Genomic DNA, 72,089 nt, shown 5'->3' on the forward strand with positions numbered 1-72,089 from the left:
GCCCTCCCCCTAGGGACTTCGGGGGATTAAATCATCATAAAAGACATAGTTATCATATTTTCGACCATGCTGAACAAAATGGCTACCTCAAAATTTTGATCGGGTGACTTAGGGAAAAAAATGAGCGTGGGAGGGGGCCTAGTTGCCCTCCATTTTTTTTGGTCACTTAAAAAGGGCACTAGAACTTTTATTTTTCCGTTCGAATGAGCCCTCCCACGATATTCTAGGACCACTGGGTCGATACGATCACCCCTGGGGAAAAAAAAACAAACAAATAAACACGCATCCGTGATCTTTCTTCTGGCAAAAAATGCAAAATTCCACATTTTTGTAGATAGGAGCTTGAAACATCTGCATTAGGGTTCTCTGATACGCTGAATATTATGGTGTGATTTTCATTAATCTTCTATAATTTTTAGGGGGTCTTTTCCCCTTTTTTCCAAAATCAGCCACATTTTCTCAGGCACGTAACTTTTGATAGGTAGGACAAAACTTGATGAAACTTATATATTTGAAATCAGCATTAAAATATAATTCTTTTGATGTATCTATTGGTATCAAAATTCCGTTTTTTAGAGTTTCGGTTACAATTGAGCCGGGTCGCTCCTTACTTACAGTTCATTACCACAAACTGTTTGATTATTTTTATTTTTTTTTCGCCAGAGGCACTTCATATGGAAGGGGTCGTCGTATAAACTTCAAAGGGGGCTCATTCGATTGCAAATCGAGAGTTTTAGTGCCCTTTTTAGGAGTCAAAAGAGATCGGAGGGCAACTAGCCCCCCCCCCCGCCCTTTTTTCGTTACCATGAAATGTTTGATTATTTATTTATTTTTTTTTCGCCAGAGGCACTTCATATGGAAGGGGTCGTCGTATAAACTTCAAAGGGGGCTTATTCGATTGAAAATCGAGAGTTCTAGTGCCCTTTTTAAGAGTAAAAAGAGATCGGAGGCCAACTAGCCCCCCCCCACGCCCTTTTTTCCCCAAATACATCCGATTAAATTTTGAGGTAGTGATTTTGTTAAAAATAGTTCAAAGATAATATAAAAAAAAACACCGGGGTCGAAAAAACCCCCCAGGGCCTAGAGGTAGGCGTTGCAACTTATGTAATGGGGTCAAATATGGTTCTTATAGAAGGGATGCTTGTATAAACTTCAGAGAGGGCTCATTTGATTGGAAATTAAAAGCTCTAGTTCACTTTTTCAGAGTCAAAAGAGGCCGGAGGGCAACTAGCCCCCCCACACCCTCGTTGAAAATAGTTCAAGGTCAAATGGCAAAACTCCGATGTCAACAGAACCACCCAGGGCCCGGGGGTAGGCGTTGTAAGTTACGCCCTTATGGCATATAAGGCTCTTAAGGAAGGAATGCTCGTTTAAACCAGAGAGGGCTCATTTGATTGGATATTGAAAGTTCTAGCTTACTTTTTAAGAGTCAAAAGTGATCGAAGGGAAGCTAGCCCCCCCCCCAACGCCCTTTTCCCCCAAATACGTCCGCTAAAAATTTTGAGGTTGCAATTTTGTTAAAAATATTTCAAAGATCATACAACAAAAGCTCCGGGGTTGACACAACCCCCCCAGGGCCAAGGAAAGGCGTTGTAAGTTATGCCCTGGGGGCAAATATGGTTCCTATAGAAGGGATGCTCGTATAAACTTCAGAAATGACTAATTTGATTGGAAATTAAAAGTTTGAGCTCACATTTTCAGAGTCAAAAGAGATCAGAGGGCAACTACCCCATCCCAAGCCTTTTTTGCCCAAATACATCAGATAAAAATTTCGAGATATATATTCTGTTAAAATTAGTTCAAAGGTCAGATAACAAAACTCCGATGTTGACATGACCACCTAGGGCTAAGGAGCAGGCGTTGTAAGTTATGCCCTCAGGGCATATAAGGTTGTTATGGAAGGGATGCTCTTATAAACTTCAGAGAGGGCTCCTTTGATTAGGAATTGAAAGTTCTAGTTCACTTTTTAAGAGTCAAAAGTGATTGAAGGGCAGCTACCCTCCACACCCTTTTTCCCCAAATACATTCGAAACAAAAATGTGTCACGATATACAAGGAGTTCCTGAAGCCAGAAACTAAGCGAGTATTTAAAGTTTCAGAGAAGTAATCATAGGCAGCGCAATAGCGCTGCCTATATAAAGAACAATGTGGACGCAATGTATGTTTATTTTTTTTTCGGTTTTAGACTGGGGCACTTTGTATTGAAGAAATTGTCGTAGAGACTTCGAAAAGGGCTCATTCGATTAGAAATTGTAATGGCTTATGCCCTTTTTAATAGTGAAAAGTGATTGGAGGGCAACTAGCGCCCCCCCCCCCACGTCCATCATTCCCCCAAACACATCCAATCAAAATTTTGAGATAGCCATTTTGTTCAACGTAGTTGATTTCCAGATAGAAAATATGTTTTTGAGGAGGACACTCCCCCACAACCCTCAGGGCAAGGGTTTTAAGTTATGCCCTGGGGGCATATAAGAACGACGTTGGCACAATGTATTATTTATTATTTTCTTCCTTTAGACCAGGGCACTTCGTATCGAAGAAGTTGTCGTAGAAACTTCGAAAAGGGCTCATTCAATTGGAAATTGGAGCAGCTTGTGCCCTTTTTAATAGTCGAAAGTGATTGGAAGGCGACTAACACCCCTTCCACGCCCACCATTTCCCGAAACACATCCAATAAAAATTTTGAGATATCCATTTTGTTCAGCGTAGTTGATTTCCAAATAAAAAATATGTTTTTGAGGAGGTCAATCCCCGACAACCCTCAGGGCAAGGGTTTTAATTTATGTCCTGGGGGCATATCAGAACGATGTTGGCACAATGTATTATTTATTATTTTTTTCCTTTAGACCAGGGCACTTTGCATCGAAAAAGTTGTCGGACAAAATTCGAAAAGGGCTCATTCAATTGGAAATCGGAGTGGCATGTACCCTTTTTAATAGTCGAGATAGCCATTTTGTTCAGCATAGCTGATTTTAAGATAGAAATTATGTTTTTGAGGAGGATACTCCCCCACAGCCCTCAGGGCAAGGGTTGTAAGTTATGCCATGGGGGCATATAAGGTTTTTAGAAAAAGCGTTGTCGTAGAAACTTCAAAAAAGGCTCATTCGATTGGAAATTCAAAGGGCTAGTGCCCTTTTTTATAGTTGAAAGTGATTGGAGGGCAACTGAACCCCCCTCTCACGCCCACCTTTTCCCTAAACACATCCAATCAAAATTTTAAGATAGCCATTTTGTTCAACGTAGTTGAAAGTTCTGGAAATTATGTCTTTGAGGATGACATACCCCCCCCCCCTCTGCAGCCCTCAGGACAAGGGTTGTAAGTTATGCCCTGGGGGCATTTAAGGTTTTTATAGAATGCGTTGTCATAGAAAATTCAAAAAGGTCTCATTCGATTGGAAATTAAAGGTCTTGTGCCATTTTTAATAGTCGAAAGTGATTTGAGGGCAACTAACCCCGCTTTTCCCCAAACACATCCAATCAAAATTTTTAGATAGCCATTTCATTCAACGTAGTTGAAAGTTTTGGAAATTAGGTCTTTGAGGGCAACTAACCCCCCTCTCACGCCCACTTTTCCCCCAAACACAGCCAATAAAATTTTTAGAATGCCATTTTGTTCAGCGTAGTTGATTTCCAGATAGAAATTATGTTTTTGACGAGGACACTCCCCCCACAGCCCTCAGGGCAAGGGTTGTAAGTTATGCCCTGGGGGGCATATAAGGTTTTTTATAGAAAGCGTTGTCGTAGAAACTTCAAACAAGGCACATTCGAATTGAAATTCAAAGGGATAGTGCCCTTTTTTATAGTCGAGATTGATTGAAGGGCAACTAACCCCCCTCTCACGCCCACCATTTCACCAAACCCATCCAATCAAAATTTTGAGATAGCCATTTTGTTCAATGTAGTTGAAAGTTTTGGAAATTTGGTCTCTGAGGATGACAACCCCCCTACATCCCTCAGAGCAAGGGTTGTAAGTTATGCCCTTGGGGCATATAAAGTTTTTATAGAATGCGTTGTCGTAGAAACTTCAAAAAGGGCTCATTCCATTGGAAATTGAAATGGTTAGTGCCCTTTTTAATTGTTGAAAGTGATTGGAAGGCAACTAACACCCCTTCCACGCCCACCATTTCCCCAAAAACACCCAATCAAAATTTTGAGATAGCCATTTTGTTCCACGCAGTTTAAAGTTCAGGAAGTTATACCTTTATTTGAACACTCCCCCACAGTCTTCAGGGCAAGGGTTTTAAGTTATGCCCTGGGGGCATAAATATTTTTATTGAAATCTTTGTCATAGAAACTTCAAAAAGGGCTCATTCGATTTGAAATTCAAAGGGCTATTGCTCTTTTTAATAGTCTCGAAAGTGATTTGAGAGCAACTAACCCCCCTTTTCCCCAAACACATCCAATCAAATTTTCTAGATAGCCATTTCATTCAACGTAGTTGAAAGTTTTGGAAATTAGGTCTTTAAGGATGACAACCCCTCCACCCCCACAGCCCTCAGGGCAAGGGTAGTAAGTTATGCCCTGGGGGCACACATAAGGTTTTTATAGAAAGCGGTGTTGTAGAAACTTCAAAAAGGGCTCATTCAATTGGAAATTGAAAGGGCTAGTGCCCTTTTGATAGTCGAAAGTGATTGAAGAGTAACTAACTCTCGCGCCCACCATTTCCCCAAACACATCCAATAAAAATTTTGAGATTAGCATTTTGTTCAACGTAGTCGAAAGTTCTGGAAATTAGGTCTTTTAGGATGATAACCCCATGAGAGCCCTCAGTGCAAGGGTTGTAAGTTATGCCCATGGGGCATATAAGGTTTATATAGAAAGTTGTAGTAGAAATTTAAAAAGGGCTCATTTGATTGGAAATTGAAATTGCCCTTTTTAATAGTCGAAAGTGAGTGGAGAGTAATTAACCCCCCTCTCACGCCCACCATTCCTCCAAACACATTCAATCAACGTTTACAGATAGCCATTTTGTTCAACGCAGGTGAAAGTTCTGGATATTATGTATTTAAGGATGACAAACCCCCCAGGGCAAAGGTTGTAAGTTACGCCCTGGGGGCATATAAGGTTTTTATAGATAGAGGTGTTATATAAACTTCAAGAGGGGCTCATTCAATTGGAAATTGAGAGGGCTAGTGCCCTTTTTAATGGTTGAAAGTGATTGGAGGGTAACTGACCCTCCTCTCAAGCCCACCATTCCCCCAAACACATCCAATCAAATTTTTCAGATAGCCATTTTGTTCAATGTTGCAGAAAGTTCTGGAAATTAGGTCTTTGAAGATGACAACCCCCCCTCCCCCAGCCCCCAAGGCAAGGGTTGTAAGTTATACCCTGGGGGCATATAAGGTTTTTATTGAAAGCGTTGTCGTAGAAACTTCAAAAGAGCTCATTGGATTGGAAATTGAAAGGGCTAGTGCCTTTTTTAATAGTTGAAAATGATTGGAGAGCGACTATCACCCCTCTCACGCCCAGTATTTTACCAGACACATCCAATCAGCGTCAAACTACTACAAATCAGCATCGATAAATAAATGAAACCCAAAACGAACAGAAATTACAATAAGTAACCGAGTCAAACTCAAAACGAGCAGAACTTAACATAAGTTGGGCTCAAAACGCCTATGCCTTCCCGAGGGAAGAATATAATTTGCACTTTACTGAAAAAAATACAAATGAATGTGCATTGTCATTTTAATATACATACACTGATATTTAGTAATCAAAATGTTAATATTATTTGATTTATGAAAGTTATAAAACTAGCGCCCGCCCCCACGCCCATCATCCCCCCAAACATATCCAATAAAAATTGTGAGATAGCTATTTTGTTCAGCGTAGTTGATTTCCAGATAAAAAATATGTTTTCGAGGAGGACACTCCTCCGCAACCCTCAGGGCAAGGGTTTTAAGTTATGTCCTAGGGGCATATAAGAACGATGTTGGCACAATGTATTATTTATTATTTTTTTCCTTTAGACCAGGGCACTTCGTATCGAAGAAGTTGTCGCAGAAACTTCGAAAAGGGCTCATTCAATTGGAAATCGGAGTGGCTTGTACACTTTTTAATAGTCGAGATAACCATTTTGTTCAGTGTAGTTGATTTCCAAATATAAATTGTGTTTCTGAGGGGACACTCCCCCACTGCCCTCAGGGCAAGGATTGCACGTTATGCCCTGGCAGTTAATAAGTTTTTATAGAAAGCGTTGTTGTAGAAACTTCAAAAAAAAGGATTGTTCGATTGAAAATTCAAAGGGCTAGTGCCGTTTTTTATAGTTGAAAATGATTGGAGTGCAACTAACCCCCTTCTCACGCCCACCATTTCCCCAAACACATCCAATCAAAATTTTAAGATAGCATTTTGTTCATCGTAGTTAAAAGTTCTGGACATTAGGTCTTTGAGGATGACCACCCCCCACAGCCCTCAGGGCAAGGGTTGTAAGTTATGCCCTGGGGGCATAGAAGGTTTTTACAGAACGTGTTGTTGTAGAAACTTCAAAAAGGGCTCATTAGATTGGAAATTGAAATGGCTAATGCCCTTTTTAATAGTCAAAAGTGATTGGAAGGCAACTAACACCCTTCCACGCCCAACATTTCCCCAAACTCATCCAATCAAAACTTTGAGATAGCCTTTTTGTTCGACGCTGTTTAAAGTTCAGAAAATTATACCTTTGAGCAGTATACTCCCCCCATAGTCTTCAGGACAAGGGTTATAAGTTATGCCCTGGGGGCATATAAGTTTTTCATTAAAATCTTTGTCGTAGAAACTTGAAAAAGGGCTCATTCGATAGGAAACTAAAGGTCTAGTGCCCTTTTTAAAAGTCGAAAGTGATTTGAGGGAAACTAACTCCCCTCTCACGCCCACCTTTCCCCCAAACACAGCCAATCAAAATTTGTAGATAGCCATTTTGTTCAGCGTAGTTGATTTCCAGATAGAAATTATGTTTTTGAGGAGGATACTCCCCCACAGCCCTCAGGGCAAGGGTTCTAAGTTATGCCCTGGGGGCATATAAGGTTTTTATAGAAAGCGTTGTCGTAGAAACTTCAAAAAAGGCTCATTCGATTGGAAATTCAAAGGGCTAGTTCCCTTTTGAACAATCGAAAGTGATTGCAGGGCAACTAACCCCCCTCTCACGCCCACCTTTCCCCAAACACATCCAATCAAAGTTTAAGATAGCCATTTTGTTCAACGTAGTTGAAAGTTCTGGAAATTTGGTCTTTGAGGATGACAACCCTCAGAGTCAGGGTTGTAAGTTATGCCCTGGGGGCATATAAGGTTTTTATAGAACGACTTGTCGTAGAAACTTCAAAAAGGGCTCATTCCATTGGAAATTGAAATGGCTAGTGTCCTTTTTAATAGTCAAAAGTGATTGGAGGGCAACTAACACCCCTTCCACGCCCACCATTTCCCCAAAAACATCCAGTCAAAATTTTGAGATAGCCATTTTGTTCCACGCAGTTTGAAGTTCAGGAAGTTATACCTTTGATTAGAACACTCCCCCCACACTCTTCAGGGCAAGGGTTATAAGTTATACCCTGGGGGCATATAGGTTTTTATGGAAATCTTTGTCATAGAAACTTGAAGAAGGGTTCATTCGATTGGAAATTCAAAGGGCTAGTGCCTTTTTTAATAGTCTCGAAAGTGATTTGAGGGCAACTAACATAGTCAAAAGGGATCGGAGGGCAGCAAACCCTCCTCCCGCGCTCACCTTTCCCCAAGCCCCTCCAATAAAAATTTCGAGATAGTCAATTTGTTCAATGAAGTTGAAGATGTGGTAACATAGGTCTTTGAGAATGACACCCTCCTACATCCCCGATAACTAGGGTTGTAAGTTATGCCCTGGGGGCATATAAGGTTTTTTATAGAATGCGTTGTCGTAGAAACTTCAAAAAGGGCTCATTCCATTGGAAATTGAAATGGCTAGTGCCCTTTTTAATAGTCGAACCTGATTGGAGGGCAACTGACCCCCCTCTCACACCCATAATTTTCCCAGACACATCCAATCAAAATTTTGAGATAGCTAGTTTTTTCAATGTAGTTGGAAGTTCTGGAAATTAGGTCTTTTAGGATGATAACCCCATCAGAGCCCTCAGTGCAAGGGTTGAAAGTTATGCCCTGGGGGCGTATAAGGTTTATATAGAATGTTTCTGTAGAAATTTCAAAAAGGGCTCATTTGATTGGAAACTGAAATTACCCTTTTTAATAGTCGAAAGTGAGTGGAGAGTAATTAACCCCCATCTCACACCCACCATTTCCCCAAACAAATTCAATCTAAGTTTATAGTTGTCCATTTTGTTCAACGTAGTTGAAAGTTCTGGAAATTATGTATTTAAGGATGGCAAACCCTCTAGGGCAAAGGTTGTAAGTTATGCCCTGGGGGCATATAAGGTTTTTATAGATGGAGTTGTCGTAAACACTTCAAAGGGGGCTCATTCAATTGGAAATTGAGAGGGCTAGTACCCTTTTTAATAGCTGAAAGTGATTGGAGGGTAACTAGCCCCTCTCTCACGCCTACCATTCCCCCAAACACAACCAATCAAAATTTTCAGATAGCTATTTTGTTAAACATTGCAGAAAGTTCTGGAAATTAGGTCTTTGAGGATGACAACCCCCCAGCCCTCAGGGCAAGGGTTGTAAGTTATGCCCTGGGGGCATATAAGGTTTTTTATTGAAAGTGTTGTCATAAAAATTTCAAAAGGGTTCATTTGATTGGAAATCAAAAGGGCTAGTGTCTTTTTTAATAGTTGAAAGTGATTGGAGAGCGACTAACGCCCCTCTCACGCCCACCATTTCCCCAGACACATCCAATCAGCGTGAAACTACCACAAATCAGGATCGATAAATAAATGTAACCCAAAACGAACAGAAGTTACAATAAATAACCGAGTCAAACTCAAAACAAGCAGAAAATAACATGAGTAGGGCTCAAAACCCCTATGCCCTTTCAAGGCCAGAACATAATTTGCAGTTTACTGATAAAAATACAAATGAATATGAATTGTCAGTTTAATATACATATACTGATATTTAGTAATCAAAATGTGAATATTATTTGATTTATTAAAGTTATAAAAGTAAAAACATTTATTTTTTTCTACAACACTATCTCACATTAGTTGAAATCTTAAGGGTGGTGATCTCCTCAATAGCCTATAGCCAAATATCGTTTAGATCATTCTTAAGTCATTTGATCGTAGTGACGTATACAAGCTAATTACAAAACACTGATTCCAGTTCAACGAAAAAGATTCAAACATGAAAAAATTAACCGAGATACGGATATAATTCGAATATTGCGTACAAAAAAAATAACAGGAATAATCAAAATGGTGGTATAGGTTCACCAAACAAAAATTAATACTTTTTCCCAAGTAGTCTTAATGTGGCATTTGAGAGGGAGGGGGCAGGAGGTGTATCGAAATCAGACTCTCCTTTTCCCGAGGAACATTTTAATAAAAAGTGAGTCATCTCGGGTTCTTCCGGTGTATGCATTCGGTCATCATAAGATGCTAAGAAGGCAGCTGTAGTAGAACTTAATACAGGTAAAGATGGAGAGGCAGGGGCATTTGGACGGATAGGACGAATAGCTTCTCCACTTTTTTTGTCGCGATGAGGCCGAGTTGGCAGGATCTTGGTTTTTACTTTTGCATCTTGTACTACGTCAACTGGAGATTCAATCGAAGGCCCATCTGAAGATCCAGATGTTCTCTGAAAAATTTTCCTGACATTAGAGACAAAACTAAAAAAACATTTGTCTAAATGAATACTTTTCTTGTTGGCTAAACATATCCCCAGCTTACAATGTAGAGGAAAAAATTCCCAATTTCTTTCATAAAGTGGTGCAAAATCCAATTATTCCATTTTTAAAATTAATTTTCTTTTGAAATATAGCAAAACAGAAGTAATACTTTAACAAGACAGCGGAAAAATAACAAAAAGGGTTGTTTTTCACTAATAATAATACTACTATTACTACCACTAACAACTCATCGCAGCACAAAGCCACCTGAGGCCAACACAGCTACGCAAGCTCCTTCCCCAGCCCAATCTATTGAAAACCTCCCTCTTTACACCCTCCCAGGAAGTTCCCATTTCCTTTAAATCTTTCTTTATGACATCCTCCCACCCCACCCGCGGACGACCTGCTTTCCGTTTAGCCCTAGTCACCTTGCCGAAAAGGACAATCTTTGGCAATCTGTCATCCTTCATCTACAGAACGTGCACTAAGCATCTCAACCTTTCTCTCAAGAAAGCCCTAGAAAGCGGAATTGGATCATACTTTTCGTACAGCCTACTGTTTGAAATACGGCCAGTCAGTCGGGTACCCAAAACAATCCATAGGCAATTTCTCTGGAAAACATCTAGCAAATCTTCTTCAAGCAAAAGTTCTTGCAGATACACTCTTTTGAAACCTGGATGCACATAGCGTCTTTGGTTTAGTTCAACACCGACCTAAACATTCTGAAAAATTTCAACTTAATACCCTTAGTCGTTTTTGAGATGTCGCAGATACACCCCTTTGGCAAGTTGCACGCAGATAGTGTCTTTTGATTTAGTTTAAATCCTCTCCCACAGTTACGGAAAGTTTCAACTTGGTACCCTTAGCCGTTTCTGAGATATTGCAGATACTCTATTTTGACGAACTGCATGGACATAGTTATCGTAAGGCATATTTAAAATGAATAGAATTTTATTTTGTTAGATTTCTATCAGTCAACCAGCCAACTGTGGCAAGTTGTGTGGTATTGCGATATAAAGTTGATGATATTCCATTTATAAGAAAAACAGAATAATTTATCCTGCTTTGTCGTTTTGTTGCCTTATTGCATGGTGATTGCTAGCACGTCTGACATTATTAAAATGTGAGTTTTTAACGTTTATTTTTTTTTTCATCCGCCCCGCCCTTTTCCATATGCACTGTTTAATTTCTGATAGTTGTTTCACCTTTTTTTTTATATTTCTGGTGATAAAGGCTTCAGGCTGTGAATCTGAAATATTCGGACCTTGATTATTATCAATAAGAAAAAGGCTGTTTTCACCATTTTTCCACTGTCCTATTGAAATATTACAGCCATTTCCCCAGTTTTTCATTTCCTTTTAATTGTAAATAAAAGGCTGTATTGTATTAAACACAAAAAACAATTCTAGACAGGATAGAGCACCTCGGTTATAAAATATCGCAACATGGAACACAGAAAATGTTATCGAGAATTATATATCTCTTAGCTTCCAGCAATATATATGCTCAATGTTTTCAAGCCGGCATACAATTAAATTTTTCTAAAACTTTTAATTTAGTTAGAAAGAAAGCTTGGCTGAACAGCAGAAACAAGATCAGACGATATAGTGGTCTTCTAAACATGTAAAATTCAGTCTGGGATGTGTGTTCGTCTGTATACATGTATACATTGAAACACAAGCCGAACTAATCAAGCTTTAAACATGAAAATGTATTCAGAATAATTTTGGAGATGCGGAAATGACTAAACTATGAAAATGTAAAAAAAAACTAACGCAATTAGTAGAAAATCACGAGGCCAAGCGTGGGAGGACTGAAGGCTTGAACCCGTTATTTGCAATGGTCAAAGGGCCTGCCTGCCAACCGCATTGAGTAAAAGGAGGCATCAAAACAAATCAAGAACTGCAAATTTTACTAAACCAATTTAGAACTGCAGAAAAAGCTATGAAGATCTGGAAAATATTTAGCATAAACTAAACTGAGAAAAATGAAAACATAAGCCGGAGGCCAGAAACCATTACTTGAGCGGGACGAGAGCCCGAGCTTCCGACGAAAGCGTGCTAAATTATTGGTAGAAGGCGACACAAAGCTTGCCGTTTGGTAGCTGTAAAGCCAAAGAAGCCATCTCTTTTGCTAGAACAAGATTTTCACATTTCTTTCTATAATATATACTATATAAGCTCAAGAAGTTGTGCCAACATCTTGACCACATGTATTTGTGCTAGAACTGTTGTTTAAAAATGTGTTATTAAAGTTAGTTTAAATCATTTGCTCACAAAGTCATTTTGCAAAGCAATTTGAAATATGTACAGCTCAAACAACTTATTTGCTGATGTCAATCAAACGGTGAAATGGACAGCGTCAGCTTGCTTCGTTAAGATAATTTTCATTTAAAATTACCAATCAAAATCAGAAATAAGGCAAATTTCTATACCAATGAAAAATAACAACAAAACAAAAGAAATAAATTAGATGTAAACACACAGAACAAGACAGACAAACAAAAGTGATCAGACATGCACACACAAAACAATTTTTCGATCATATCTATTTTATACTCTACTAACGGTTTCATTCCCTTTCGGTTTCAGTTGGGTGTTGCCAAGTCCAAAATCGTTATTTTGATTTTAGGTAAATTGAAAACACAAGTTTCTCAAAGAATTTGAACTTTAATTCAGCAGCCGAACTTCCTGTTGACCAACAAAGATAGGTCTTCTTATGGGACAACATTTGGTTTACTTCTGCTGCAGGTCTCAGTCGAAGAATCTGATCCTCCAGCCAGCGAGCTTCTTAATGATTGTTAATAAAAAAAAGTAGCTTTTCAGAGGTAAGTAAAGAGCTGATTTAAACCAAAAACGAAAAGAAATAAAGTAAAGACGTTCAAACTTGTAACAAAGAAAAATCACTAGTAACGAATAATTGATACTCAAAACAAATATAAATTACAATGATCAACAGACTAAAACATCATTTGCGCTTTGCTAAAAATAATTTTAATTTTGAGATGCAAGTTTTTTTTTTTTTTTTTTTTTATTCCAATATTCACAGCGCCAGGTACTTCAAAGTATCTGATATGCCGCTATTCATTTACCTAATTCAATGACCTCGAGGTTTCAAATGTCTATTGAACCTTCTTTTTAAGGTGTCAACAGAGGGATTTGCAGGGATAATATCCCCAGGAAGATCGTTCCAGATAGAAGTGCAACGCCGGATGAAGCTGTTCCTCAAGTACTCGGTTCTCGGCGTATCCTCCTTTAGATAATTGGACCGAGCTGTGTGCCTGTTTTATTTGTCATACCATGAACAAAAACAGAAAGAAAATCCCCATAATAATCAAGATTACTGAAAATAACAAATAAATGCAGATTGACTGTTTATTATACATTAAACTTCTTTCCTAAAAGTTTCAACAATTCTGGAGTTATTATTGTTGTAAAAGGATAAATGTCAAAAATTCATTTGTTTTCATTAAAGCACAAATAAAGTTCAGGCCTCTAGAAGGCTTAAGGGGTCCTAGTCCTACTCTTGTGTGAGGTAATTTATGTTAGCTTTAAGTCACATTTATTCATTGACAGTGATTCCTGTTCATTCTAATTTGGAATTTTAAACTATTTTACTTTATTTCTGCTCGTCTCTGGTTTAATGCAGCCCTTTGCTTTTCTCAAAAAACTTCTTTCAGAAAAAAAAAGGTTTTAAAGCTTGATTTCTTTTCGTTCATAATGGACATTTTTTTTAAATTTGGTTAACAAAAGGGAATATCTGTGAAGTTTTTTTTTTCGGTTTTCTGCATAAGAATTACGATTTTTGCTTGCCATTGATAATTCAGCCAAGATTTGGCAACAAGTTTTAATAATAGTAGCACTATAGAACTTTGGAAAGATGAAGAGAGAGTATTGTCCGAATAAATGGATTGTAAATCTGCAAAATATTTTACCTTCTATTGGGCTTGAACCATACGGACCCCCTTCATGCTACGAACGATTGAATGCATCTGCTTCTATTACATTTTGTTTTAGCTGCTTATTTATTAAATATGTGGAGTACTGAGCTCATTTGTTAGAAATAGTTCTGATTTGTTTTTTAAAAAGAATAAAATAAAAATAGGATGTCGAGAATCAATGCGAGGAGATTTTTTTCTGGTTGAACTTGGAATTGAAACAAGGGAACTTGGTTCTGAAACTTTAATTGAGGTATCTTTACACCCTAATAATATATATATATATATATATATATATATATATATATATATATATATATATATATATATATATATATATATATATATATATATATATATATATATATATATATATATATATATATATATATATAGCCTATATACGTTCTTTGGGCAACCTGGAACTTGGTATTGAAATTTTAACTGAAACCCCTTCAAGGTCGAAATTATTGCATTCTAATGTATAAAAAGAATATTTCACATTAAAAATCCATGCAGCCACAATTTCTTCTAACATTTATTGTCCTTGATAAGCTTCCCTTGGTCCTCCCAAGTCAAAATTTAAAATCTACTTAATCTTCCCGTCCCTACAAAATTTCGCCTGGGTTCCTTAAGCTGTTAATTTACACCATTTCCTGCACTTGAGGTATGGCAGATACACACTTTTGGCAACCTGAATGCAAACAGTATGTTTTCATTTAGTTGAAAAATCCCCTTAAACCTCCCTGAAGGTTTCAACTAAATACCCTTAGCCGTGGCTGAGCCATTGCAGATACACTTATTTTATACAAGCAGGATGTAAATGGTGAGTTTTGATTTAGTTCAATAACTTTTGCATAATTCAATTAACACCCTTAAGTTTCAATTCAATTTAATAAGTTTCAATTAACACCCTTAGCCACTCCTGAGATTTCACATATTCGTCATTTTGACAACCTGGATGCACAGGTGTCTTTGAATTTATTTCAAAATTCCATGAAAGCTTCAGTTTAATACATTTAGCTGTTTTTGAGCGATTGCCGATACGCTCTTTTGACAACCTAGATGTAGACATCCTATTCATTTGGTTCAACGCATTCCCTGAAAATTTCAACTTAATATCGTTAGCCATTCCTGACTTACTGCAGATGCACGCTCTTACCATCCTTAATGTATATAGAGTTGGTTTATTTAGTTCAACATACCCCTCAGCATTCTCTGAAAATTTCAGCTTGGTATCCTTAGCAATACTGGAGATAATCCTGCATTCTTGCGGATACACTCTTTTGAAACCTGGATGCACATAGCGTCTTTGGTTTAGTTCAACACCGACCTAAACATTCTTAGAAATTTCAACTTAATACCCTTAGTCGTTCCTGAGATGGCGCAGATACACCCCTTTGGCAAGTTGCACGCAGATAGTGTCTTTTGATTTAGTTTAAATCCTCTCCAACATTTACGGAAAGTTTCAACTTGGTACCCTTAGCCGTTTCTGAGATATTGCAGATGCTCTATTTTGACGAACTGCATGGACATAGTTCTTTTTCATTCAGTTAAACATGCCTTGAGTTTTCGTTTAAAAACCTTAGCTGTTCCCATGATATCCCACATACTTTTTTTTTTTACAGCCTGGATGCAAATACTGTCTTCTTAATTAATTCAGCGTCCTCATCAACATTCTTTAAATGTTACAGCTTGATATCCTTAGCCATTATTGAGGTATTGTTGATACTTTTTTGATAATTTGCAAGCAGATAACGTCTCTTGATTTAGTTTAACCTGCCCCTAAGCACTTCCTAACAGTTTTCACTTGTTACACATAGTCGTTCCTGAGATATTGCGGATACGTCCTTTCGACAACATTGACATACGTACAAACTTGTCTTTTGAACGAATCCAGTATCCCTTTTAAAACCGCTTTTCAGATACTGCAGATACGCCCTTCTGACAACCTGGATACACTAACGAAGTGTTTTTTGATTTAGTTCAACATTCCCTGAAAGTTTCAACTTAATATACTAAGAAATTCCCGTGATATTGCACATACATTTTTGACAACCTGGATGCACTTAGTAAGTTTTGATTTTGTTCAACATCCCCGTAGAAACTCCGAGAAAGTTTCTAGTTAATTCCCTTAGCCGTTCCTGAGGTATAGGAGACACGCCATTTTGAAAACCTGGATGCACATAGTGTCTTTGACACTATATCACTAGTAAGATACTAGTGTCTTGGACCCATTCAGCATTCCCATGACATTTCAACTTTATACCCTTCACCGTTCCTGAGACATTGCACATGTGCTTTTTTGACCACCTTGATTCATATAGTATCTTTTAATTTAGTTCAACAGCCCCTTTAACATGCCCTAAAAGCTTCAACTAAATAGCCATAACCATCTCTGAAATACAGCAGACACACAATTTGACATCTTGGATGCAAATAGTATCTTTTGATTAAATTGCAGTATGTTTTAAAAAAAGCCTTCGATCTTGCTGGTGACCTGATTTTGCTAGATAAATATGGCAGAGATAAATACTCTTGAATATCTAATTGTTATTCTAAGAAGTTTTCTAGAAAACAGAAAAAAAATTGAAGAAAGCGATAAAATTTGACGGGTTCAGAAGAGATGACTACAAATCATTGATGGAAGTTTCTCGTTGCTTTACTCTTTTTATCTAAAAGCATTGGAACTTGACCCCCTATTTGTCCGCCGTGAGAAACTTTGCAAGTAAGTTGAATCGACACTCCTCCCCCATCCCCATGCCTCTCCAAAAGCTAACACACGAGTATTTCAATTAAGAGAGTAATAGTTTCTTCCGCCGTTTACCCAACTAGTATGAAAAATATAGGTCGGCTCGTTCACCTGCGAGTCCAGGGGACTTGTCGGTCATGTGTCAATCCTAAAACTCAGTCGATCGCCTGAGACTCCTATTAGAGTTTATAGTCGCTTGTTCCCCTGCGAATCCCGGCAACTTCAGTCCCCCGTTTTGCCTACAAATCCAGTAGACATTGTCCTTCATGAGTAAACCCAAAAATCTCGGTTATCCCTTTAGCAATTCCAGTGGGCTTTCTCAGTAGGCAAAGCTCATATAATATGAGTATTTTTTATTTTATAACCAATTGCACAAAAAACATGTTTGAACCATGCATGAGAAAGTGTATCGTACTCACAGTAAATGATTTAGAATTTGAAAAAAAGTAGTTTAACATGTCCCTTAATATTCCCTGATAGGTTAAACCTGGTACCCTTAACCATTACTGAGATATTTCACAAACGTCCTTCTGACAACGTAGAGACACGTATTGTCTTCCAATTTAGTTTAACATTCCCCTCAACATACCCTGAAAGTTTCAACCAAGTACCACTAACCGTTCCTGAGATACCGCAGATAAACCATTTTGACAACCTGCATGAACAAGGTGTCTTTTGCTTTAGTTGCAAACCCTCTTCTAAATTTCCAGAGACTTTCCCCTTAATACACCTAGCTTTTTGGTGACCCAGGATTACACATGCTCCCTCCACCAAAATAAAAATATACATGTAAACATTGGGCAAATTCTATTATTTACATCACCTACTCCAGGTGCTATGGAGAGCCATGTCATCCCTGGAGACATGGTTATATGACCTTTTGACTATTTTGAACAGACGGCTATTTCAAAATTTTGAACAAATATCTTTGGGGGAGAGAAACTAAGAAGGGCGTAAGAGGGGGACTGGTTGTCCTCCAATCATGTTTGGCTCTTAAAAAAGTCACAAGGACTTCCGATTTCTAAATGAAGGAGCCCCCTCCTACGTTTCTACAGTAACTCCATCCACACGAAGTGACCTGAAACAAACATTACATTAACACCAAACCCCTCTTTGCTCAGACAGTGTAATTGCACTGCATACGAAAATCTTCCTGTCACACAACGTTAAATTTTTACGATTCATGTTATTTTTGACGGATCTTTAAAAGAATTTCTTTCGAAAAATTTTCTTGAAAGATCAAAAAATTTTGCTTTCCATTAAATATACCAAACAGAAATTACATAGCAACGTCCCTTGATCGTTGTTGCTTTACAAAATTTGAACTTTTTCGAAGCACCATTACTTTGGTTACGTCATTAATAAAACACATTTTTAACAAGTTCATGAATACTGTGGCTGACATCCTTTGTAACATTTTGGAATAGAATTTTTCAAAATTTCGTTACAGATTTCCCTTTTCAGCAGCTTACCAGAGTTGATATCCCTTTTTGTAGCACAGCCAAGGTGATTGGGTCAAGTTCAAGTGAGGCCGATGAATGTACTGGTGGTTTTTCTGAATGTTCTTGGGCATCTAGCTCTTGCGTAGCAGATGAGCCTTCTCCGTCCCTGTTAATGATAACATTGGATTTAGGGAACAACGTCTAATACATATAGGTTCATATTCAACTTTCATTACAAAAATTTTCATTGCGGTCTTCGATTTTTGGATTGACAACAATCTTTTAACTGGAAGCATTGTCAATGAGTAAAATTAAAGCTCAGGACGTACCTACCCTACAGAGAAAATAAAATAAAAACCGAAAAATTATCACTAAAAAAACAACAACAAAAAAATATCCGATCAGATAAATGGTCTAGTAGTGCATAAAAGATTTACATCTTATTATATATATATATATATATATATATATATATATATATATATATATATATATATATATATATATATATATATATATATATATATATATATATATATATATATATATATGTTAACGTGAATGTCCAAAGTCTGGTTAATGTTGCAATTAACCGTGAATGTCTGCAATTCCCTTTTCTCTGCTTGGATTCAGTTAGCTTTGCGAGTCAGCTTTTTCAGTCTTATACAATCTATGATGGTAAAAGTTTAAAGTTAGCTATGGTGGTAAAAGTTAAAAGATATATATATATATATATATATATATATATATATATATATATATATATATATATATATATATATATATGCACAAGATGTTCCGGACCACACTCTAGTAACAAAGATACACCCTGTAATGGAGATCTCAAATGCACTTCTTGCAATGGACCTCATGTATGCTTCAGCCTAAGATGCCCTAAATTGAGAGATATTCTGGGAAACAAAAATAATCAATGAATAGATCTCTTAAAGTTTTTAGTCTGAATATCAGTGGTTGTCGCAACAAAGAAAAAGACATATATGATCTCCTTCAAGTTTATGACGTGCTATTTATCCAGGAGCATATGCTTTCTAGGACGAATATAAACTTCCTGAACAGACCCCGCTCGCACGATGTCTTTTTAGAGCCGGCGAGATCTACGGCAGGGTGTCCGTCCGGAGGCTTAGCAATATACGCTAGGAAGGAACTTTCGGCTAAGCCAACAATTAGAAGCAGTAGTCTGTTGTGCGTCTCTGTTGAGGGAATTAAGTTCATCAACATAAACATGCCTACCAGTTACAACAATACTGTCTCTCTGACAAAGTTCTCAAAAGCAGCAGATGTTCTAAGACAACATTTGGAGTCTCTTGAGCTTCGTGGGTGTAAGTGGCTAATTGCCGGAGACCTCAACTGTGACCCATACAAGGACCATATTCTATCCGATATTTTTATGATTTGTCTCCCCACCACTTTTAAGATTTGGCTGAAGTCTCTGGATTTTACGTACACCCATACTAGTGGTCATACCTCCAATATTACCACGTACTTTCATTCACATCCATTTCTAGTCTTCCAGTTACAGTTTGCACTGAAAATCCGATTAGTGACCATTCTGGACTTTCGTTTCAGATGGAGCCAACACAGAGCACTATTTACACTTGTTCCAGAAAGTGGGTCTACAAGTAAAATTGGGAGAAATGCAATATTCCCCTTTACGTCGCCACAATTGCTTCGGTCCTAAGTTGCATCAAAGCTCCATTTCAGCTACTCTGCTCTGGCCCTTCCAATGTCTCAACCATGGTTGAGTTTAACTCTTATTACCATCAAGTAGTCCATGCTCTGAAATTTGTCGAAGCGAAAGCGGTTCCTACAAGACGAGCCAAAATTGGGACAGAAAAACAGATGTGGTCCGAATCCACTGAACTCCAGTCGGTAAAACGACATGCAAAAACCTGGCTAAATATTTGGATTACTTGTGGTAGACCACTACGCGGGACTGTATTCGAGCTGAAACGGAGCACAAAACATAAACATAAAGCTGAAATGAAGAGGTACCAAATTATCGGGCAACGGGTTCACTGAAGATAAAAAAAACGTGGCTAAGCCTAATCAGACCAGACAATCGTCCATCTAGTACTTCTCTGACACTACATGATGGGCACTCTTACTATACTTCGATGCATGGAGATGAGAATCTTACTATAACCAATCAATATGAAACGGAAGTTTCCAGCTGGCTTGCACGTTTCTCATGGCAGCATTGCATTGTTCCCATTTACCTTGAGAAGACCAAGTTAGCTGTCAGAAAAATACTTTCCAAAGCAAAGAATGGGATGGACAGCGACGGTCTTTCAATAAAACACCTCAAGCACTTACCTGAATGCTTCTATTTCTATCTTCAGCTTATCTTCCAGTTGTGCATCTCCAGGGGTTTTGTTCCAAACTTTTTTCTGAAAGGGGTCATTTCATCTGTCGCCAAAAAAGGAAAAGATCGAAACAAATGCAAATCTTATAGACCCATAACCGTCTCGTGCATCTTGAGCAAAGTGTTAACGTACTTATGGACTCGGAAGAAAAAAAGTCACCTCTGTATATGTGCACTATTGATATATCGAAAGCATTCGATAGCATCAATCAAATGCAAGCAATGAATGTTCTACTGCACAGTGGAGTAAGTTCGAGCATAGTGAGTACTCTGAAATTTCGGTACGAAAATTCAACTGTGTTGGCCAAGTTGAAAGGCAAAATTTCAGATCCTGTAAAAATCAGAAGAGGTGTGAGGCAAGGTAGCGTTCTAAGTCCTCTTATTTTCAAACATGACATCTCCAAGATTCTGGGCCGCATCTCGCCCTCTCTCCTATTGTATGGCACTGACCTATCTTACTCGACATACGCTGATGACTTTCTTCTACTCAGTAGATCAAAAGCAGACTTACAAGAGAACCTGAATCGACTCTTAAGTGATTTTCAATCTATTGGGCTTTCTTATCAATATTGATAAGTGCGAAGTTTTGTCCTTTAATGCACCGCAAAGTGATTCTGTCACTCTCGGAAATCATGTTATCCCTACGGTATCGGAGCTGAGATATCTTGGTATTATGATTGCAGAAACAATGATTAAAATTAGACAAGCCATTGTTAAGCAAACAACTAAAGCCATTAAATGTGCTTATCCGTCTGTAGTGCCGAATCGCGGACGATACTCCAGGAAATCTCTTGCCTCGATTTATTGTTCAGTGTGCTTACCACACATAACCTACCTTGCCGGTGCATCCCGCATGCTGTCAGTGAGAGACACTGAAAACATCAAAAAGCGCTACTATAAATTTGCAAAATTTTTACTGTATATACCCAAGTGTTATAGGAATTCCCACCTTGAAAAATATGGTCTTAAGGAGCCATCCAAACAATGCTCTCGCATTCGAAATAATTCAGTGCTAAAAGTTAATTTAGATAGACAACGTTTCTCACCTGCATTTACTTGAGTGTCGTGAATTACACTGAGTGTTGTATCTTTATCTTTTTGAAGCTGGTTTCTTTTTCTTTTCTTTTTTCTTTTTGTAGTGCTCCACTATAATCTATTGTTGTAGATGGTGGGTGAATAAATGTTATTATATATATATATATATATATATATATATATATATATATATATATATATATATATATATATATATATATATATATACATATGTTAACGTGAATGTCTAAAGTCTGGTCAATGTTGCAATTCACTGTGAATGTTCGAAATCCCCTCTTCTCTGCTTGGATTCAGTTAGCTTTGCGAGTCAGCTTTTTCAGTCTTATACAAGCTATGATGGTAAAAATTTAAAGTTAGGTTAGATTATGTTAGTTTAGTTTAGGTTATGTTAAATTTGGTTCTAAATATCAGAAATGGGTTAAAAACCTAACCTAATCTACGCCACCCTGACGCAAACTAACCTCACCAAACCTTATCTATTCTAATCGGACCTGTCATCATCAAACCTGGCATTAAATGGAAAAAATTGACTAGAAACGTTGACAAAATCCAATGAGAAAAAAGGTATTTCGGACATTCACGGCAACATATAATATACATACACACACAAACACATATATATATATATATATATATATATATATATATATATATATATATATATATATATATATATATATATATATATATATGGGGAGAGTTCATTGGAACTCAAATCATCAATCAACAAAGCCATAAAGCTATGCCGAAGGCCCGCTAGTTTTGATTGCACTTTGGCTCAGTAATGTTTAAGATAACAGACCTCGAGATGGTCAGGGAGACAATTAGACATCTCTCATTTCAAATTCCTTGTAATTCTTCCTTGAAGTAATGTGATAAAGAGGATAGCTGTTATATAATCTGTCTTCAAAAAGATAAATTTCCTCTTCTGTATATAGTGATTTTTCACATGGAAGGAGGTGGTGACTGCAATAGAGTGTGCTCATCTTCCAAAGTGATGAGTTTACAAGAGGGTAGCTGTTATAGAAGCTATCTTTGAAAAAGTAAACCTCCTCTTTTAACTAGCCTGATTTTCCACATGCCAGGAGTTGGAAATTGCGTTAGAATGGCTCATCTTCCAAGGTGAAGAGTCTACAATAGTGTAGCTTTTATAGAAGCTAACATTGAAAAAGTAAACTTTTTCTTTTGAGTAACGTGATGTAGACTTCCTCTTTTGACTAGCTTGATTTTCCACATGCTAAGAGTTGGAAATTGAAATAGAATGGCTCATCTTCCAAGGTGATGAGTCTACAAGAGTTTAGCTTTTATAGAAACTAACTTTGAAAAAGTAAACTTTCTCTTTTGAGTAACGTGATTTTCCACAAGGTAGGAGGTGGAGATTGCAATAGAATGGGCTCATCTTGCAAGATGGTGAGTCTACGAGAGTGTAGCTTTTATAGAAACTAACTTTGAAAAAGTAAACTTTCTCTTTTGAGTAACGTGATTTTCCACAAGGTAGGAGGTGGAGATTGCAATAGAATGGGCTCATCTTGCAAGATGGTGAGTCTACGAGAGTGTAGCTTTTATAGAAACTAACTTTGAAAAAGTAAACTTTCTCTTTTGAGTAACGTGATTTTCCACAAGGTAGGAGGTGGAGATTGCAATAGAATGGGCTCATCTTGCAAGATGGTGAGTCTACGAGAGTGTAGCTTTTATAGAAACTAACTTTGAAAAAGTAAACTTTCTCTTTTGAGTAACGTGATTTTCCACAAGGTAGGAGGTGGAGATTGCAATAGAATGGGCTCATCTTGCAAGATGGTGAGTCTACGAGAGTGTAGCTTTTATAGAAGCTAACATTGAAAAAGTAAACTTTTTCTTTTGAGTAACGTGATGTAGACTTCCTCTTTTGACTAGCTTGATTTTCCACATGCTAAGAGTTGGAAATTGAAATAGAATGGCTCATCTTCCAAGGTGATGAGTCTACAAGAGTTTAGCTTTTATAGAATCTAACTTTGAAAAAGTAAACTTTCTCTTTTGAGTAACGTGATTTTCCACAAGGTAGGAGGTGGAGATTGCAATAGAATGGGCTCATCTTGCAAGATGGTGAGTCTACGAGAGTGTAGCTTTTATAGAAACTAACTTTGAAAAAGTAAACTTTCTCTTTTGAGTAACGTGATTTTCCACGCGGTAGGAGGTGGAGATTGCAATAAAATGGGCTCATCTTCCAAGATGGTGAGTCTACAAGAGTGTAGCTTTTATAGAAGTTAGCTTTGAAAAGGTAAACTTTCTCTTTTGACTAGCTTGATTTTCGACATGCCAGGAGTTGGAAATTGTAATAGAATGGCTCATCTTCCAAGGTGATGAGTCTACATGAGTGTAGCTTTTATAGAAGCTAGCTCGAAAAGGTAGACTTTCTCTTTTGAGTAACGGGATTTTCCACACGGTAGGAGGTGGGGATTGCAATAGAATGGGCTCATCTTCCAAGATGGTGAGTCTACGAGAGTGTAGCTTTTATAGAAGCTAACTTTGAAAAAGTAAACTTTCTCTTTTGAGTAACGTGATTTTCCACGCGGTAGGAGGTGGAGATTGCAATAAAATGGGCTCATCTTCCAAGATGGTGAGTCTACAAGAGTGTAGCTTTTATAGAAGTTAGCTTTGAAAAGGTAAACTTTCTCTTTTGACTAGCTTGATTTTCCACATGCCAGGAGTTGGAAATTGCAATAGAATGGCTCATCTTCCAAGGTGATGAGTCTACAAGAGTGTAGCTTTTATAGAAGCTAGCTCGAAAAGGTAAACTTTCTCTTTTGAGTAACGTGATTTTCCACACGGTAGGAGGTGGAGATTGCAATAGAATGGGCGCATCTTCCAAGATGATGAGTCTGCAAGAGTGTAGCTTTTATAGAAGTTAGCTTTGAAAAGATAAACTTTTCTTTTTTGACTAGCTTGATTTTCCACATGCCAGGAGTTGGAAATTGCAATAGAATGGCTCATCTTCCAAGGTGATGAGTCTACAAGAGTGTAGCTTTTATAGAAGCTAGCTCGAAAAGGTAAACTTTCTCTTTTGAGTAACGTGATTTTCCACACGGTAGGAGGTGGGGATTGCAATAGAATGGGCTCATCTTCCAAGATGGTGAGTCTACGAGAGTGTAGCTTTTATAGAAGCTAACTTTGAAAAAGTAAACTTTCTCTTTTGAGTAACGTGATTTTCCACGCGGTAGGAGGTGAAGATTGCAATAGAAAGGGCTCATCTTCCAAGATGGTGAGTCTGCAAGAGTGTAGCTTTTATAGAAGTTAGCTTTGAAAAGGTAAACTTTCTCTTTTGACTAGCTTGATTTTCCACATGCCGGGAGTTGGAAATTGCAATAGAATGGCTCATCTTCCAAGGTGATGAGTCTACAAAAGTGTAGCTTTTATAGAAGCTAGCTCGAAAAAGTTAACTTTCTCTTTTGAGTAACGTGATTTTCCACACGGTAGGAGGTGGAGATTGCAATAAAATGGGCTCATCTTCCAAGATGGTGAGTCTACAAGTGTAGCTTTTATAGAAGTTATAGAAGTTTTATAGGAGTAACGTGATTTTCCACACGGTAGGAGGTGGAGATTGCAATATAATGGGCTCATCTTCCAAGATGGCGAGTCTACAAGAGTGTAGCTTTTATAGATGCTAGCCTTGAAAAGCTAAACTTTCTCTTTTGAGTAACGTGAATTTCTACATGGCAGGAGGTGAAGATCGCAATAGAGTGGGGCCATCTTCCAAGGTGGTGAATTTGCAAGAGGGTAGCTGTTATAGAAGCTATTTTTGAAAACAGAAGATGCTCAAAAACCATGTTTCTTTTACCACAGCCTTGAAGCTTAGAGAAATAATCACAGAAAATACACTTTCGAACTCCATTTTTAAAACGAGAAGTTTTTAAAAATGAAGCACTATTTTTAGAGTGAACCTTTTCCGTAGAATAATTCTTGTAGTTCTGTTCATTGATAAGCAGGAAACATATTCCCGCCATTGCTATTTTGAATTAAAAATAAGCCCAAATGCAAAATTCAAAAATGGAATGGGAATATTCTTTACAAGATGTTGATGAGGGAGCAATTGGTTATGTCTCCAAAAGCCAATTTCGCTAAAAAAAAAAATCTTAGAAGAAGTACACATTGCATTGAAGTCCTGTCGGACACAAGTGACTACAATTTTAACCAGCTTTTCAAATAATAACATCATCAGCACATACACCAAAAGATATGTTGAAGACACTCAGTTCAGATAGGTAGGGGTTAAATAACAAGTGGACGAGGATTGCCCCTTGAGGAAAGCCTCTAGTTTTAGGCCAGGTAGCATCTTTGTAATTATTCATTTAGACCTAGAACGATCTAAATGCTATAAAATTCTTGACAAACTTAATAAAACCTCCAGAGGCACCAAGACAGTATAAAACTTGTAAGAGCCTTGAGTAACAGAACCTTGCACGAGAAAATTACGATAAGAATCTGACAAGTCACACAAGGCTTCTTTACTAGATCATGAATTTGCAACATCAAAGTCTAGCCTGGTAAGGTTACCCAGAGGGCCGGGATCCCTCTACAGTCTGTCTGAACTTAGGAGTTAGATCATTCATTTTGACAAACGATTTAGCTCATCTTTGACTTATTAATTCAAACATTTTATTAAGGCTGAGGTGAACTGAAATTGATCTGATCTGTAAACAATTTTGTATAATATTACGAGATTGTCTTCAAAGTTGCTGATTAGCTGAGAGTTACTGACCAGACCGATTAGGCAGATAGATATGTCAAAGTAAATCTATGTAAATTGTAAACCGAAGGAATGTGTTGAATTTTATGTATTTGTTGACAAATAAATCTGATGAAAATAGTTCACGACTTGAATAAGCTACCCTTTGTTAGAAGACATAGATACGCCGCGAATGCGGACTGAATATGTGAAAGACCATGGCCCAATTTTGATTTATAGATGGTCCAAATTCTTGAAAATTAACTATGACAATAACAAGTGACTAGAAAGCCTTCCAAAATAGCGTGGTTTTCAAGAACTTGCCATTAACCTTAAAATAGAGCTGTAAAAATGAGGTTTCCAAAGTTTCTAAAGTCCAGTCCGTTTTTGGCGTGTGATAAATACAAAAAAAAATCCACGGAGAACAAAGTCTACATTCTTTCTTTCAAAAAGTAAAGCATACCATAGAAAAAAAAAGGTCTTTTGAGGCTTCAGAATGTAGAAATGAAGACTTTTACAGGATTAATTTTGACTCAGCTTAACTAATAAATAACTGATGCGTCTTATTTGTCTATTATTAAACCTGAAATATAGTATATATATTACAATAAAGTATAGTTCCAATATCTTACCAGTAAACTCTAGTTTGCTTTCTTCATTTTTAATCAACAGAAATCTACATACTTCAAATAGTTAAACATGGAGATTTAATTGCAATTTCCGGTCATACTGCCTAAAACTATGCATGCAGTAAGATAGTTTCGATCCTTAAATTATTCAGGCATTGGACGGTCACATTTTGACTTTAAGTCTGAGATAATGGATGGAATTGCCTGGTTTGATTCTTAGGGATTCAACTAAAGTTAAAAATTCTTTAGCTTCTGTGTTTACAGCTGCTAACTACTACTCAAGCTACGTTGAACAAAAAGGAATGTGTAAGTATTTCAAAAGCGGGAATTTTACTACCTTAGTATGTAAGGTTTCTAAGTCATAAGCTACAAAAGTCCAGTGTCTTGCCTGTTGAGAACCTTATTTTTTTCAGAAATGAAATCCACTTGTGTGAGTTTTTTCCACATAATCAATTATGGAAAGTTTATGGTTTTTGTGAACAGACTAAGAAGAGTTTCTGCTACAATAAATCTGATCCAGTTTTGATTATCGGCACAGATCTAATTGCTGTAGACTCTTTTTTTGCAGCACCCCATTATTCGATACTTGTTATCCATAGCTCTCAAAAAGCTGTTGCAGATCCAGTTCTGAACTATCACCAGTTACCACAAACTATGTATCCCGAATGGCCCAAGTATCCCAAGATTTACCAAGTGATCGTTAATGGTGGCGAGAATTACCCTGGATATAGGTCTCTGCCTCAACATGAAGTTGTATCAAGACCGAAGTAAAACTTTAAGCCTAAATGAGGGTCTTGGATTAGGATCAGTATCAGATATCTATGTAGCAACAATGGGCAATCACGTCGCTATGAATTACTTCAGCATAGGATGTGTGACTAAGCAAGGAATCTACACTATGGGGCCTCTTACAGATGATAATTTTGTACACCTTGTCCAAGGATCTAAACTGTCTATTGCCCATATTATAAAGAAAAAATAAATCTAGAAAATTTAGTGCTTTTTCAGAGGTATGTAGATCCATCGTTTGTAAAATATTCTACCAACATACTTATACACAGGGAGGGACTCTGTCTAAAAGTAGTCTCAAAGATTCCCTCTCTTAGGACAATTAAAAATTTTGGACTGAGCACACACTTTTTAAGACATTTAGCCTCCATCCCTTAGAAAAACTACTAATTACCCTCCTTGGTCTATGGAAGTATTTTTTTTTTTACATAGCCTATGGCTATATGAGAACAGTGGGTGGAAGGGGGGGGGGGCATAAAATAAACATAAAATCAGTAATCTATAAGTGTCTTTTTTTGTTCTAGCATCTTTGTCTCCTTCTAAAAAGCCCCTTTTCCCGACGTCATTCAATTTGACAAGAGTAGTGTATAGAAAAATTCATTGCGTATATACAATGCAGGGTATATATATGATATTTAGTGGGAATATTTAGGGGAGTAGCCTCCCCTCCCTTAGAAAAACTTCTAATTACCCTCCTTGGTGTTGGAAGTAGAGCACCTGTGCGTGACTGTTATATCCAAATTTATAGGAGAAAATAGCCGTTCTAAAAGCGAGAAAAAGACCATAATGCATGCCAATTTCGTTGAATCAAACATCAAACAGTTCATGGTAACGAAAAGTAAGTAAGGAGCCACTCGGTTTAACAGTAACAGAAACTACAAAAGAGAAATTCTGATAACAATTAATACGAATCGGCTTTTTTTAATGCTGATTCCAAATATATAAAATTCCATGAGGAGGAAAGTTTCAAGCATAGATTCAATATCTTTGCCACTGAGTAGGGTACATTGAAACTTTCAAAGAAAGCTTAGTAAAGCTAAATGAAAAGACACTAGTTGCATGCTGGTTGTCAAGAGGGCGGTTTGGCATTATTTTGGGAACGGCTGAGGGTATTAAATTGAAACTTATAAAGCACCTGTTCCTCCTACTACTACCGTTGCTACTATTACTACTATGGAACAAAATCAAAAGAGTTTAAGTGAATCCAAGTTGTCAAAGTGGCACAGATGCAAGAACTCAGGAACAGAATAGGGTATTAAATTGAAACATACGGTGAAAGTTTGTGTTGCTAATATAACTAAATCAAAAGGCACAATGTGCTTGCTGGTTGTCAAAAAGGTGTACCAGCAATATCTCAGTAGCAACTGAGGTTACTGAGTTGGAAACTCTCAGGGCTACTATAACTAGTGCTGCTTCTACTATTGAACCGAATCAAAAGAGTTTAAGCACATCCAGGCTGTTAAAATGGCAGAGATAAAATATATCTGGAACAGAATAGGAATTTAAGTTTTATTTTTCAGAGAGAGCTGAGGGAAGTGTAAAAACTAAATCAAAAGGTCCTACGAGGATCCAAATTGTAAAAAGGACATATTTGCAATATCCCAGGAACAACTAGTGGTGTTACGTTAGAACTTCTAGAGCATGTGAATTGGATATTGAACAAAATCTAAAGATGCTATATCCATCCAAGTTTGTGAGAAGGACGTAATTGCTATATTTTAGGAACAACTAAAGGTATTAAGTTGAAAATTTAAGGGCATGTCAAAAGAGGGGGGGGGGTTTAACTATATATGGATGTTAAGAAGGGTATCTGTCATATCTCTGGAATGGCTAAGGGCATTAAGGTGAAACTTTCAGGGGATGTTGGGGTCTATGTTGAACGAGATCAAAATGGACTACATACACGTAGGTTGTAAATATGAGGCATAAACAATATCTCAGTAACAGTTAAGGGTATTAAATTGAACCTTTTAGGGCTTCTACAACTACTACTTGTGCTACTACTACTACCTCTACTGCAACAGCGACTATTTATAAATGGAACTTTGACTAATTACGATTGTCACTGCTTGCATTTATGACTACTTGTGACTGCAACTAATTGCGTTTCCGACTACTTGGAACTGCAATTATGACTAGATAAAACTGCGACTGAAACAATTACTTGCATATGCAGCTACTTACGAACACGACTACAAAAACTTGACACAGTGACTGTGACCACTTGCAACTGCGACCACTTGTGACTGCTACTGCGATTGCTTCGAGCTACTGCCACGACAATTAATACTGCTACTACCAATACAGCTATTATCAAACTAAGTCAAAAGAATTTAAGTGCATCCAAGTTGTAAAAATGGAACAGATGCAATATCTCAGGAATGGGATAGGGTATTAAGTTGAAACCTTCAGGGAAAGTTGACGGGGATGAAAACTATACAAAAATACACAATGTCTTTACAGATTGTCATAATGGTGACTATGTAATATCCCAGAAAAAACTCAGGGTATTATGCTGGGGTCTGGGCGTTTAAAGCACTGTACACTAGGCAATTCGTTTACTGTTTAAACATAGTATGTTATTGGGAAATGTATGCATGTTTGAGCTTTACTTTCCAAGAAGACCTAGGGCATTCAAGTGAGCCTTTCAGAGAATGTTGAACTAAATCAAAACACGTTATGTGTACACGGATTCAAAGAATGCTTAAAGGTGAAGATCGTCCCACCAAAAGGCAATATGTGCACACTACTGCTAATACTACTGTTACTGCTACGTTTATTGCTACTACTACTATTACTACTTCTATTGCAACTACTTGTAAGGCTAAGAGCATTGAAATGAAAATTTCAATAAGTAGCCTATATGAAGTTACCGGTTATTAAAAGGGCATACCAGCAATGTCATAGCAATGGCTAATTGTATTGAATTGAGACTTCCAGGACTGAATGAGAAGGATGTTCTACTGACCAAAAGACAAATTTTTAATACTACTATTCTGACTACTATTACAACTATGCCTTAGGGTATGAAGGGGAAATTTTCAAGGAATTTTGAGGTGGGAAGGCGAACTGAATCATAACATGTCGTCTATATGTAGATTGTCAAAAGCGTGTAACAGCAATATCTTAGGAACAGTTTGGTGTGTGAAGTTGAAACTAATAGGGTTTATTGTGAGGGATGATGAGCAAACCAAAAGAAAATATTTGCATCCTAGTGCTACTGCTTCTAATCATACTACAGCTACTGTTACAATTATATCTACCTTTCTTACTGCCACTAAATCTTGGGCTACTAGAATTAATTCTACTGCTACTACTGCTGTTAAAACTAAGGGTATTAAGGCAAAAAAAATGAGATATATAGAAACTATATGGAACTAATTCGAAACACACCATGCCCACACAGGTTGTCAGGCAGACGCATAGAAATGGTTCAGGAATGGTTAACAGTATTAAGCCAAGACTTTCAACGTGCATTGAAGGGGATGCTGAAGAAACCAAAGGTACTATATGCATACTGCTACTAATTCTGCTATAACTATTGCGACTGCGCAAGCTATAGGCATTAAGGTACAGCTTTTAAGGAATATTTAGGTAGATGTTGAAATAAATTAAAACAAACTATGAGCATGTGGACTTTCAAAAAGGTAACAAAGCAATATCTGAAGAACAACTTATAATATTAAGTTAGACCTTTAAGGGTAAGTAGGCCTAGTGGGGGATTTTGAACTAACCATAAGGCACTAAGTGTATGCTTTTAATGCTACCACTAATGAAGCTAAAGGTAGTAAGGTTGAACTTTTACAGAACTTTTAGGAGTTTCAATTGGACGAAAAAATTATATGTGTTAAAGGTTTTCAAAAGAGCATATAAGCAATATCATAGGTAACACCACTCTATAATTACTAGAAATATCATTGAAACTTGTAAAGCAGCAAATTCGATTCAAAATTAAAAGGTCTAGTGCCCTTTTTATGAGTAAAAAGAGGTTGGAGGCCTAGCAGCCTTTCTATCAAGCCAATTCATTTTCCAAACGCATCCAGTCAAAACTTTGAGACAGCCATTTTGTTCAGTACAGTAAAATGGTCAAGCAACTATGTCTTTAGGGATATTGGGCATGTTAACCCCCCACAATTATGAATTTTATCCATGATACTTCAAAATTAAATGTTGCTTGAAACTAAATCAAAAGACATTGTGTTTATGGTTGCCAATAAGACACCTCAGCATTATATCGAGAACAATTGGGGGTATTAACTTGAAAGTTTTGGGGCTACTATTATTACTACTTCTACTCTTATAAGTTTATTGTAATATCCAGGTTGTCACAGACCATAGAAAGAATCTTTGGGGAATTATATTAAATTTTACTTGGATTGAAAGTTGTAGAAAAAGTTTATCCAACATAAAAATATCAACCCAAACTATGCATTCTTATAGAAAAAAAACCCTGAAAACATGTAAGATATTATTTGTTTCTATGAAAAAGACTATGTTAATAAAAAACGAACAGAAATTAATTAAAAAAACTTTTTCCACAAAGAAGTTTTTTGGAGAATAGTAAAGAGCTCTATTTAGCCAATAATGAGCAGAAATAAAGTCAAATAAGCTTCCAAGCACAAAACTACCACAAACCCTTATCAATAAATAAATGGAACTCAAATCAAACAGAAATTACAAAAAATATTCAAGTCAAATTCAGAACAAGCAGAAATTAATATGAGTAGGGATGATAACCCCCATGACTTCTGAAGACCAGAACTTAATTTGTGCTTTACTAAAAACAAAATACATTTTGAATGTTTTCACTTTTTTACTTTCATAAATAAAAAAATATCAAAACTTTAAAAGATAAATGTCAGTATATGTCAATTAAACTGACGATCCAGGGTTATTTTTTTTCAGTAAAGCACAAATTATGTTCTGGTCTTGAGAAGGCATGAGGTTATCAGCCCTAGTCATGTTAATTTCTGCTCGTTTTGAGCTTGATTCGGCTATTTCTTGTAATTTCTGTTTGTTCTGAGTTTCCTTTATTTATTGATAGTGGTTTGTGATAGTTTTATGCTTGAAACCTTATTGATTTTATTTCTGCTCATTTTTGGCTAAATAGAGCTCTTTACTATTCTCCAAAAAACTTGTTTTGTAGAAAAAGTTTTTTAAATTAATTAGTAAAAAAAAGTACACCATATTTATTTCTATAATTTTTGGAGTAGGGTGACAGGAGTGGGCAAACACACAACAAACCCACTACCAGCCCTCCCATCATGTTGATTGAAAATCATTGCCCAACTCTGAAAAAAAAACTACAAAAAAAAAGAAAGTGTAAAACACCCATCTTTCCAGTTAAAGCTAATTAAATACTATGTTTTATAATTGTTTGGTTTGGCACTTAAACAAGACACTGCATAGATTTAGTAGCCCTAAATTGGACCCCTGGGAAAAGGAACCAACTTCATTGGAAATGAAATTCTGTTTTTTTAGTATTAGACTGCTTACTTTATGGTAAATGGTGAATATGACATCCCTCTCATCTCTTTCTTCAGTTTGGCCAAACTACTGATCTTTTCTCCAACATAACACACAGTTCCAAGAAGCTCTTCTTGATATTTCTTACAGATGCCAACGTCTGATTGTATTGTAAATGCCTTTTCCTATAGTTAGAAACAATATAATCTGAGTGATGAATACTATTAAAAATCCAATTCAAAATGAATTGTGAGCCCTCAAACTCATTTATTTCAAGGTATTAGCACACACAGCAAAGTTTTGGCCATGCAGGCTCAAGAATCAAAGTAACTACAACATTTATCCCTGTTTCATGATTCTTATAGCTTTAAACTTTTCGTTTTTCATATATTGTTGCCATTTAACTGGAACAAAAATTCAGTTTAGCAAAATTACTGACTTTTTCCCCACCATTCAATTCCCCAATACAATTCCAAGAAGTTCTTCTTGATATTTCTTACAGATGACAATGCCTGCTTGGATTGCCAATGTTTTTTCCTATAGTTTCAGGAAATATAATTTTGAAGCTGAAAATGTTAAAAGGCCAACTTAACAAGAAATGTGAGTCCTAAAACAAACTTGTTTATGAGCATTAGCACATTCGCCAAAGTTTTAGCCATGTGGACTAGAAAATCTGGACCCAGGTTGACTCAATGAGGGCCAGGGATCAGCTCCCATAAGTTTTGAAATAAACTATTGTTAATACATTTTTTTTTGGGGGGGGGGGATGGCAGGCCAGGTGTCAGCTCCCATAACCCTTGAAATAAAATATCGTTAATATTCACTTTTTTGGAGGGGGATAAGGCCATAGTGAACCAGGGGCCAGCTTACATAAGTTTTGGAATAAGTTATTGTTAATAAATGCTTTTTTTCTTTCTTTTTTGGAGGCGAGGAGGGAGGGGGGGGGGTGTTGGGCTATGGATCAGCTCCCTTCCATTTTGGAATAAAATATCAATTTGGGGGGGGGGGATCAGGTCATGGAGAGTCAGGGATCAGCTCCCATAAGTTTTGGAATAAGTTATTGTTAATAAATATATTTTTTGTTTTTTTTTTGGGGGGGGGAGGGTGGGGGGTCACGCCATGGATCAGCTCCCTTGCTTTGGAATAAAAAATAATTTTTTTTTGGGTGGGGAGTGGAGGGGATCAAGCCATGGAGGGCCAAGGTTAGCTCTTTTAAGTTTTGGAATAATATATCATTAATTTTTTTTATTTGTTTAGGGGGGGAGTTTGGGTCACAGAGAGCCAGGGGTCAGTTCCAATAAGTTTTAGAATCAAATATCATTAATAAGTTGTTTTGTTTGGAGGGGGTCGGGCCATGAAAGGCCAGGGGCTAACTCCCATAAGTTTTGAATAAAATATGGTTAACAATTTTTTTGGGTGATGGGGGGGGGGGGGTAGGCCATAATGGGCCAGGGGTCGGGCAATGGTGGACCAGGAGTCAGCTCCCATAAATTTTGGAATAAAATGTTATTAACGTATCTCCTGATTAAATGCCTTCAGCCTGGAGTGCAATGCATGGTTGGGGGCAAATCATCTGATGCTTCCCATGTTTTTCCCCTAAATATTCTCCATGTACCAATTTAGAGCTGGGTCAACTCTGACTGAGCTTAAAAGGTCAAACCATTGACCCCTGTTCCAAACCAAATAACCAGCAACACCAAGCTTATCTGATCTTTTAACTATTTTAAAAATCCTTCAATAAAACATTATATGCCCAGGGTATATCTTAAAAAACCTACCCTGGGCTCTAGGGGGTTGTTTTGACCCTGGGGTTTTTGCTACTTGATCTTTGAACTAATTTTAACAAAATGGATATCTCAAAATTTTTATTGGAAGCCCTTGGGGGGAAAAGGGCAGGGGGAGGGGCTAGTTGCTCCTCAATCACTTTTGATTCTTAAAAAGGAAACTAGAACTTCCAATTGAATGATCCCCCTCCAAAGTTTATACAACCACCCCTGCCATGTGAATTGCCTCTAATAAAAGGAAACAAAAATAAATACTAATAAAACATTGAATCCTTATGGCCTTTATTATAGGAATTACAATAGTGCTGCCTCTGCTCTAGGGTGAAGAAGATCACCTACATGACAGGCCTATAGCCTGCATATCTAAATTTTAATAAAAATGTTTTGCATTAACTTTTGGTTTTAATATCCTTTTCAGTGATTTTAATTTATGAAAAGGTAATTCCTATTAGGCTATTTCAGCTGAATTTCAAGCCATGCCAAGTGTTTCCTCCCTAAATTTGAGAAATAGATTTATAGTTTTTTACACCTTATAAATCTGTGTTGAGCTAAGTTAAGAAGCTCAAAACACTTTTTGTCCCTGATTTAAGCAGTAGGCCTAGGTTACATCTATGATTCAAGGTTTCTCTTTAATAACTTGGTAGAAAGACTAATTCAGTGCCTTTTGGAGGGGAAAACAGAGGATATAGGTACTTCAAAATATCTTTTCAAGGAATCTTTAAGGACCCATATTTATTTCTAGGAGCTTTATTCAACTGGCCCATCTACTTTCCAAGACCAACAAAAGCCCTTAACCAGCCTATAGAATTTTACCACAAATGATAGGCATATAGTTTTTTTCTAACTGATGTCTGTTCTTCAAGTAGACCTAAGATTAATTAGGAATTAACCTAAATCTGTTCCTAAAAAAATTCTTTAGTCTATATTTAAAAATCAATTTCAATCCATTGATGGTAAATATGTAGTTTTCAATGTAATTTAATTAGAACAAAAGTGAATACATTATTTGCATTTTTTTATGCCTTTCATAATTCACTAATCCATTCTGAAAAAAAAAAAATTATTTTGAGCCCTTAGAGGGACTGAAATTTAAATTAAATTTTAAAAAGAGCCTGAAACCCCTCAAAATGAAATCCCAGCAAAACTGACATAATTTTTAGGGGTTTCTAGCTTTTTTTTTAAGTTTTGTCATTTTTTCTAGATTAAGATTTACTATTAAGAATAATGAAAATAATAATTACCATTCCAAAGTCAGTTATAAAAGACAATTATTTCTAGTGAATTTGTAGTTTAAAACACAGTTTAGCTAGGATAAAAGTGAATGTATTACTTGACGGCCTTTTTTGTATGCTCTTTCATGATTCTGTAATCACTTCTGGGGCAAGTTGCATTTTCAGTCATGACTAAAAAGGCCTCAAAACAGGTCATAGTAATCAAAAGTTTAAAAATGTGTTTTTAAGAAAACTGGCTTATGAGAAAGGCTAAGAAAAGTTCAGAAGAGTATTAAGGCTAAGGAAAATAATAATTATAGTTTGTTAATCACCTACAAATGGCAATTTTTTCTCAATAGACAGTTTTTTTTTTCAGAAACATGTTTCAAACTTCTGCTTCCTATGACCTGTTTGGGCATTTTTAGCCCATTAAGGGCTCAAAATCCAATTTGCCCAAGAAATGATTACTGAATTGTGAATGAGTATAAAAAATCAACTGATGTATTCACCTTCTTCCTAGGGTAAAAGACAACTTTTTGGGAAAGAGCACTTTTCTTTGGCATTCTGGAGATATTGCATTCAGCAACGGTTTTTGGACCACCCCTTTTTTACTACAGCAAGATGCAATGTGAGGGCAGTAGCAAGAACTCTGCCTTCTTGGTCAAATTTTCACCAATAATTTGCAGGCATAAATACAAAATGTGGTTTCTGTTTTGACAACCAATTGAAAAGAAAAAAATATATTTAATATTTGTGATTTATTGAATAAATATCAAGCAATAAAAGTAACATTTCTAGAATCAGAAGAAAATCATCTTTCTGTTGATATGTGAATAAAATTGAAACATTAAAAGGTTATAAGCATTAAAATAGAATAATTGGTATGTCCAAAAAGAGGTCCATGTAGGTAAGTCAATAAACTAATAATTTCAAGTGTTTGATCTTTAGCAATTTTAATAATAACCATATTGATGTATAGCTTAGATTTTACACTTTTCCCTGATATATTTTGGGCAGTCCCTTCTTTCGTCCCAGAAACACCGTTCGTTGCTTCCCCCTCCTGCACCTATCACCGCCAACACCCGCCATAAAAATCAACTAGTGCCGCCAAAGTGTCGAACAACCCGTCACAGCAATTCTTTCGTGCCTTTTTTTGTCAGTTATTTAAACCGCCAGTGACCAGTTTTATGTAATGTACTAAACAGCGCCATTTAGTCGGGGCTTCGGCCACGGCTACGATAGTTGTTTATAAATAAATGAGTCTATGAGTCTATATATACAATTCCTCTTTGGTCACAAGATTCAAGGGGCTTAATTTTATGTAATTTTTCTCAATTGGATACTGCTTTTTTACCCTAGCTAAATTATATTGTAAACTACAAACCTACTTTTTTTCTCACTAGCAAGATTTTTTTTAAAAAATACATTTTTAAATTTTTTTTTACTATGACCTGTTTTCAGGTCAAAAAGTAATTCCCACTAGGAAAGGCTAAATTCAGAGCAGTTTAAATTACTGACCTAAGAATAAGGTGAACATCCTACTCAAAGCCTTAATTTACATAACTATTATATTATTAGTGGGTCCCTCTAGGACCAGTAAATCTGCAGGTGGCACAATAATTTAGCTAGGATGAAAGTGAACACATCATTTGATGTCTTTTCTTATGCTCTTTCATAATTCAATAATTGCTTCTGTCACAAATTACATCTTGAGCCCTTAAAGGGGCCCCAAAGGTATTTAATTTTTGTAACCACACAAAAAAGTTATCAACAGTAGTTAAGTTATTGAAAAGTTGTTAAAAACACATCACTATTTTATAAATAAGTTGTTCAAGAAAAATATACTCTAATAATACTTACTTATAACAAGTCTAATCTTATTTATTGGGCAACTCAAATATAAACCATTTTCCTAACGTTTCAAGCTTTTCAAATGCCATTGAGAAAAATAGCACTGAATTTTACAATTCAAAAATTTGCTGTCAACAATTCAGGGTATATATTTGTACATTAGGGGGTGGGGGTGGGAATATTTCATGGTAACTTTAGAGTGGACCATATAATTCAACTAGGATGAAAGTGAAAACATTATTTGATGCTTTTTTTATGCTCTTTCATAATTCATATAAAATACCTTTGGGGACCCTTTAAGGGCTCAAGATGCAACTTGTAACATAAGCAATTATTGAATTATGAAAGAGCTTAAAAAAGGGCATCAAATGATGTATTCACTTTCATCCTAGTTAAATTATTCTGCCACCTGCAAATTTACCCTAGGACCCACCAGAGGGAGAAAGAGTGGAGGTAGGTACTTCAAAATATCTTCCCAGGACAACATTAGCCTGTAGACCCATCCCTGAAAGTTTCATTTTCCTAACCTAACCCCTTTCCAAGATGATAAAAATTAGCTAAAGTATATTTTTGGTAAATTTTTACCAAATCATATTATTGACTTACAAATAAAGTGAATATACCACTTGATGCCTTTTTTTTATGTTCTTTCCAAATATAATAATCATTTTTGTCAGAAATGAATTTTACCCCCACCCCTATTTACCAATTCAAGAAATGAATTTTACCCCCACCCCTATTTACCAATTCAGGCTATATATTTGCATATTAGGGGGGTTGGGGGTAAAGCTTAGGTGAATATCTACCAAATCATATTATTGAGTTAGGAATAAAGTGAATGCACCATTTGATACCTTTTTTATGCTGATTATGAATATAATAAGCATTTCTATCAGAACTGAAATTTCAGCCCCCCTCCCTCTATAGGCTATACCTAACCTAACCTAACCCTGAATTGGCATATATAGGGGGGGGGGGCTGAAATTCATTTCTGATAGAAATGCTTATTATATTCATAATCAGCATTAAAAAAGGCATTGAATGGTGTATTCACTTTAGTCCTAACTCAATAATATGATTTGGTAGTTATTGACCAAAGCTTAAACTTACCTCCCATTTACATTAGAAATAAAATTTGCCCCCCCCCCCAAATGCGCAAATATATACCCTGAATTGGTAGGCCTATATATAGGGGTGGGGGTAAAATTCATTTCTGACAAAAATGATTATTATATTTGGAAATAGCATATAGGCTAAAAAAAGGCATCAAGCAGTATGTTTAGCCTACTTCATTTGTAAGTGAATAATATGAATAAAGAAAAATTTACCAGACTTTTACCTTTAGCAGCATTTATTGAATTATGAAAGAGAATAAAAAAGGTATCAAGTGATGCCTCCACTGTCACCAATAAGTAGGCTATGCTAAATTACGTTGAGAACTGCTTATTTACCCTCTTGACTTAAGATAGCCTATCTGATTAGGTTAAAAAGTTAGCAGAACTACTACTAAAAGATTTCCTAGTCCTTGATTCAAAATGAAAATTTGTAGGTTGGCAAATTCTTTGTTAACCTTTTAGGCTAGGCCTACCTTCACTGTTTTAAGCCAGCTTATTTCATCTAAAAGCAACTGTTGACAGCTAGTAATGCGTTCAGAATCACTAAGAGCAACAGTAATGTCATGTGTGCGTTCTCCCAGTGAACCGTAGAGATCGGTCGCAATACGCTGGCTCAGTTCTAACTTTCTCAAATGTAAATTTGCAGAATTTTCGTCCTCCATGTTTTTCAATTTGAATTCTTAGGAATAAATTCTGTCGGAGTTTAGATGGCAGGAGCAACTTAGTAAAAATACATATATACCGATTTATTTTTTACTTTTTTCAAAAGATGATATTCAATTATTTGAAGATTTTTTTAATCATCAAAATGAACTTCTTTTTACTAAACGTTTGTTGAATATATTTTTATTAACAAAATTTTACAGTGGAAGCAAACAATTTAAAACTGAACCTGAGCCCTATCCAAGCTGGTTTCTAGAGGAGACGTTAATAATCAACAACAACATCTGATACCAACTTTTATGCACTTCAATATAAACGATTTTTTATGTTTTACGCATTATTCTAGTTACGAAAATGGTAATAATTTCCATCAATCATTGGTAAAATTCTAGTTTAGCTACTTCTCATTATTTTGGAAAGGGGTTAGGTTAGGGAATTGAAGCTTTCAGGGTTGGTTCTACAGACTAGGCTGAAATATGTCCTGGGAAAGCATTGAAGTACACATTCACTTCTCCCTCTAGAGGTCACTTACTTTTGATGAGCTTTAAGACTTTGTGTTATGAAAGTGTAACCTTGCAAAACTAATCTTCTGCTTAAATGAAGTAGTCTAGAGCCTACAAGAAAACTGTGTTCAGCTTCACAACTTTGCTCAATCCCAATTTATGAGGTTTCAAAGATCTGCAAATACATTTCCTAAGTTTAGAAAAAAACCATTGATTGCCATTGGCTTAAAATTCTTCCCAAATAACAGGAATTGCATCTTTAGAGCTAAAACCAGAGGAAATGAAACTTATAACTAAAAATTAAGGTAGCCTAAAAGTTTTTGTAAAAATTTCAATAGTAGCCTAATAGGCCTATGTAAAAATTTCTAAGACTTAGAAATCTGAAGAGGGTTAACATGAATGTGGAAGCTTGGCAAGACCTTCCCAGAGTATGTTTTTGGCCCTGGATTCATTACTGAAAGTTTCATTTTCCTAATCCAACCCCATTCCAAAATAGACAAAAAGTAGCTAAACTAGAATTTTACCTCATTGGTAAAATTCTAACTTTAGTTACTTTTGGCTATCTTGGAAAGGGGTTGGGTTAGGGAAATGAAACTTTCAGGGATGGGTCTACATGCTAAGGTATGTCCCAGGAAGGTACTTTGAAGTACCTACCTCAACTCTGACTGGTTCTGGACTCCACCCGTTATTTGCCAAAACAAACCCAACCCCTCCCCTCTCAGACAACCCCCATATAAAGATCACTCCCAATTTGACTTATTCTCAGATCACTAGGAAACCTTTCTCTCTTCCCTTGCACTTTATCCCCCCTGGCTACCCTACCAGTATGACTCTGGTTTAAGAGTAAGAAGGCAGAACAATCCACAGGTAACACATCCAAGCAGAGTTTCTAAAACTTCAAATAGTAAGACAAATTCCACCGTAGTTCCATCCCAACTTAATAATATTCCCATAATTTGTTCGCTGTCCTCCTTTTCTCTCAAGCCCGGTCCAGTCCCGCCTTTTAATAATGCCTCAAAACCACACCCTTACCCACAGCACCCTTCTCATAAACTTCAACCCCAAATAACTCCATCCCAAATTGAAAAAACATCCCAATACCCAAATCGGTTTAAATTTCAAACTGTCCTACTTACCAATGCTGAGAGCTTGAATTTTGATAAAATTACCGAACTCGAGGGTATCTCTGAAATTCATAAAATTAGTATTATTGCTGTGACAGAGGTTCAGTCCCAGAACCCAGATTTCCTAAAAATTAGCAATTATACTCAGTTTATAAAACTTTGCCCTCCTGATCACCCTCTCGGGAAAAAGGGGGGTGGTATATTATTTTTTGTCCGAGATAACCTCCAACCTAAACTCATCCCCACCCCCAACTTATCAGAGTATGATGAAATTCTATGGCTGAGCCTTTGACCGAAAGTACTTCCCCGCCCTTTCAATTTAATTGTAACCGCTGTCTTTTATCATTCCCCTAACCAAAGTATTGACCAGAAACGCAAATTTATACAACAATTTCTTATAAGTGCTGACTTTGTGTTATCAAAGTATCCAAACGCTGGTATTTGCTTACTTGGCGATGTGAATGACCTGAGGATAGACTCTATCTGCACCTCTCTTAATATTAAACAACTGGTTAAAATATCTACAACAAAAGGTAACACCTCTCTGGATGTTATTTGTTCAAACATGAGTAAGTATTACAACTCCCCGCAAGCACTGCCACCACTAGGAGGCAGTTACCACTATTGTCTTCTTTTTCTCCCTCCTCAGCCATTGAACATTCCTTTACTACCTCCATTGGGGTTTGCCGTCCCCTCAGTGACACAGGACTTTTTTCTTTTGGATCATGGCTGACCAGTGAAAGTTGGTCAGACCTTTATAATTCTAATAAACTTGATGAAAAAATTTTGATTTTTCACAAAAAACTAATTGATTCCTACTCATTATGTTTCCCGGAAAAAAAAAAAAATCAGAAAGTGTTCCAGTGATAAATCTTACATAAATAATCACATAAAAATGTTGATCCGCATGAAAATAAGCTTATTTAAGAGGGGTAATTTAGCTGAAGCAAATAAGTTAAGAAAGGAATTAAAAAGTCAAATTAGAAAAGCTGCCCGAGCCTATTATAAAAATAAAAATTAATACTTGTGCCATGATAAACCAAAGAACTGGTACTCTGAAATTAAAAAAATTTACCGGCAAGAGTCAAGAACAACTAAATTTTAATATAAATGAACCTCCAAAGACCACAGCTAATAACCTCAATAAGTTTCTGGCTTCTATTGTCCAGAGTCTCCCATCACTATCTTACGAATTTCCAGATATTCCTGTTCCTTTTTCACTCCCACATATTTCTCCACTTGATGTTGTAAAAAAAACTGAAAAACTAAAACGATCAAGCATTTGCCCTTTAGATATTCCTGTTCCTCTGATTAAAGCTTTCAGTGATTACCTCTCAAAACCCCTATCCACCCTGTTTAATGAAATTACCGAATCTGGACAGTTCCCTCAATATTGGAAACAAGGCTTTATTACCCCAATCAAAAAGAAAAATGGGAAGCCTGGCTTTGATGGCATTCGTCCTATTACCCTCACCTCGATTTTTTCAAAATTGTATGAAAGTTTTCTCCCAGACTGGCTTAAGATGAAAGTCCTCCCCCTCATTGTTCTTAGACAGTTTGGTAATCTCAAATCCACGTCAACCTCTCATTACCTTGATCCATCTTGTTGATACCATGGGTAAATTACTTGAAAAACCTAACACTTGGCTTAATCTAATTTCTATTGATCTTCAAAAAGCTTTTGATTTGATTAACCACAATTTACTCATAGATAAACTTATAAATGAATTCCACATTGAAACTTTCCTTGTTAAGCTCGTTGCCTCTTTTCTTTCTAATAGATCTCAATCAGTTAAATATCTAAATTGTTTCTCAGATCATCTCCCCATATTTAATGGCATCCCTCAGGGGACTATTCTAGGCCCTCTCCTTTTTTCTCTTATGATTAACAGCCTTTCAACCCTTTATGACAATAGATGGAAATTTGTCAATGACTTGACAGTTTTAGAGATATGTCATAAAAACATTTTTAGCAACCTAATGGGCATACTCCAAGATATTGCCTGTGAGGGCTCGTCCCTTGACATGACAGTTAACCCTTCTAGATCCGAAATAGTCTCAGTAAGTTTCCTTAAGTATCCCCTCCCCTTTTTCTTGCTCCTATACCTCCTGAAACCTCTGTCACATCTCTTAAACTCCTTGGTGTTACAATTTCTTCTAATTTAAAATGGGATGCTCATATAAATAATATCCTATGACAAGCAAACTCCTCGCTTTCCCTCCTTAAACTTTTAAATAAATTCAGTTGCCCCCAATCACATTTACTACAAGTATACATTTCTTTTGTGCATCCCATATTAGAGTACGCTTGTCCTGTGTGTCACCCTGGCCTCTCTAATGAAGCAACACAAAAAATCGAAAATGTCCAAAAGAGAGCTCTAAGAATTATTTTTAAAGAGGGCATGATACCATATTTGCATTTGTTAAATATTTCAAACCTAGAGACCCTCAAGAGACGAAGAAATAATTTGTGTCTCCGTTTTGCAAAAAATGCCATAACAAACCCTTGGACGGCAAGTATTTTCCCCAAACGTCACTCCCCATCCAGATTATGGCCGCCTCGAGCTGTTTCTGATCCCATCCCTGTTTTGTCCCCCATTCACTGCGTTACTTCGAGATACAAAAGAACTTTCCCCTTTAAAGTCCCCTTTTTTACAGGAAAAATGAATAAAATTTGCAAATTTTTTCTTTTTTTCCCTTTTTTTTGTCCCTCCTCCCCTTTCTTGACCAGGTTTTATTTTTTAACTCTTTTATTGACTTACTGTAGTTGGATTATTTACACTTTCTTATTGTCCCTTCTAATTTATATGCATTTATGTCTTCTGTGTATATTCTGTGTTCTTTTTTTCTGTGTATATTCGCTTTTTCCCCCCCCCCCCCCCTCCTTTTTTTATGTCCGTTCTAATTCTTTTTCTGATTCGTATTTGTCTAAGTTTAGTTTGACCAGTTTTTATCTTCTTAACTTTTTAATTGACTTTTTACATGATCTTTTTGAAATAAATATCTTATCTTATCTTATCAACTCCTCCCCCTCTATATAATGCAAATTATTATACATTACTAGTTGTTTTAGCTCACATTTCATCCTACATTACTATCATAATTATGAATCACTTCAGCTTTTAACCTTGTTTATTAAAATATATTCCAAAATTCTGTTTCCGTTTAATAGTCATCCCTTTAACTTATTTACTATCTAGCTGATATTGCTTATTGAACCCTGTTTGTGATGTCACAACTTTGCTTATAATAACCCCTTTAAGGGTAGCATACAGGTGCCAGAGGATAGAAGACAACTTGATAAGCCGTTTAACCTTTATTAATTAGGGAAAGGATTTGACAAGAGATAGGCCAGTAAAAAAAATCTGAATCATTTTTAGAGGACAAATTATGATATGAGAAGATGTTTTTGTTTTTATAGGTCCATGCACTCATAAAGTTTCTGTTGAGTTTATTGAAACACTAGCATGGACTTCCTGTAGTTACAGACTCTCCATAAAACATTTAATAGTGCAAAGATGCGCCTTAGCCAGGGGGGAAGTTGTGCTTGGGGTAGAATTCTAAGGGGAGAATCTTCCTTTAGGAGTGAAATTTCAGATGAGTGAATATTCTTAGGGAAATGTTACACTGGGGGTATTGATGGAATTACCATACGAAATTCTTTTTAATTGTTTAATTTCTCTTTGCCAAATTTTATTAGATAGATAAGTTCCGGGGGCTTTTTTCCATATGTTTTGTTTTTTGGGAAATAATTTCCACAGAAGGGGGCATTTCTGGAGTGACCAAGAAATCAATATATAGATTAAAATCTCATTCCAATGAAAAAATGCTAAGGAGAATTTTTCAGGGTGAATTGTCCACAAGCAATTTTACAGAGAGGGGGGATTCTCAGCAATGAAAGAATTGTCTGGAGGGAATTTGACAGGAGGAGGTGCACTTTACGTTGGATGAAATTCCCACAGAGGAGTTCTGTGAGGGGTAGGGGTATATTTCATAGAGGGTGAGCCAGGTTTAGTGGCATTATTTGAAAAACAAACAGAAATTATGCCATATATGAAGGGTTGCCTCTCCTCAATATCTTATTCTTTATGCTAAAGTTTGACTGTTTACTAAAATTGAAACACAGGGGTTTTTTAATTAGAAGAGGAAGCTTTTTTAAAAGTACTAACAGCTTTAGCGTAAAGAGCAAGGTATTGAGGAAGGGCGACCCTTCATATCGGGAATAAATCTGCCAAAATTAATACACCAATTGTGTTTTAATTTTTCATGCACTGTGAGCCAAAATCAAACCAGCATTAGTTCAAAAACATTCAGAAATTAAATAAAAAACAAGTTTTATTAACTGAAAGTAAGGAGCAACGTTAAAACTTAAAACAAATAATAATTATTCCATATACAAAAGGGGCTGTCCCCTCCTCAACCCCTAGCTCTTTACGCTAAAGTAACATAAAGAGCAAGTCATGGAGGAGGGGACAGTCCCTTTCATACATTGAATAATTGCTGTTTGTTTTAAGTTTTAATGTTGCTCCTTACTTTCAGTTAAAAAAAATTGTTTTATTACTTAATTTCATAAAGACGATACTTTTGTCAACATATGAAGAACCATGTATATTGCAATTGTATCTGTCTGGTTTATATGCAAAGTAACACAAGCGACGAAAATTAACGAACAAGAGAGTAGTGAAGAATTATGGTATACAAAATAATATTTGACAGGGATAGTCACTAGTGATAAATCACTTGGGATGGCACCGTCATTGGGTGATTTTCGGAGATTCAGGGAACCAAATTTTTTTGGGGTGGCACATATATTTTCGGGGAAATCTCTGAAAATTTGGGAATAGTGCAAGCCCTGCTTGATTTCTAATCAGGAAAATCAAAATACTTAACCACACAAGAAAATAAAAGCTTCAACTTTGTGGTTGACGCAATAAAGAATTGCTGCAAAATTAATTCAAAGTCAACCGAACGCCACCGCCTCTTCCGGCGGTGGCGCGCGTGCGGCGCGCTGGCGACGTTGTGACACTTCAGCAGTGGTCAACCAAGCCTCTTGTTGGAGGCGGTTGGTTGATGTGCCGGCATGGTGCTGGGGTCTAGGTAAGACACAGAGCGCTACAAATATCAGACTTTAGAGGACAAATTATGTTATGGGAAGATGTGTTTGAAATCCCCCTTCACCTCAAACTCAAAATTATCTAAAATTCGACTTTAGAAGCTTTTTAAATATTTTTAAAGCACTAATAGATGGAGTGCTACAAACATCAGAATTGACTTTAGAGGACAAATTATATTATGGGAAGATGTTTTTGAAATCCCCCTTTGCCACAAACTCAAAATTTTCTAAAATTCTACTTTAGAAGCTTTTTAAATATCTCTAAAGTACTAATTGATAGAGCACTACAAACATCAGAATTGACTTTAGAGGACAAGTTATGTCATGGGAAGATGTTTTTTAAATCCCTCTCCCCCCAAACTCAAAATTATAAAATTCTACTTTAGAAGCTTTTTATATATTTCTAAAGCACTAATAGATAGAGCGCTACAAATATCAGAATCGACTTTAAAGGACAAATTATGTAATGGGAAGATATTTTTGAAATCCTCCTTCCACCCAAACTCAAAATTTTCTAAAATTCTACTTTAGAAGCTTTTAAAATATCTCTAAAGCACTAATAGATAAAGTGCTAAAAACATCAGAATTGACTTTAGAGGACACGTTATATCACGGGAAGAGGTTTTTGAAATCCCCCTTCCCCCCAAACTAAAAATTTTCTAAAATTCTACTTTAGAAGCTTTTTTAAATATTTCTAAAGCATTAACTGATAGAGCGCTACAAACATCAGGATTGACTTTAGAAGACAAGTTATGTCATGGGAAGATGTTTTTGAAATCCCCTCCCCAAACTCAAAAATTTCTAAAATTCTACTTACAAAGCTTTTTAAATATTTCTAAAGCACAAATAGATAGAGTACTACAGATACCAGAATTGACTTCAGAGGACAAATTGTGTTATGGGAAGATGTTTTTGAAATCCCCCTTCCCCCCAAACTCAAAAATTTCCAAAATTTTACTTTAGAAGCTTTTTTAAATATTTCTAAAGTACTAAGACATAGAGCACTACAAACATCAGAAGTGACTTTAGAGGACAAATTATGTTATGGGAAGATGTTCTTGAAATCCCCCTCCTCCCAAACTCAAAATTTTCCAAAATTCTACTTTAGAAGCTTTTTTAAATACTTCTAAAGCACTAATTGATAGAGCGTTACAAACATCTGAATTGACTTTAGAGGACAAGTTTTGTCATGGGAAGAGGTTTTGAAATTGGCCTTTCCCCTAAACTCAAAATTTTCCAAAATTCTACTTTAGAGGCTTTTTTAAATATTTCTAAAGCGCTAAGACATAGAGCGCTACAAATATCTGAATTGACTTTAGAGGACAAGTTATGTCATGTGAAGATATTTTTGAAATCCTCCTTCACCCCAAACTCTAAATTTTCCAAAATTCTACTTTAGAAGCTGTTTTAAAAATCTCTTAGGTGCTAAGACGTAGAGTGCTACAAACATAGGTATTGACTCTAGAGGGAAAGTTATGTCGTGAAAAGATGTTTTTGAAATTCCCTCTTCCCCCAAACTCAAAATTTTCCAAAACCCTACCTCTGAAACTTTATTTAATACCTCGTATTTCTAAAGCTATTATTGATAGTGCACGAAAACATCATAATCGATTTAAGAAGACAAATTATGTCATGGGCCGATGTTTTTGAAATCCTAAACATTTGCCTCTCAATTACTTGGACTATCTGTCTTGGCTTTTCTCTGTCTACAATTAGCCGTGTCTTGATGCAACCTACTGCAAAATACTTGATAACCAATTCAATTCAACATAACTTCCCATAACAGCATCTTCCCATGACATAACTTGTCCTCTAAAGTTGATTCTGATATTTGTAGCGCTCTATGTCTTAGCACATTAGAAATATTTAAAAAGCCTCTAAAGTAGAATTTTGGAAAATTTTGAGTTTGGGGCAAAGGGGTATTTCAAAAACATCTTCCCAAGACATAACTTGTCCTCTAAAGTCGATTCTGATGTTGCTAGCGCTCTATGTCTATGTATTAGCGCTTTAGAAATATTTAAAAAAGCTTCTAAAGTAGAATTTTGGAAAATTTTGAGTTTGGGGCAAGGGGGGATTTCAAAAACATCTTCCCATAACATAATTTGTCCTCTAAAGTTGATTCTGATGTTTGTAACGCTCTATGTCTTAGCGCCTTAGAAATATTCAAAAATCTTCTGAAGTAGAATTTTGGAAAATTTTGAGTTTGGGGGGAAGGGGGATTTAAAGAACATCTTCCCATAACATAATTTGTCCTCTAAAGTCGATTCTGATGTTTGTAGCGCTCTATGACTTTATGAAATATTTAATGTCTTTATGATGCTTTAGAAATATTTAAAAAAGCTTCTAAAGTAGAATTTTGGAAAATTTTTAGTTTGGGGGGACGGGGATTTCAAGAACATATTCCCATAACATAATTTGTCCTCTAAAGTTGATTCTGATGTTTGTAGCGCTCTATGTCTTAGCTCTTTAGAAATAATTAAAAAAGCTTCTAAAGTAAAATTTTGAGTTTGGGGGGAAGGGGGATTTCAAAAACATCTTCCCATAACATAATTTGTCATCTGTAGTCGATTCTGATATTGGTAGCGCTCTATCTATTAGTGCTTTAGAAATATTTAAAAAGCTTCTGAAGTAGAATTTTAGAAATTTTTGAATTTGGGGGAGGGGGATTTCAAAAACATCTTCCCATGACATAACTTGTCTTCTAAAGTCAATTCTGATGTTTGTAGTGTTCATTCAATTAGTGCTTTAGAAATATTTAAAAAGCTTGTAAAGTAGAATTTTAGAAAATTTTGAGTTTGGGGGGAAGGGGGATTTCAAAAACCTCTTCCCATGATATAACGTGTCTTCTAAAGTCAATTCTGATGTTTTTAGCGCTTTATCTATTAGTGCTTTATATATATTTTAAAAGCCTCTAAAGTAGAATTTTAGAAAATTTTGAGTTTGGGTGGAAGGAGGATTTCAAAAACATCTTCCTATAACATAATTTGTCCTCTAAAGTTGATTCTGATATTTGTAGCGCTCTGTCTATTAGTGCCTTAGAAATATTTAAAAAGCTTCTAAGGTAGAATTTTAGAAATTTTTGAGTTTGGGGGGAGGGGGATTTCAAAAAAATCTTCCCATGACATAACTTGTCCTCTAAAGTCAATTCGAATGTTTGTAGCGCTTTATCAATTAGTGCTTTAGAGATATTTAAAAAGCTTCTAAAGTATAATTTAAGAAAATTTTGAGTTTGTGGCAAAAGGGGATTTCAAAAACATCTTCCCATGACATAATTTGTCCTCTAAAGTCGATTCTGATATTTGTAGCGCTCTATCTATAAGTGCTTTAGAAATATTGAAAAAGCTTCTAAAGTAGAATTTTTGAAATTTTGAGTGTGGGGGGAGGGGGATTTCAAAAACATCGTCCCTTGACATAAATTGTCCTCTAAAGTCGATGCTTATGTTTGTAGCGCTTTATCAATTAGTACTTTAGAGATATTTAAAAAGCTTCTAAAGTAGAATTTCAGAAAATTTTGAGTTTGTGGCAAAAGGGGATTTCAAAAACATCTTCCCATAACATAATTTGTCCTCTAAATTCGATTCTGATGTTTGTAACGCTCCATCTATTAGTGCTTTAAAAATATTTGAAATGCTTCGAAAGTGGAATTTTAGAAAATTTTTAGTTTGGGGTGAAGGGGGATTTCAAAAACATCTTCCCATAACATAATTTGTCCTCTAAAGTCTGATATTTGTAGTGCTCTGTGTCTTACCTAGACCCCAGCACCACGCCGGCACATACACCGAACGCCGCCAACGAGAGGCTTGGTTGACCGCCGCTGAAGCGTCACAACGTCTCCGGCGCGCCGCCGCCGGAAGAGGCGGCGGTGTTTGGTTGACTTTGAATTAATTTTGCGGCAATTCTTTATTGCGTCAACCACAAAGTTGAAGCTTTTCTTTTCTCGTTGGTTAAGTATTTCGATTTTCCTGATTAGAAATCAAGCAGGGCTTGCACTATTCCCAAATTTTCACAAATATAAAAAAAAACATGATTTGGAATTACTTGGGCTTAGGGTAAAGAAAAATAAGTTACTGCTTATTTTTGGCTCGCCAAATCAGCAACATATCAATATTTTTCCCTGAGAATTGGTTCAGCCTTTCAGTGATTAAATTAAAAATCATTTTTTTTCAACTGAAAGTAAGAAGTAACACTAAAACTTATAAGAACAGAAATTGTTCTGTGTAAGGGGGACAAACCCTCCTCAATACCTTGCTCTTCACACCAAAGTTTCTTTTTGTATTTTAACAATGGCGTTAGTCTAACTAGACAGATCTTGTATTTCAGGAGATGTTCTTAAATAATTTGGAAAAAAGTTAAAATTAGCATAAAGAGCAAGGTATTGAGGAGGGGCATTTGCCCTTATATATGGAGTAATTTCTGTTTGTTTTAAGTTTTAATATTGCTCCTAACTTTTAGTTGAAAAATTAGTTTTTTTATTTAATTTCTGATTGTTTCTAAAAGAATTCCTTAAAATTTGCCTTTTTGCTCCGTGAAAAATCCCCCCCCCAAGAAAATTCCTCCATGGAAAGCTTCTTGCACATAAGATTTCCCATTGCCAGACAATTCCATCCCTCCTGAAAATTTGAGGTAGAGAAGAAGAATAAACACGCGAGGGAGAATGTTCCAGGGGGAAATTTTCCGCTGAGGGGAGTTTTCCGTGATTTTTTCGGAATTACTGGTTATAAGTGGTAAGTGTTCTTGAACAAAGGAATAAGATGTGATACAGTGACCGTAAAATAGCTAAAGTGTTTACGGTAAACTGCCTAAGCGAATTAACATAAGTTTACATCAGTTCACACCGGAATTTAATAAAGGTGCTTAAGTTTATGCTGGTTTGGGCCTTAATGGGGAGTCATGGATTTCCCTGGGCAGGTGGATGGCGATCACAATAAGAAAAAAGTTTCATCTTAGGCCATATCAGAGGCAACGCTATAGCGTGGCCTATACTAAAGGCCATACGGCTCCAATGTTTTATTATTTATTAGTTTTTTTCCCAGAGGCACTTCATATGGAAGGGGTCGTCGTAGAAACTTCAAAGGGGGCTCATTCGATTGGAAATCGAGAGTTCTAGTGCCCTTTTTAATAGTCGAAAGTGATTGGAGGGCAATTAGCCCCCCCCCCCACGCTCATCATTATTCCAAAAACATCCAATAAAAATTTTGAGATAACCATTTTGTTCAGCGTAGTCGATTTCCAGATAGAAAATATGTTTTTGAGGAGGACACTCCCCCACAACCCTCAGGGCAAGGGTTTTAAGTTATGCCCTAGGGGCATATAAGGTTTTTATTGAGGGCGTTGTCTTAGAAACTTCAAAAGAGGCTCATTTGATTGGAAATTCAAAGGACTAGTGCACTTTTTAATAGTTAAAAGTGATTGGAGGGCAACTAGCCGCCCCCCCCGCGCCCATCATTCCCCCAAACACATCTAATCAAAATTTTGATATAGCCATTTTGTCCAGCGTAGTTGATTGCCAGATAGAAAATATGTTTTTGAGGAGGACACTCCCCCACAACCTTCAGGGCAAGGGTTTTAAGTTATGCCCTGAGGGCATATAAGGCTTTTATAGAAGGCGTTGTCTTAGAAACTTCAAAAAAGGCTCATTCGATTAGAAATTCAAAGGACTAGTACCCTTTTTAATAGTAAAAAGTGATTGAAGGGCAACTAGCCCCCCAGACCCATCATTTCCCTAAACATATCGAATGAAAATTTTGAGATAGCCATTTTGCTCAGCGTAGTCGATTTCCAGATAGAAAATATGTTTTTGAGAAGGACATTCCCCCACAAGCCTCAGGGCAAGGGTTTTAAGTTATGCTACGGGGGCATATAAGGTTTTTATAGAAGGTGTTGTCGTAGAAACTTCAAAAGAGGGTCATTCGATTGGAAATTCAAAGGACTAGTGCCCGCTTTAAGCGTAGCAATTGAGTGATCGGCACCTAGCCGCCCCCCCCCACGTCATTTAGTCCCCCAAACACATCCAATCAAAATTTTTATAAAGCAATTTTGTTCAACATCTTTCATTTCCAGTTAGAAAATTTGTTTTTGCGGAGGGCACTCCCCCACAACCTTCAGGGCAAGGGTTTTAAGTTATGCCCTGGGAGCATATAAGGTTTTTGTAGAAGGCGTTTTCGCAGAAACTTCAAAAAAGGCTCATTCGATTGGAAATTCAAAAGACTAGTGCCCTTTTTAATAGTAGTAAGTGACTGGAGGTCAACTAGCCCCCCCCCCAAACCCATCAGTTCCCTAAACACATCGAATCAAAAGTTTGAGATAGCCATTTTGTTCAGCGTAGTTGATTTCCAGATAGAAAATATGTTTTTGAGGAGGAAATTCCCTCACAACCCTCAGGGCAAGGGTTTTAAGTTATGCCCCGGGGGTATATAAGGTTTTTATAGAACGCGCTTGCGTAGAAACTTCAAAAAGGGCTGATTCGATTGGAAATTCAAAGGGCTAGTGCCCTTTTTAATAGTCAAAAGTGATTGGAGAGCAACTAGCCCCCCCCGCGCCCCTCATTCCCCCAAACACATCCCCTCACACTTTTGAGATAGCCATTTTGTTCAGCGTAGTTGAATTCCAGATAGAAAATATGTTTTTGAGGAGGACTCCCCCCACACCCCTCAGGGCAAGGGTTTTAAGTTATGCCGTGTGTGCATATAAGGTTTTATAGAAGGCGTTGTCATAGAAACTGCAAGAAAGCCTCATTCAATTGGAAATTCAATTAAGTAATTAAGTTACGGCCTGGGGGCATATAAGGCTTTTATAGAAGGCGTTATCGTAGAAACTTCAAAAAAGGCTCATTTGATTGGAAATACAAAGGGCCAATGCCCTTTTTGATAGTCGAAAGTGATTGGAGGGCAACTAAACCCCTCTCTTGCCCACCTTTTCCCCAAACACATCCAATAAAACTTTGGGACAGCCATTTTATTAAAGGTAGTTTTAAGTTCTGGAAATTAGGTCTTTGAGGATGACAACTCCCCCACAGCCCTCAGGGCAAGGGTTGTAAGTTATGCCCTGGGTGCATATAAGGTTAGGTATAGACAACGTTTTCGTAGAAACTTCAGAAAGGGCTCATTCGATTGGAAATTTAAATGGCTAGTTCAATTTTTAATAGTCGAATGTGATTCTACGGCAACTGACAACCCTTCCACGCCCACCATTTCCCCAAACACATCCAATCAAAATTTTGATAGACATTTTTTTCAACGTAGTTGAAAGTTCTGGAAATTATATGTTTGAGCAGAACACTCCCCCCACAGTCTTCAGGGGCAAGGGTTATAAGTTATGCCCTGGGGGCATGTATGGTTCTTATGGAAGGCATGCTCGTATAGACTTCAGAGAGGGATCATTTGATTGGAAATTGAAAGTTCTAGTTTACTTTTGAAGTGTCAAAAGATATTGGAGGGTAACCAGCTCCCCCCTAAACCCTATTTTCCCAAACGCATCCAATAAAAATTTTAAGATAGCTATTTTGTTAAAAATAGTTCTAAGATCATATAACAAAAGTTCCGGTGTCGACACAACCCACCAGGGCCCGGGGGCAGGCGTTGTAAGTTATGTCCTGGGGGCATATATGGGTATTATGGAAGGGATGCTCGTTTTTACTTCAAAGAGGGATCATTTGATTGGAAATTGAAAGTTCTAGTTCACTTTACAAGAGTCAGAAGAGATTGGAGGGCGACTAGCCCCCCCCCCCTCCATGCCCTTTTTTCCTCAAACCAATCCGATAAGAACTTTGAAATAGCTTTTTTAAAATAGTTGAAAGACCATTTAACGAAAACTCAGGGGCCAACACAGCCCCCCAGGGTCCGAGGGCAGTTGCTGTAAGCTATACTACTTCTAATAACAACTCATTGCAGCACCAAGCCGCTTGAGGCCAACACAGCTACGCACGCTCCTCCTCCACCCTACTCGATTCAAAGCCTCCCCTTTTACACCTGCCCATGAGGGTCCCATTTCCTTTAAATCTGTTTTTATGGCGTTCTCCCACTCCCGACGGGGACGACCTGGTTTCCGTTTAGCCCTAGGTGGTTGCCAGAAAAGAACGATCTTCGGCGCTCTGTCATCCTTCATCCGCGCAGCATGCCCTAACCACCTCAATCTTTCTTTCATTATAGACCTAGAAAGCGGTATTGAACCACATTTTTCGTGTAGCCTATTGTTTGAAATACGGTCAGTCAGCCGGGTACCCAGAACAATCCTTAAGCAATTTCTCTGGAAAACATCTAGCAAATCTTCATCCGTTTTTCGGAGCGCCCATTCTTCAGAGCCATATTTGACCACTGTCATCACTGTAGCTTCTAAGATTCTAATCTTGGTTTGCAGACTTATCTTCCTATTCTTCCAGACTTTTTTTTAACTGTGAAAAAACACCCTGAGCCTTGACTATTCTATTTTTAACATCTTCACTGCTCCCACCATCTTTACTAATAATACTACCAAGGTAAGTGAAGCTGCCCAGCTGATGAATCTTTTCCTTACCCAACGTCACCTTTTCATCTTCACTTGTTCCTAGCCTTAGTGACTTAGTCTTCCTAACATTAATTTTCAAACCAATTCTAGCACCCTGTACTCGCAAAAGCTCTAAGAGTTCATTCAGTTTGCTCAAACTTTCATCTAGGATGCTTAAATAATCAGCTTAATCTAAGTACAGGAGAGTTTTTCCTCCCCATTTGATTCTGTGGTCTCCCATTGCCTTTCCTATGCTCCTTAAGACAAAGTCCATCAAAATGACCAATATAAAGGGAGATAGAACACAACCTTGCTCAACTCCTAATTTAATATAGAACCAGCTGCGAACCTGATGTCCTATCTTAGCCGCAGCAGTGTTATTCTCGTACGAAGAACAGGTTACATTAATGTATTTGTCTGGTATACCATAAAAGGATAAAACCTTTGCTAAAGCTCCTCTATCAACAGAATCGAACGCTTGCTCATAATCTATAAAACTGAGGACCAAAGGTGTTTGAAAACTTAGGCACTTCTCAATTATTAACCTAAGATTGAAAATTTGGTCAACACATCCTCTACCTTTTCTAAAACCGCACTGCTCTTCTCTTAAAACTTTGTCTACGGCATCTCTCAGTCTAAAAAGTATCATATTACTAAGTAATTTACTACCTACAGAGACCAGACTAATGCCTCAATAATTACCACACTCACTTTTATCACCTTTCTTATAAAGTGGCTTAATTAAGGTTTTCCTAAATTGTTAGGTACTTACCCTTTTTCAAAAATCATGTTCATAATCTTCAATAACTTATTTCTGATCTCTGAGTCACCATATTTAAGAAACTCATTTACCACCCTATCTGCACCTGGAGCCTTATTATTCTTTAATCCTTTTAGTACTGTTGCTAATTCCTCCTCACAAAACAAATCTTCCTTCACATCCAAGGTATCACAAACTTTTTCATTTCCCTCTATATTTTTTCCTGCAACTCTATCTCGGTTAAGCAAGTTCTCAAAATGTTCGGCCTATCTCGCTTTAGCTTTTTCCTTATCGCTAATTGCCACCGCATTCCTATCTTTAACTGGGACAAGTCCGGATTGACTACTACCTCTCAATTTGTTAACGTGCCAGTACAATATTTTACAATTATGCCGTCTAGCTACATCTTCTAAATCCTCGGCAATTTTATCCATGGCCTCCACTTCACACCTCCTTAGTTCATATTTCAATGCTTTCTCCACTTTCCTTACATTTCTTTTGTTTTCATGCGATCTATCACTCATATAATTCTTGTACAAGTCCTTTCTCCTTTCTAATAAACATAAAGCTTTTTCACTAATATTCTTAGCTTCAGTTCTAGCTTTCTTCACTAATACACTTTTAAAAGCTTCACAGTTTACATTTCTTAAGTCATTCAAACTATCTTTCGCGATACAAGAATTTAAACACCCATGTATCATATTCAAATTTATAGTCTGTCCCAAATTATCGTCCTGGTGCAATCTCGAATCAACGCTTTCTTGGAAATCAGTACCCTTCTAAACTTTCAGTTTTAAATTAACACTAGACACTGCTAGATGGTGATCTTTACTTTTAACATCAATAACAGCACACTTATATACCCTAGAATCTTGTATTGATCCAGCCAGTCTTCGATTTACTATAACATAATCAATAAGGTTTGCTGTCTTATCATCACGTGAATACCATGTTAACTTATGAGTAATTTTATGACCAAACACTGTATTGGTTATAACTAGATTGTTATACCTAAAAAATTGCAAAAGTCTGTATCCATTACTGTTTTCTTTTTCTACACCAAATTTACCTAAGCTGGGTTACCATCTATCCTTATTTCTACCAACCCGGGTGTTAAAATCTCCCAGTAATGACATCATATTTCTACCTGGGACCTTGTCTATTTGCTCCTGTAACTGTAAGTAAAATTCATTGATAGAGGAGCTTTAGTAAAGGTTTTATCCTTGTATGGTATACCAGACAAATACATTAAAGTGATTAGTGCTATGTACGAGAATAACACTGCTGCGGTTAAGGTAGGAAATGAGGTTAGCAGCTGTTTTCGTATTAAATCAGGAGTTAAGCAGGGTTGTGTTCTATCCCCTTTATATGGATTATTTTGATGGACTTTGTTTTAAGGAGCACAGGAAAGGCAATGGGAGACCACGGAATCAAATGGGGAGGAAAAAGTCTCCTGGACTTGGATTATGCTGATGATTTAAGCATCCTAGATGAAAGTGTGAGCAAAATGAATGAAGTTTTAGAGGTTTTGCGAGTTCAGGGTGCTAGAATTGGTTTGAAAATTAATGTTAAGAAAACTAAGTTACTAAGGCTAGGAATGAGTGAAGATGAAAAGGTGACGTTGGGTAATGAAAACATTGATCAGCTGAACAGCTTCAATTACCTTGGTAGTATTATTAGTAAAAATGGTAGGAGCAGTGAAGATGTTAAAAGTAGAATAGCCAAGGCTCAGGGTGTTTTTTCACAGTTAAAAAAAGTCTGGAAGAATAGGAAGATAAGTCTGCAAACCAAGGGTTAGAATATTAAAGGCCGCGGTGACGGCACCAATCAAATATAACGCGGATATCTGCACGCTCCGAAAAGCGGGTTAGGATTTGCTACATGTTTTCCAGCGAAATTACTTTCGTATCATCCTGGGTACATAACTGACTTACCGTATATCAATCAGTAGGGTGCACGAAACCCGGTGCGTAGTATTACTCCCTAGGTCTATAATGAAAGAAAGATTGAGGTGGTTAATGCACGTAGTGTGGATGAAAGATGACGGATTGATGAAGATTGTTCTTTTCTGCCAACCATCTAGGGCTAAACGGAAAGCAGGTTGTCCTTTTCTAGGGTGGTAGGATATCACAAAGAAATATTTAATGGACAGGGGAACTTCGTGGGCAGGTGTAAAAAGGGAGGCTTTGAATAGATTGGGGCGGAAGAGGAGCGTGCGTAGCTGTGTTAGCCTCAGGTGGCTTGGTGCTGCAATGAGTTGTTAGTAGTAGTAGTATAACTTACAACAACTGCCCTGGGACCCTGGGGGGCTGTGTTGGCCCCTGAGTTTTCGTTAAATGGTCTTTCAACTATTTTAAAAAAGCTATTTCAAAGTTCTTATCGTATTGGTTTGAGGAAAAAAGGGCTTAGAGGGGGGGGGGGGGGCTAGTCGCCCTCCAATCTCTTCTGATTCTTGTAAAGTGAACTAGAACTTTCAATTTCCAAACAAATGATCCCTCTTTGAAGTTAATACGAGCATCCCTTCCATAAGACCCATATATGCCCCCAGGGCATAACTTACAACTCCTGCCCCCGGGCCCTGGTGGGTTGTGTCGACACTGTAACTTTTGTTATATGATCTTAGAACTATTTTTAACAAAATAGCTATCTTAAAATTTTTATTGGATACGTTTGGGAAAATAGGGTTTAGGGGGGGGGGGGAGCTGGGTACCATCCAATATCTTTTGACACTTCAAAAGTAAAATAGAAATTTCAATTTCCAATCAAATGATCCCTCTCTGAAGTTTATACGAGCATGCCTTCCATCAGAACCATATATGCCCCCAGGGCATAACTTAGAACCATTGCCCCTGAAGACTGTGGGGGGAGTGTTCTGCTCAAACATATAATTTCCAGAACTTTCAACTACGTTGAAAAAAATGTCTATCAAAATTTTGATTGGATGTGTTTGGGGAAATGGTGGGCGTGGAAGGGTTGTCAGTTGCCGTAGAATCACATTCGACTATTAAAAATTGAACTAGCCATTTAAATTTCCAATCGAATTAGCCCCTTATGAAGTTTCTACAATAATGTTGTCTGTACAAAACCTTATATGCACCCAGGGCATAACTTATAAACCTTGCCCTGAGGGCTGTGGGGGAGTTGTCATCCTCAAAGACCTAATTTCCAGAACTTAAAACTACCTTTAATAAAATGGCTGTCCCAAAGTTTTATTGGATGTGTTTGGGGAAAAGGTGGGCAAGAGAGGGGTTTAGTTGCCCTCCAATCACTTTCGACTATCAAAAAGGGCATTAGCCCTTTGTATTTCCAATCAAATGAGCCTTTTTTGAAGTTTCTACGATAACGCCTTCTATAAAAGCCTTATATGCCCCCAGGCCGTAACTTAATTACTTAATTGAATTTCCAATTGAATGAGGCTTTCTTGCAGTTTCTATGACAACGCCTTCTATAAAAACTTATATTCCCCCAGGGTATAACTTAAAACCTGTGCCCCGAGTTATTTGGGGAGTTGTCCTACTCAAAAAGATATTTCATATCAGGAAATAAATTACAATGAAAAAAAAAGAGAGTTAAAAATTTGTATTCGAGAGGTTTGGGGGAATACTGGGCGTGGGGGGACGAGCTGCTCTCCAATACCTGTTGACTATTAAAAACAGTACTAGCCCTTTGAATTTCCAATCGAATCAGTCTTTTTTCAAGTTTCTACGCAAACGTGTTCTATAAAAACCTTATATACCCCCGGGGCATAACTTAAAACCCTTGCCCTGAGGGTTGTGAGGGAATGTCCTCCTCAAAAACATATTTTCTATCTGGAAATCAACTACGCTGAACAAAATGGCTATCTCAAAATTTTGATTGGATATGTTTGGGGGAATGATGGGTTGGGGGGGGGGCTACTTGCCCTCTAATCCCTTTCGACTATTGAACAGAGCACTAGCCCTTCGAATTTTCAGTTAAAAAAGCATTTTTTGATGTTTCTGCGACAGCGAAGTCGGTAACAAACTAGCTTGCCCCCTTGGAACTGCTTAACACCCCAGTCCCGAAGTTTGTGTGGTATTGTCGTCCTCAGAAATACGATTTATATCTTGATATCAAGTATTTTAAAAAAAATGGTTATCTCAAAATTGTTATGCGGTTTTTCCGTGGAAATGATGGGCGTGGGGGGGGGGGCTAGTTGCCCTTCAATCACTTTCTACTATTAAAAAGTGCACTAGTCCTTTGAATTTCCAATCAAATGAGCCATTTTTGAAGTTTCTAAGACAACACCTTCTATAAAAACCTTATATACCGCCAGGGAATAATTTAAAACCCTTGCCCTTATGGTTGTGGGGGAGTGTTCTCCTCAAAAACATATTTTCTATCTGGAAATTGACTACACTGAACAAAATGGCTGTCTCAAAATTTTGATTAGATGTGTTTGGACTAATGATGGGCGTGGGGGAGGGGCTAGTTGCCCACCGATCACTTTTGACTCTTGTAAAGGGCACTAGAACTCTCGATTTCCAATCGAATGAGCCCCTTTTGAAATTTATACGACGACCTCTCCCATATGAAGTGCCTCTGGGAAAAAAACTAATAAATAATAAAACATTGGAGCCGTATGGCCTTTAGTATAGGCCACGCTATAGCGTTGCCTCTGATATGGCCTAAGATGAAACTTTTTTCTTATTGTGATCGCCATCCACCTGCCCAGGGAAATCCATGACTCCCCATTAAGGCCCAAACCAGCATAAACTTAAGCACCTTTATTAAATTCCGGTGTGAACTGATGTAAACTTATGTTAATTCGCTTAGGCAGTTTACCGTAAACACTTTAGCTATTTTACGGTCACTGTATCACATCTTATTCCTTTGTTCAAGAACACTTACCACTTATAACCAGTAATTCCGAAAAAATCACGGAAAACTCCCCTCAGCGGAAAATTTCCCCCTGGAACATTCTCCCTCGCGTGTTTATTCTTCTTCTCTACCTCAAATTTTCAGGAGGGATGGAATTGTCTGGCAATGGGAAATCTTATGTGCAAGAAGCTTTCCATGGAGGAATTTTCTTGAGGGTTCATTTGAAAAGAAATTAAAAGTTGTAGTTAAAAAAGATCTGGAGCGGCAACTAGCCCCTCGTGCCCTCCACGCGTTTGGGTGTATCGGATGGACAAACCCATCCGATAAAAATTTCAGGTGATCATTTTGTTAAAAATAATTCAACCATCAGATATTAAAACTCCAGGGTCAATACAACCCTCCAGGGCCCAGGGACACGCGTTGTAAGTTATACTATGGGGATATATATGGTTCTTATAGAAGGGATACTCGTATAAACTTCATAGAGGGCTCACTTGATTGAAAATAGAAAGTTCTAGTTCACTTTTAAAGTCAAAAGAGAACAAAGCTTAATCTAGTCCCCCCACGGCCTTTTTCCCCAAACCCATCCGATTAAAGATTTTGAGATAGCAACTTTGTAAAAAATAGTTCAAACATCAGATAATGAAAAGTACGAGGTTGACACGAACCCATTTTTTCACTTTGATATTGTTACTTTGATGAATATTTGATTTTTCAAAAAAAAGTTTGATTTTGAAATAATAAATTTTTAAAAAATTAAAATTTTTGCAATCAAAAACGAATAAAAATTAATTAAAAAAAAATTCCTGAAAAATAAGTTTTTCAAAGAAAAGTAAAGGCCATTTTAAACTTAAGCTCAACAGATACAAATACCTTTTAAAATTCAAACTCAAAACGACCAGAAATTACTATTAAAGAATAAATGAAACCCAAACCGAACAGAAATTAAATAAACAATCATAGCAAAAACATACAACAAGCAATAATATAAATGAATAAATAGATCTTAAAGCGAGTAATGCTTAGATTGAATATGAAAATCAAGCTTAAAACGAAGAAAAATATTTTCATATTGAAGTATAAATGAAACTTAAAATGAACAGAAATTAAATAAACAATCAATGCAAACAAACATACAATAGATATTAATGTAAATTAATAAATAAATCTTAAAACGAGTGACACTTAAATTGAATATGCAAATCAAGCTTGAAACTAAAAAAAATCACCACAAACAAGAGTTTGGGTATGAGCTCCTTCTCTCAGTGTAAAAGTCTAAAACCTACTGCGTCATTGGCACTTTACTGAAAACTATATGCGTCTTGAACAGTCGTGGAAAATATAAACAACATCAAATTGAATATTTAATGCATAATGAGATTAACTATTCTTAAATCCAAATATTGATTGATGAATTTCACTGTAATCGCTTGTTTTGTTTAGATGCTTTAACAACTTGAAAAGAAAGTATGCGCAATATAAATTGTTTTTTATTAAGCGCAGAAGATGCAGTAGGATTTTGGTTTTTATTTACAGTTAGGAAAGGAGGCAGTATCCAAACACTTGTTTGAAGGGAAACTATATTCGTCTTTAACAACTTTAAAAAGAGTTAATAAATTAAACTGAATATTTGATGTATAATGATATTAATTGCTGAAAGCTCATCACTTCAAAATTTTACTGAAATTTTATTGTTTTTTTTTCAATATTAAGTACAAAAGAAAATATTTGTCATAAAACTAGTTTTCAGTAAAGCGCCAATGACGCAGTAGGTTTTAGACTTTTACAGTGAGAGAAGGAGGTCATACCCAAATTCTTCTTTGTAATGATTTTTGTTCGTTTCAAGCTTGTTTTGTATATTCAATTTAAGTTTCACTCGTTTTAAGATTTATTTATTAATTTAAATCAATACCTATTGTATGTTTGTTTGCATTGATTGTTTATTTAATTTCGTTTCGTTTTAATTTTCATTTATGCTTCAATAGGAAAATTTTTTTTTTTGTTTTAAGTTTGATTTTAATATTCAATATAATCATTTCGTGCTTTAAAATATATTTATTCATTTACATTATAATTTATTGTATGTTTTTTCTGTGATATCTTATTTATTTTCTATTCTTTTTTGGTATCATTTAATCTTTAATTCTAATTTCTGGTCGTTTTAAGTTTGAATTTTAAAAGGTATTTGTATCTGCTGAGCTTAAGTTTAAAATGGCTTTTACTTTTCTTTGAAAAACTTTTTTTTCGGAAAGTTTTTTTTAATTAATTATTTCAATGTTCGCTGTATAATGATTTTTAGCGGAAAAGCCATTCCAAACCTCTCTCTTTATCTCTTCTGTGTGTGCGTGGATGCATATCAGTAAATTCATACTTTTTTTTAGAGCTTCTTTGGATTCGGACAGTCTGCTGATATTGATATTATACTGGATGGTGCAGAGGCAAGAAAAATAGCTGAAGTTAGAACTGAAGAAGGAAGACTAAAAGAAAGACATCCCCTTTATTACGATGGTGAATCTATATCCGGAAAGGTAATTTGAAGCTGAAGCCCAGCAACAATGCTTTCTCCAGGGTATCCTTTTCTTAGAGCACACTGCTGTTCCATGAGGAACAAATAAATTTTCAAATGGGGATAAATCCATTTATTTAGACAGTGAAAAAACAGGTACGTAAGTCCAGATATTACGATCATATATACAGCGACCGTCGTCAGTAGAAATACTAAGAAAATAAAATTGAAACTAGCATATTTATACAAATAATTTTTCGTGTCATTAAAAAAATAATGAAATTAAGGACATTTCGATATACTAATTTCAATTTAATTTTTTTTATTATTTCTACTGATGACGGTCGCTGTATATGTGATCGAAATATCTTGACTTATGTACCTAACAAACTACAAAAGCACGAAGAACAATAGGGAAATTTTTTTGTAAGACAGTGAAGATAATTGAACGAATATTTCGGCCCTATGTCCAAGGGCCGTCCTCAGCAAGACAAAAATATATAAAAGAAAAAAGACTCACAATAACATGCGACCAATGAAACCAAAAATTTTTTTTTTTTTTCAAAGTAGTCCCATCATCCTTAGCCTACTTCAGTGAAGTTCAACCAGGATTGATAAAAAGTGAGGTAAAACAAGGCGATTCAATGAGAGGAAAGAAAAATAATTTAAAAATACGTTCTTATTGCTAATCCAGCCTTTTTGGCAGCTAGCCTCAAAGGTCTTTTTGTGACCGGTTCTTTGTTAATGTCTATTTGCTTTTTAAAATATTTTTGTAAGATCATTTTTAATTAAATTTCTGTATAGAGCATTTAGTGTATATTCCACAAGACCCTATTTAAGGAGGTATTATTATTAATCTTAAATCTGATTTCAATCGCTTCTCGAACTACCTGTTTTATGCCTAGGTCATTGCCAATAAGGGCAGATTCATCAGAAAGTTTGTCGTGGCTAGGATTTTCAAATACATGGCTTCCTAAATCAGAATCTATTGAAATAGTAGAAATATAAGAATTTAGAGCTTTGACACTATCATCTTTATGTTGTTGTATTCGTTTTTCTAAAATCTGGTGTGTTCTACCTACATAGTATTTGCAACAATCGCATGGTATTTGATAGACCCCTCTTCGGCGAGTAACTAGGGTTTGATCTTTACCAGAATTTGGGAAATTTTTTATTTTGAAATTATTGGTAAATACTACGTAGGGATTATTTTGTGTGCAAACTTTTTTAAGATTTGTAGTAATTTTTGGGATGTAACGGAGGTAAATTATGTTTGAAGGCTGGTCGGAAATCTCATAAGGTAAAATATCATTATTTTTACGGGAGTGTCTTTTCACTCTACAGTTAATTACACTATTAATAAATAAAATGGGATACCCATTTCCAAAAAGTATGTCCCTGATAAAGTTTAGTTCTGCTGTGATGCGGGAATCAGAACAAATGTTTAGGGCACGATCGACAAGAGAGATTACGACATCCCTTTTAACTTCTGGGGGTTGCTTTGATTTAAAATGCAAATATCTATTATTTTGTGTCGGTTTTCTATAAATAGTAAAATTGAATTTATCTAAGCTACGAATAATTAACACATCTAGGAATGGGATTTTATTTTATTTGCGATTTCGATTTCTAAAGTTAACTGTAAATTTCTATCATATGTATTAAGGTGATCTAAAAGACCCCTAAGTTCATTTCCCCCATAATTCCAGAGTGAAATTACGTCATCCATGTAACGTCCCCAAAAGACATGTTTCAAAAAATAGGAATCTAATGCACAATTTTCAATATGTTCCACATAAATATTCGAACACTTCCCATTCAAAATTATTGTAGTCAGTGACAGTGATAAGCCTTGGGTAAACCCAAAAATCAAAGCGCTAATCATGACCCGATGCCAACTTTACTCGAACGGTGAAGTAACAGCGGCAAAAAAGTTGCGCAATCACATTGTGAAAGTAAACAGAGCTGCTGAGAAAGCTTATGTTCGTGATATTTCTACAGAAGAACAGAGTTCAGAGTCAGCTTTGAGGTTTATGTCTGGTATTGTGCAGATATCACTGAAGTCAAAGGTTCCAATCCAGTATCCAAAGGAACAGATACTTCCTTTAGTCAAAGGCCGGGTCGTTACTTTTGTTTTCTTCACTTTTGGGAAGTTGGATTTGGATTCCCAGAAAATCACAAAGTGATCTGAGTTCTGTAATGGGCCTAAAGACCTCGGTGGTAGGTATTGGTTGGAAAGGTCCTTGAAAATTAGGTCAAGTATGCTCCCAATTTGGTGGGTCTTGTTTCAGGTCTAGTATATTTGACATCCACTGCTTATTTGTTTGATTAAAGTCTCCGGCAGTAATAAGTGCGGGAGCTGCATACTGTCGACGGATGTTGTCTATAAATGTTTGTAGATATTGAACTAAATCTCTCCGGTTTTTTGCACTCTCAGGATAGTACACTACCGCGATGATGAGGCACGAGAACTTTCTTGACAGGAATTGGGGTTTGTACTCGGCCCAAATCACTTCGTGACAGGAGTCAGTAGGTTTGTTTAACAGTTTGTACGGAATGTCATTTCGAAAATACAAACCAACACCTCCACTTCGGCGCTCTAGACCACGATGACGCCTTGTATTGCAAAAGCTCGCATAGCCTTTAATACGACCCATCTAATCAACATCCCAACATTTGGACACTGCTGCTATGAAGCAGCAATTTTGTTTCATGAGGACCTCAAGCTCGTCCATTTTGTTGTACAGTGACCGGGCGTTGCAGAATAAGAAGTTAGGCATTTTCACTTTCACTGAAAACCACTCTGGTTCAAGCATTGGAGGGGATGCATGAACAGCATGAGGCACCGGGTCGTTATACCAGGGTCGTAGAATGGGTGGGATTTCAAACGGGGGTCTACAGTTAACTTCTGTCAGTGTCCTTGGTCTACGAATTCGTTTATGGTTCGACCTTTCCTCCGAAATATGCACTGGAATGCTGAACTGCTTATTCCTCTATCCTCATCGACATCCGCGCTTTTTATGTTTAGTTCGGTGAACTAAGTCTTCAGGGTCCGGCAACGTCACAACATTGCCATCTGGTGGCTTTTAAGGAGTCCAAATTGCCATAGTAGATGGTGCTATGAATGTCGCTACTACATATCGAAGTGAATAAAGTTCGTAAATCGTCAATTTTTCGATTATAACTGGCATGAATACTGCACTAAATAAAGTAAAAATGGTCAAGTCTTTGGTTACTTAGATTGCAAGGGCAAGAAACTTGGAACACTAGCACTAATAAGCTAAACTAGGCATGGTTGCGAAATGGGCTATTCAGCGCTACGCCTCTATTGCAGAGGCTTAATGAGAATTTCCATTGATTTCGTTTATTTTTGAAATAAGATCAACTTGGTTGAAGTGAGGAAAAACAGCCGTGGCTAATTGGAGTAAAGCCAAGACAGGTAGTCCAAGTGAGAGGCAACCCTGGAATAAGTTTTTCAGAATTGTGTAAAAATGATTCATTCACTCGTTGGTAGATAGTCTATCATCCCTCTTAGGGCAGAACTAAGTTAGGTAGGCATGGACTAAGGGTCCTTGGGCTAAGAATTTAGTTGCCCTTCGTTTTACTCTCTTAAGAGTATCAACATCCTTGTTGTATAAAGTCAGGATGGTACCATGACCAAACTCTAGGATGGGTACCAGGGACCTGTGGAGTGTAGCAAGTACTGGCAAATTGTCGAATCTGAATTTTTGACACCTGAAGTTTCTACGATGGAAACTTTTTTCACCGCTGCCTCTTTGTAAGAGACCAACGGTTGCAGTCCTAAAGGCTTCCAAGGTATATCGTCCATCCACTCACAAGTGTGTTCAGTGGCCCTCTGTATTTTTTCAGCCTATTTTCTGACTTGACACAACTGCTGGACACAACTTGGTATCATCGACATAGTGGAGAATTGTTGATTGGATTTTGTTAAAAATACCATTATCCTCACTTTGGGTCATTAATTTGATAGTTTTTGTGAAAATATTTTTTTATTCATTGAAAAAGAACATGAACTAGAGCCGTGTATATGAAGATTAAAGAGGGGACCGACCCCTGTGGTTCTCCGGCAACTTGTTTTCTACCTGTAAGAAAATCGCACATCTATTTCTACAGGCTGTTTGAGGTGGTGAGGGTCCCAAGTCTGTATTTTCTAGTTTTGGAGGAATTATTAATGCGGGACTTTGTCGAATATCTTATGCTAATCTAGATAGATATAATCTACCCGCAGACCTTTATAAATACCTTTACTCCAGTCCTCACGGCAAGAAGCATTTGCAACTCAGCTGATTTTTTTTAAGATTTTCAACTGCTTCTCCGTTAAAAGGCCATTCGATTTAAAATGATTAACAGTATGGTCTGAAATGATTGACCCGAATATTCTACAGCGCACAGATGTCAGATAATCGGGCAGTAGTTTTGTGCTATTTCTCGCTTTCCGACGTTGAAGGTTGGGGCTACTGTTGCGCTTATCCAAATCTGGGGGACTTTTACTCTTTTAAAAGATTTCTTGTATAGATCATCGCCAAAGGCTCTGCAATAGCACTTGTTGTTTTACGAAGTTCCTTTATAACAAGTTGATCCGGTCTGCAAGACTACGCTGGATTGAGGGATTTTTGCTTACCGAAAACTTTTGTGGCAGTAATTTCAAGGTCCGGTATTTTCCGACTGCTGAATTCAGAATTCTTTTGTATATTCGCTTCTAATTCCCGAATAAATACAGCCGAGAGTTCTCTATTACATTTGCCTTCTCTTTTGGGTTATCAATCAGATTCTGAGTCTCGGCATTACGTAAGGGAGGTATGCTATTTCGGATGCTGCTGCTGGAGTTACCTTACTGCCAGATTGTTTTTGGGCTTTCCGTATATTTTGAGCAATTAGTTCTTCACACTGTTTCGCTTCTACCCTTTTTCCTCTTCCCTGATTCGTACGAATAGTACGAATATTCCCTCTTTCTCAGGAATCCACTGATTCTTGTAAGCCTTCCATGCCTCTTGCTTTTGTCTGATGAGTTTTGCAGTAGCCTATTTTGTGAAAGTGCTACCCTGCGACAGGTTTTCTTGAAAGGGATGTGCTTGTCTTGGGCTGCATCCATAACCGATAGGAATTTGGAGTACATACCCTCTGCTGAAGCCCAGTTCATACAATTCTTCCTCCCAGTTAATATTGCTTGGATCTGTTCGCATAGCTTCATAATTTCCTTTGAAATAGCTTAATTTTGTATGCATTTTGGTATTGTTGTTTGTGTTTTTACTTAAAAAAGAATCATCTCTCGATCAGACTTCTCAATCGGTAAGAGGAATTGTTAGTTATGTATGCAGTATTCCTTGCTGATTCCAGGTGGGAATTAAAGGTCAAGCTAAGCTTGTATACCTCCATGGCAGTGATGGTAGTTACAGGCAATGAGGCTTGATCTTCCGTCCCTGGGCAGCAGAGGAAATCCGTCAGCGCACCTCAAAGCGGTGGAAGGGTGTAAACACCACTGAGCTCCACGCCGAGCGATTTGGTAGCCAAAGCGCTCGGGGTGACCCGCAAGACTGGGGACCTTGCGGTCAACTCTATTCCCAAGAAACATCGATGGATCTGAGACCTAGAAGAAAAGTTGTAACGGCTACGGCCTCCCCGGCAATCGACGCGGCCCCCGTGTTGGTACGGGCGTTAAGAAGTAAACAAACCAACAACACTACGGCGTTCCCGGCAGGCAAAGCGACTTCGAATATGGCGGCGAAGTCGAATAATCCTTTTCATGCCATGAATCTAGGAAAACCCACTACAGTCATTAAACAGGCAAAATCTAGCATAAATTTGGGATGCTGGAATGTAAGATCCGTCAAACAAGAAGCCACGCAAGTTTTTCTTGTCCATGAGATGGAGAAGTACAACATAGACATACTTTGCATATCCGAGACCAGAATTTCAGGTTCTGGCTCCATAGTTATTACAGCTCCTGAAGCGCTACGTCAATTCCATCTTTTCTACTCCGGAGTAGAGGATAATTCGGGACTCCACGGAGTTGGTTTCATCATAAACCAAAGAACCAGAAATGCTCTCCTAGAATGGGAACCAGTCTCCTGCAGACTTGCCAGAATCAGACTAAAAAGAAACCCCGCAAATGTGTCGATAATTTCTACCTATGCTCCCACCCGTGACGCTGCTGATACGACCAAGGATGATTTCTACGGCGAGCTACAGCAGCTGTCTTCTTCTGTTGCCGCACGTGATTACTTGATTGTTGCTGGAGACTTCAACGCAAGCGTTGGTCCCTCTGACCAAACCACAAGACAAGTCCTGGGAAAATTTGGACAAGGTCACAGATGCGAGAATGGGCGAAGGTTGTTAAACTACGCCTTGATGAACCACCTTGTTGTCACCAATACCATATTTCAGCACAAACCTAGCCACCTTTTAACTTGGCATTCAAATGACGGTGTCACTAAGGCTCAAATAGACTTCATTCTCGTACACCAGCGCTGGAGAAGCTCCGTACAGGACTCTCACTCTTACAACGGCGCGGACACAGGCTCGCAGTCTGGGTCTGACCACAGGCTTGTTGCTGCAAAAATTTTGCTACGTCTTGCAACTCGGAGGAAAAACAAACCCAAGGCCGGATTCGACATCGGTAAGCTCCAAGACAAAGAAGTTCGGCAGGCCCTAAATTTGGAACTGACTAACCGATTTGACGCCCTCAGTTCTGATGAAAACCCAACCCCCGAGACGAGAGGGGAGACCTTTAAAACGGTGATGACAGAGACTGCTGATGAGATCCTAGGCCTAGCAAAAAACACACGACAGCACTGGATTACCGCTAGGACCCTGTCAATAGTCGGTGAGCGAAGACAAAAGATGAGCAGCCCTAAAGAAGAAACAAAAGAGCTGCGCAGACAGGTAAAACGCTCTGTCCGTCTGGACCGCTGCCAAATGTGGGAAGATGCTACCGTGTCGTTAGAGAAAGCAGCACGCTCACATGATACCCGCAAGCTTTACCAGATCCTGAAAGAGTCCGTTGGTAAGAAAGCTGCTGTCTCAGAAATAGTCAAAGACAGATCAGGAAAAATCATCAGTTGTCAGAAGGAGCGCTTAGCAAGATGGAAGGATCACTTTCAGATGCTCCTAAACCCATCCCCATCATCCGCCCCTGATGCTTTCCCACCTGCCGTTTCTAAAGAACCCTACGACGTCGAGCTGGATACACCGACCAGAGCCGAAATACTAAAAGCGATCAAGACCCTGAAGAACCACAAAGCCCCAGGTGAAGACGGCCTCCCCCCGGAAATGTACAAACAATGCCCTGAGGTCACTGCTGAACAGCTCCATGGCATTCTCGAAGAAGTGTGGAGGACCAATTCTTTCCCAAAAGATTGGAAGACTTCAGTCATTCTCCCCTTCTATAAGAAAGGAGATAAAACCGAATGCAAAAATTACCGCGGAATAAGTCTTATAGACATTGCGGTCAAAATATTCGGGATTATACTCTTGAACCGCTTCAAAGGGGCAAGGGAGGAAAGAACCCGAGAAAATCAAGCCGGCTTTCGGCCAGGTAGAGGCTGTACTGATAATATCTTCGTTTTTTCGCCTCATTATCCAGCAGTTTGAAAGGTACAATCTACCCCTGATCTTGATGTTCCTGGACTTCATTGCCGCCTTCGACTCTGTCACTCGCCAGAAACTTTGGAAGATCCTAGAGAATGACAGAATGCCGCTGAAGTTTGTTGAACTGATGAAGGCATACTATGACGCGTCAGTGAGCCGAGTTCGAGTCTATGGTGAAGAAACTAAAGAATTCCTGGTTGAGTTCGGAGTAAAACAAGGGTGTATCCTCTCTCCGACTCTGTTCAATTATTGCGTCGATTGGGTGCTTGAGTTCAGATCGGACAGAATCTCTCACTGACTGACCTCGATTATGCGGATGATGTTGGCCTCCTGTCAGAACCCGTAGAAGCTCAAAACATGCTTGACAACGTGGTGGCCTGGGCAGACCTGATCGGCTTGAAAGTCAGCACAGAGAAAACGAAATTCATGGCTACTAACCACGACACAGGACCATTCACACTAACTGTCAATCAAGTTCAACTGGAAAAAGTCAACTGTTTCACATACTTAGGCTCCCAAATCTGTATTGACGGATCCTCCGACGCTGATATCCAACAGAGAATACAGAAAGCGCAGACAGTCTTTGCCTCCCTTCGGAAACCCTTATGGACTCGCCGCGAAGTCAGTGTCCGAACGAAAGTTCGAATCTACATGGCACTAGTCCGCACCGTTCTCCTTTACGGATGCGAAACATGGTCGGTAAAACTACAGCATGAGAATACGCTGAAGGTGTTTGAGCATACCTGTCTGCGAAGAATTCTCAGAATACAGCTGCGTGACCGTATCTCCAGCGCGGATCTACGTCAAATGTGCAATATTCAGAGAGATGTTGCGCTCACTATTAAAGAACGCCGTTTGAAATGGTTGGGCCATGTTTTACGGAAGCCGCCAGAATACTTGCCTCGCCAAATACTTCTAGTCGAGCCTCTTAGCTCCTGGAAGAGACGCCAAGGAGGACAGAGGAAAAACTGGTGGAACCTGGCCAAATCAGACCTTGAACCTATCGGGGGATTCAGAAAGTTCGGACACAGATGGTCAACTCAGTGGCTTACTTTTGCAGAGCAGCTGGCAGAAGATCGCCCAACATGGTCCAAGAAGGTCTCCAAGATCATCGATGCCGGGCGAGGTGGAAACGCCTGATTCCCGCCACAAGTAAAAAGTAAAGTAAATGCAGTATGTTCAACAGGGTTGGCGTATAGTTTTTTTTTTCGTAGTTCTCCGTCATTTTCTTTTTGTACGAAGACGGGTTTTCAATAAAAAAACCCGAGTTCTAAAAACAATGAGTTCTGCTTGGGTAATTACAATTTTGGGTAACCTCAGAAATTTCGGCTTATTGGAGATCGAAATCTATCTTTCTATGCATTAAATTAGGATTGTTGCTAAGTACATAAACAGGTCTTGAATTAAAAAAAAAATAAAAAATGAAAACTTGGTAATTTGCAAAAAAGGCAATTAACTGTTCTATTCCTTTTAATTGTTACAAAATCGTGTGCTTTTTCTATATTTGGGTTTTTAGTGCGGGAACTTCACCATGACATTTTGTCTCCTTGACAAGCTAACTAAGCCAAGACTAATCTAGCCAAATCAGAAAAGGCTTGCTTACTCTCAAGTACAGACACCCACAGTCTCCATGTTTACCCAT

At 37.3% G+C, this 72,089-nt stretch overlaps 1 protein-coding gene and 1 pseudogene across 1 annotated transcript; one reads left to right on the top strand and one right to left on the bottom strand.

Moving 5' to 3' along the window:
* Positions 1-9,222: 9,222 nt before the first annotated feature.
* Positions 9,223-39,512, bottom strand: LOC148944818 (uncharacterized). Its single transcript, XM_089100341.1, has 4 exons — positions 39,324-39,512; positions 32,920-33,074; positions 17,895-18,030; positions 9,223-9,702 (listed from the first exon to the last, which is right to left on the bottom strand). Exons 1-4 carry the CDS (start codon positions 39,510-39,512, stop codon positions 9,349-9,351), a joined length of 834 nt encoding a protein of 277 aa, XP_088956467.1. The 3' UTR covers positions 9,223-9,348.
* LOC148944819 (oxidative stress-induced growth inhibitor 1-like) lies at positions 19,620-27,616 on the top strand (annotated as a pseudogene).
* Positions 39,513-72,089: the final 32,577 nt, after the last annotated feature.

This window comes from Artemia sp. Qi Xiang Cuo, chromosome 14 (assembly GCF_049724085.1).
Source record: "Artemia sp. Qi Xiang Cuo chromosome 14, ASM4972408v1, whole genome shotgun sequence".
Classification (NCBI taxonomy): domain Eukaryota; kingdom Metazoa; phylum Arthropoda; class Branchiopoda; order Anostraca; family Artemiidae; genus Artemia; species Artemia sp. Qi Xiang Cuo.

What these genes read in the sequence shown, in the direction of transcription:
- LOC148944818 (XM_089100341.1), bottom strand. Translation starts at nt 39,512, where the DNA reads ATGGAGGACGAAAATTCTGCAAATTTACATTTGAGAAAGTTAGAACTG. An exon ending in GCTGGCTTAAAACAGTGAAG is followed by an intron (nt 33,075 to 39,323) that starts GTAGGCCTAGCC and finishes TTCTAACTATAG; the next exon opens with GAAAAGGCATTTACAATACA. An exon ending in AAAAAGGGATATCAACTCTG is followed by an intron (nt 9,703 to 17,894) that starts GTAAGCTGCTGA and finishes AAAATTTTTCAG; the next exon opens with AGAACATCTGGATCTTCAGA.